The 71254-nt window shown below is 46.8% G+C and overlaps 1 protein-coding gene and 1 non-coding gene across 2 annotated transcripts; both read left to right on the forward strand.

Annotated features, from left to right (window-relative positions):
* Positions 1 to 4479: 4479 nt before the first annotated feature.
* Positions 4480 to 21558, forward strand: TOMM20 (translocase of outer mitochondrial membrane 20). Its single transcript, XM_021696078.2, has 5 exons — positions 4480 to 4783; positions 10727 to 10773; positions 12711 to 12792; positions 16795 to 16937; positions 20305 to 21558. Exons 1-5 carry the CDS (start codon positions 4663 to 4665, stop codon positions 20347 to 20349), a joined length of 438 nt encoding a protein of 145 aa, XP_021551753.1. The 5' UTR covers positions 4480 to 4662; the 3' UTR covers positions 20350 to 21558.
* LOC123325218 lies at positions 5202 to 5336 on the forward strand. The gene has a single exon (XR_006540317.1). It is a non-coding gene; the product is annotated as a small nucleolar RNA SNORA14 (small nucleolar RNA).
* Positions 21559 to 71254: the final 49696 nt, after the last annotated feature.

The following is a 71254-nucleotide window of genomic DNA, read 5'->3' on the forward strand; positions in this document are numbered from 1 at the left end:
GAAATGTTGCTTTGATTTCTTAACCAGTAATTAAACTTGTTACTGGAGTCCTTGGCAAACTGTGTCTCAAGCAAATTTCTACTTTTATTTCTGTTTTTTAATTTGAAAAAATATTCTCCCAGGAAAACTTGTGATTCTTAAATTAGTGTCATGCAGTAGAATGAAACAGTCCTTCAAAAAATCCCATTTAAAGGATATTTTCTGATAAAATATGGTAATTAAGTCACAAAGTATAAAGTTCAATAAGGGGAGAGAATATCATTGCATTCCCCTGGGGTTCAAGTTCATGCTATGGCTGTTGCCCATCTCACAAATCTTAACCAAGCTGCATCTGTGCCCAGGAGGAAGGGGGTGGGAGAAATCCAGGGGTGCTGATCTGAGGCAGGCAGAATCTATGATACCACGTGTATCAGGTGAATAAGGGGATTGAGTGAGTTATTACTGATATTTAAAAAAATCTTTCTTTTGGGCATAGCACCAGGAAAACCTAATGGTTCTTTAAAATGTTAATTGTAGAAATCAGAGCTCTATTCTCCTATATCCAGAGACTGGATATTTCATGTTTAGCATCTTCTATGGTGCTTAGAATCTAGTTTTTCGTAAGTACAGTTTAGTAAATACTTACTCCTTGATAATCTTGAGCATTTTTGCATATATTCCCAGTTAAACTTACATAAAGATGCTTTTGCCTGTATAGACTGTCACTGTAGATGGAGAGTATATATGGTATAGAATTTTCTTGTGGGTATCCTATAGTGTGTATATTAGTGTCCATTATACTGTGTATAATTTACAGTATATATATATATATAAATTTGTATAACTTTAGTCTTTAACATAGAGTGCTCCTTTTGGTCTCCAGGTTTTTGTGTAAAGAGCCCTGGACTGGAGTGTAGGGGCATCTTTTTTTTTTTTTAAAGATTTTATTTATTTATTTGCGAGAGAGAGAATGAGAGACAGAGAGCATGAGAGGGAGGAGGGTCAGAGGGAGAAGCAGACTCCCCGCCGAGCAGGGAGCCCGATGCGGGACTCGATCCCGGGACTCCAGGATCATGACCTGAGCCGAAGGCAGTCGCTTAACCAACTGAGCCACCTAGGCGCCCGTGTAGGGGCATCTTGTTCTTGACCCAGCTCTGGCTGTGTGTATGCATGATGTTGGACAAGCTTCTCAACCTCTTTATCTAAATATCTTGATTGGTGAAATAAGGGACATGGACTAGAGCAGTGTTCTCATACTTTTTTATTACGATCTGTTGTAGTAGCTTTAACTTTACTTTGCGACCAGTACAAACATGGATATGTTTAACTGACATGTATTGGTCCTTACTATACATGTTGCTTTCTGGTATATGTATATTTTTAAAGATTTATTTATTTGAGAGTACGTGTGAGTGTGTGAGCAGGGGGAGGGACAGAGGGAGAGGGAGAGAGAGAGAATCTTAAGCACTCTCCCTGTTGAGTGGGGAGCCTGATGCGGGGCTTGATCCCAGGACCCTGAGATTGTGACCTGAGCTGAAACCAAGAGCCAGATGCCCTGCTTTCTGATATTTTAAATTCTATATTATTAAAAACACTGGTTATGATCCACTAAGGGTATTCCACAACTCACTAATGATTTGACTCACAAACAAGTGTGGGGGTTCCAGGCTGTTCCTATTTAAGGATTCTATGCTTATGTTTTACAACAGGTGTTTTAAAATGTAGAGTGGTTAAGGGATAAAAAGGCGCAAATGTTGCTGTAACTGTGCTTTCTATAAACATGTTGCCTGGTATATCATAGGAGTGACCTGAACATTTACCTCATGTTTACTGTGCACAACGCAGGGATAGTTCTTTGTTCATTTAGGAGTCGAAATCTTTTTTTTTTTTCTTAAGATTTTATTTATTTGGGAGTGAGAGAGGGAGAGAAAGAATGAGCAGGGGGAGGCGCAGAGGGAGAAGCAGGCTCCTTGCTGAACAGGGAGCCTGATACGGGGCTTGATCCCAGGATCCCGAGATCATGACCCATGCCGAAGGCAGATGCTTAACCAACTGAGCCACCCAGGTGCCCCTAGGAGTCTTAATCTAATGGCCATGTAGTCTGTTCAAGTTTTCAAGAGAGTGGAGTGCTAGGCCTCATGTCATCTGTGTGGCCTTGGACAAGTCTCTTTTGTTCCAACACACCTGAGGCTCAGGATATACTTCTAACAGCTGAGGTTCACTGGCAACGTTTTGGAACTAGAAGAATGAGAATGTTTGCAGTGCATAAGGAGAAGCTTTCTGTGTTACTCTGTAAATCTCAATTATTTGCTTTGGTACATAATGCATCTCCACACTCCTCTCCCTCCTCCACCCCAGTCCAGGCAAAAGCATACATACCTTTGGTCCAATTCCCGTCTTCCAAAGGGTCTCAAGTTCATCATCACATAAGCAGAAGGGCTTTCCCGGACTCCTGGACTAGGTTAGAGCCTCCAGCTAAAGGTTTCCGCAAGTACCCTTATAATAACTTCTGACACCAGCTACCCAGAGTTAGGCCAGACTTCATAGGTTAAGAGCACAGAGAGCACAGCTTCCTACAAGACTGCCTTCAGACCCCAGATAAAAATTTGGGGGGGGGGCTCCAGGTCTCTCTCATAACCAGCTGGCTATTAGTTTGGGGGTTCCCACTACTCCTTCAGGTTCAATAATTTATAAAGACAATTCAGGAGCATGTTACAACTTTTTTTTTTTTTTTTAAAGATTTTATTTATTTGACAGACAAGGAGAGAGGGAACACAAGCAGGGGGAGCAGCAGAAGGAGAAGCAGGCCTCCGGCAGAGCGGGGAGCCCGATGCAGGGCTCGATCCCAGGACCCTGGGACCATGACCTGAGCCGAAGGCAGACGCTTAACGACTGAGCCACCCAGGCGCCACCATGTTACAACTTTTTTAAAAAGTGCTTTTATTTATTTGAGAGAGCACAAGCAGTGGTATGGGGGCGGGGCGGGAAGGGCAGAGGGAGAGGGAGAAGCAAACTCCCCCACTGAGCAGGGAGCCTGACACGGGGCTTGATCCCAGGACCTAGATGGTGACCTGAGCTGAAGGCAGACACTTAACTGACTGAGCCACATAGACGCCCCTACATTTATCTTTTTAAGTTTTATTTAAGTAATCTCTATACCCAACATGGGGTTGGAACTCACCACTGGGAGATCAAGTCGCATGTTCCTCTGACTGAGCCAGTCAGATGCCCCAGGAACATGTTACACTTAGGATTACAATTTTATTATAGCAAAAAATAAAAACCAAACCAGCCATAGGGAAAGACACATAGGGAGAGGTCTGGGAGAGTCCCACACTTGAAGCTTCTGTTGTCCCCTCCCAGTGGAGTCAGAACACCTCACCCTCCTAGCACATGGCACATTGGTGTAGACACTACACAGAGTATTGCCAACCTGGGAGGCTCACCCGCTTCTGCGTCCTGAGTTTTTATTTGGGTTTCATTATGTAGGCCGTGAATCTCCAGCTCTCCTCCCCTCTAATTCACTTCCTCCCCAGGGGTATCACCTAGATCAAAGTCCCAACCCTCTAACCACAATGTTGGTCTTTCTGGCCTGGCCAGCCCCCATCACCAGGGGACTGCTTAGCATAATCTGTCAGGACTCACCATGAGTAAGAGCCATGGCTGTCACGCCTATCCCTCCCTAAGACTGGGGACAGAGGCAGCCACTTTTATTACACATCCTTGTATGTGCCTTCTCTTACGCCTCTCAATTTGTAAAGTTATTTTATGTCTGCTTTCTGACCAAGGTTTTGTCTTTTTATTTTTTTAAAGATTTTATTTATTTCAGCGAGAGCGAGTGAGCGCAAGCATGAGCAGGGGGGAGAAGCAGCAGAGGGAGAAGCAGACTCCCCACTGAGCAGGGAGCCTCATGCTGGTCTCCATCCCAGGACTCTGGGATCATGACCCCAGTGGAAGGCCGACTTGCTTAACCGACTGAGCCACCCACGTGGCCCTGTCTTTTAAATTCAAACTACCATATATTTCCAGAGACTGTAAGACAACTCATGTTTTCAATTTTTTTCAATCTCTTTTATCCGTTTTTTTCCCAATATTCGCTCAGCTTAATTTTCTTCCACCCCTCATGAAACTATATTGTAATATTCTTTGACACTGAATCACTAGATTATGGTGCTTGCTGCACAGATTGTGAGCAATCTCAGTTCCATTCAAACGAGGCACAAGTTGCCTTTATTATACAAGAGTAGGAAGAAGCATTTGTCGTCAGCCCCTTCCATCTCTATTTGACACAGCAAGAATGTCAGCTACCAAGTCTTTAGAGTATGTACACGACAGCCACGCACCACCTTCGCTACGTCACGCTCAGCGGCTTCTGAGGAAGGGCGAGATCCCCCACAAATCCTGACACCAACGCACACCCCACCCCGAGGCGCCTGGGCGGCGGCGCCTAACCCCCTGCGCAGGCGCAGAAGCGGCGCGGGCTCCGCTGCTCAGGCACTGCCGCGGACGTGCCGGAGGACCTCGCGCTGCTGGGGCCGGAAGTGCGTGCGCTCGGCCTTTTCGCGTCCCTCGCGGCGAGCGTCAGGGCGCAGTGGCGTGGTCCGCGCTGAGGGTTCACGGCCAACTGCTTCTTCGCCGGCCCCGACGCCGCCGCGCTCGCTGCTGCTCCTCGATCGAGGGAAGATGGTGGGCCGGAACAGCGCCATCGCCGCCGGTGTCTGCGGGGCTCTTTTCATCGGGTACTGCATTTACTTCGACCGCAAGAGACGGAGTGACCCCAACTTCAAGAACAGGCTTCGAGAACGTGAGTGGGTCACCTCGGCCCCGGGCCCGCAGCGTCCGTCCGCCTGTCCTTCGCCGCCGCGGCCGCCTCCGCGTGCCTGCTCCCCGCTGCCCACTCGCGGGGCCGTGGGGGGAGTTGGGGGTGCCCGGCAGAAAAAGGCGGCGGCGCCGGCTGCGCGCTCCCGGTGTCGCTCCCGGCTCTGGTGCCCTGCAGGATTCCCTCCATTTTGGAGGGACGATTTTTCCCATTTTGTCTTCCCCAACCGCTTGTCGTCTGAACGCACTCCCGTTTGTATTGTAATTTCGGTGTGTGGGGGGTTGGGGGGGGGGCTCTTTTTGCCTTTCACCTTTTTAAACCTTTCTTCTTAACTCGAAGTCGTGTGTTTTGTCTTTTACGAATTTGTGCTTGAAACCAGATGCGTAAATCAACGGTATCGTTGCTGCATTCTTAAACCCTCTTGGTAGCTTCGCTGAAAATGCTTCCAAGATATGAGTGAATGCTATAGAAATTGCAGGGGAGTCCAAAGGGCTGCGCTTCTCCTGTGGCTCAGTCTTATTTCATACCTGCGACATCTTTTAAGAGAGGTTCACATGAGGGAAATCATGTCACCAAAACCATTGTGGTTTTTGAATTTCGGAGGCCTTATTCGCAGCAGTGGAAGAGTGAATTTGTTGAGATAAGTAATTTTGTACCTATCTAGGTTGCTCAGTCAAAATAATGTCTAAAATTAAAATTGAGGGGCACCTGGGTGGCTTGTTTGGTTGAGCATCCGACTTGGTTTCAGCTCAGGTCATGATGTCAGGGTCGTGAGTTTGAGCCCCGCATGGGGCTCCCTGCTCAGCGGGGAGTCTGCTTCCCCCCCCCCGTTTGCCCCTCTCCCCACTTGTGCAATTTCTTTAGAATAAAGAAATCTTTAAAAAATAGCGTTAAAATTGATACCTAAGTTATTAAAGCCGGGACGTTAGGAAGGCGTGATTATCTTAATGAATGCTTAGTATTTAATGAAGCAGTAGTAAATAATTTTAAGTGTTCAGGAGCCCCAGGTGGCTAGTGACCTAGCCTCTTGGGGGTATAGGTATAAGATGACCTTACACGATCTAGAATATCACATCTAATTCTAGTTATCTTATGTTTTAGGAAGGAAGGTATACAGAGAATTTATTTTATTTACAGTTAGATAGACTAATGGAAAGAATGCTATTTTGGATTCAGACACTCAGTTTTCCAGGCCCAGGTGAGTCACAGATTAGCTGCATAATTTTAGACTTCCTGAATCTTAATTTTCATAGCTCGTAAAATCAGGTATTGTCGCCTGCCTCTGGTTGTTTTTGTGAAGACTGAGCTGTTTGAAGTGCCCACCACCATTCCTGACAGAGAGCTAGCCCCTCCATAAATGCTGGCTGTAAGCATAGCTAGAAATTCAGATCATTTTTGGTAGTTTCAATAATAGCTGGAGGGGTGGTGGTGGTGGCATAGCTACAGAGCGCAGTAAAGAGTGGATTAATCCTTTCTTCCTTTGGAAACACTGCAGTCTATTAGAAATCTTGAGAAAACTCATTTTTGGTTGAAGAAATCATAGAAGCTGTCATTTTAAGCAAATTGAGAGATTATTTTCAAAATCCCTTTTCCGTCATCTTCAGTCCATGAATTTTTTTCTAACGTTTGCAGTGGCCTCATGATCTCAGTTGACAGGCTTGAATGATGAACTGAGTAACCCTGGATGAGCGACTTAAAGCTTTAGTTTTCCTCTTTTTTTTTTTTTAAAGATTTTATATATTTATTTTTGACAGAGAGACAGCGAGAGAGGAAGCACAAGCAGGGGGAGTGGGAGAGGGAGAAGCAGGCTTCCCGCGGAGCAGAGAGCCCGATGCGGGGCTCGATTCCAGGACTCTGGGATCATGACCTGAGCCAAAGGCAGACGCTTAACAATTGAGCCACCTAGGCACCCCTCGTTTCCCTCTTTTGTAAAATGTTGTAATACATAGGGAGTTTAGTATAAAGTCCCTGACACATGGTAATTGATGGCTGCTATAGATTATTTATGAATATAATTATTATTTGACCTTTTCTTTAGGAAGTAAAACTTGTATTCAGAGTAATTCTGCAATCTGTAAGTTCATGTTTTATGTGTATTTTTGAAAGTAGACAAAGTCTGTTTTAACTTGTTAGGTTTACACAGTAGCACTTGGGACTGATTTCTAGTAAATACTGATGAGTCAAGGTTTAATTTTGCTCACTGAATGTTTAACTCCATGATTTTTCAGTCTGTTACCATCTTTTATTTTATTACAGAGATAGTATAATAACTGATAAGGTAACAAGTAAATTGTCTTATGAAACTAAAGCTAGAATTTTTTTTTTTTAAGATTTTATTTATTTATTTGAGAGAGAGAGAATGAGAGAGAGAGAGAGCACATGAGAAGGGAGAGGGTCAGAGGGAGAAGCAGGCTCCCTGCCGAGCAGGGAGCCCGATGCGGGACTCCATCCAGGGACTCCAGGATCATGACCTGAGCCAAAGGCAGTCGCTCAACCAACTGAGCCACCCAGGCGCCCTAAAGCTAGAATTTTAATCTTATGCTAGAAATTTAAAGCAACTAATCTTAAAATTTGGTAATTGTATCAAACACTCAAAAACGATCACTCTCCACCCACCACATTAAAAAAAAAAACTCTAAGATTGGATAATGAAACTAAGTTTCTCTCTATTGGGTTTCATCATTATTGTCATTTTCCATAGATCTGGTTTAGCAAACTGTATTTCTCTGTTTATTCCACAAACTTGCCATGTTCATTTCTGAGGTGCCTTTTATTTTTATGGGAATGTCTTCACTTCTGTTAGAAGGTAGCAGAGGGATAGTGAAGTATTTCCCAAACTGAGAAGGCACTTTGAGACTGGAAAATGAAGCAGGTGACTCCATACAGTTTACAATTTTATATAGCGTAACTTACTGACGGGGGAGTGGGCAGATGACGATCCAGCTGCACAGTTACTCTCCACAAAGTCCAGACCTTGGTCCACATTTCTAGAGTGAGGGCACTAGCAGAAGAGCATTGTTGCAGGATCAAAGGATTTGCACGCAAGCACCTAAATGACAGCTAACCTTTTATTACCTATTGTGGCACTACCTGTGCATCAGGAAGGAGAGAGACTGTTATCTCTCACAGATTCATGGGAGGCCAAAGAAAGCCTCCCCCAGTCGTGGCCTTGGGCCTCTCTAAGATACGTACAGGAATCTCCAAGGGACCTGGAACATACAGCCCCAAGAGAGGTCATCCAGTGCGCAGGAACAAGATGGAAGGCCAAAGACAGAGTCAGTATTGTCCACATTCTTACAGCTTCTCTACAGAGTGCGGTGGCAATACAGAATTATGTTTGAGGGCACATGTTCTGAAACTCAGCTGCTTGGCTTTGAATTGCCCCTCTACCACTTATTAGTTGTGACCTTGGTAAATGTTCTCGTCTGTAAAATGGAGATCATGATAGTACTTGTTTTAGTGTTACTGTGATGATCAAGTAAGCAAATTAATAACCTTTAGAATAGTGTCTGACCCCGTAGCATCTAAAACTTACTGGGTGCTTAATCTTTTTTTTTTTTTTTAAGATTTTATTTATTTGTTTGACAGAGACAGCAAGAGAGGGAATACAAACAGAGGGGGAGTGGGAGGGAGAAGCAGGCTTCCCGCAAAGCAGGGAGCCCGATGCGGGGCTCGATCCCAGGACCCTGGGACCATGACCTGAGCCGAAGGCAGATGCTTAGCGACTGAGCCACCCAGGCGCCCCACTGGGTGCTTAATCTTAACATCTCAGTGTTCCTTTATCTTCATGTCTGCTGCTTCTGTGAAGTCGTCCATGTCCACAGTCTTAGTAGTCTTCTTCTGGCACTAGTGAAATTCAGTAATTAGTTAACCTAGTATGGTAGCATTCATTATTTTCTGCCTAAGAACGGCCAAATGAAAACCTTAAACAAATTGAGGGTAGAATGTTACGGTTCTGTTTCCCTACAGTTAGTTGCCCGAAGGTGAACACCTGAGGAAAGGTAGTTTGTTAGAAAAATAGGCAGTCTTCAAGTCTATGTATAAGATCAGCTTATTTAATGTACTTTTTGTGGTTGAAACTGCTAGAATTGTATTTAAGCCTTAGAGTTGTAGCACTTTAGGTGTTTTGGGGGTTGGAGTTGGCAAGAGGTATGGGTGTGGTTAAACCCAGTTTGTTAGGGTAGATAAGTTTCCTGGACCACAGTAAATTAACCCATCTCACTGCAGTTAGGCAAACAGGTCACTGTCTCTAGTCATGCATTGATTGAGACTTGAATTTGTAGAACACTTTAAGGTTTTCAGAGGACATTTGCTTGTTTTATGAAGCTTTTGTTTCTCACAGTGGTGGTTAAACGTGCCTTATCTTTAGAGAGCTTAAGAGATTTATTTGTCAGAGATCACCCAGGTAATAAGTATTAGAGCCTTAACGTTTTTAGCTATGCCACAGTCTCCGTGTTACTGGTACGTTTTAGTGACTTGGGAAACTTTAGATACTTAGCATAGCACAACTCCTTAGCCGAGTTGCTGGTAGTGAACTATCTTAATACCAGATACTTGCTGAAGTAGTTCATTACCAACTCCTCATACGGTACATTATAAATCAGACACTGTTAAAAAATACTTTACATGCATTAACTCATTTAATCTTCACAACAGCTCTGTGAAGCATGTATCATTCTTAGGCCAGTTTTACATAAGAGGAAAGTGAGGTACAGGTTACTCTAACTTGCCCAAGGTCCCACTGACACTAAGAAGAGCTGGGATATAAAACAAGCTTGAGCTTCCCCTGTGCTAACACCCTTTCAAATGGAGTATATCATTAAATAGCAATTTATTTTTTACTTTTTGAAAAGTTTTTAAAGATTTTATTTATTTGAGAAAGAGAACAGCTCAGCCTGTGGGAGGGGGGAGGAGCCAGAGGTGGAGGGAAAGGGACAAACAGACTGCACTGAGTGCAGAGCCCAACGCAGGCCATCCCATGACCCTGAGATTATGCCCTGAGCCAAAACCAAGAGTCAGAAGCTTAACTGAGCCACCCAGGAGCCCCTATAGCAATTTAAAATATTGTTAGTGTCCTTTATTGATTTGGCTTAAGGGTTTTAAGATTTTAAACGTCACTTACTTTTGAGATATGTAGTGTTGCTTTTTCGAATCAAAAACAAGACAAAAAACTAAACAGTTTACAGAGTGTAGGCAGAGGGTTTTTTTCTTAACCAGCCAGCAGTAGTTAAGAATTTTGCAGTGCATTTTTAAAAAAATTAAAAAAAAAAATTTTAAAGACTTTATTTATTTGACAGAGACACACAACACAGCGAGAGAGGGAACACAAGAAGGGGGGAGTGGGAGAGGGAGAAGCAGGCTTCCCATAGAGCAGGGAGCCGGACGCGGGGCTCTATCCCAGGACGCTGGGATCATGACCTGAGCGGAAGGCAGACACTTAACGACTGAGCCACCCAGGTGCCCCTGCGGTGCATTTCTGAATACTGTCTTCCTACCCTCTTTTTTCTCATTTAGGAATGTCAGATAGCTTTCAACTTTCAGTAAAGATTGAACCTGTTATATTTCAGTAATAAAACTTTCTAACAGCTGTGGTTTAATTCTTGCTTGTGTTTCATGTCCTGTGTAGCTGGGGGGGGGGGCGGGGCTTGCTGTGCTTATGGCAATTAATCACCTGTTAGAATTGTCTCCATCTTCAAAATTGCTGATCTTGGTGCTCCAGAGGGAAGGAAAAAGCTCTTGCCCAGAAATGTCATATTGTCCATGGCTCATTGACCGGAACTCAGACCCTGACAAATCACAAGGAGACGAGAATAGGAGAGCCCTACTCTGGGATGTTTTACAAATAGAATGAATGACTGCCACAGCAGTTTGACTTCTTTTGATGCCCATTTTAATAATGGTAAAATGAAAATACTCCATTTCTTGCAGGAAGAAAGAAACAAAAGCTTGCCAAGGAGAGAGCTGGACTTTGCAAGGTAATCTGTTTTTTTGTTTATATTGTATTTATATATGTTATAGAAATAACGATTTTAAAATCTACTTCAAGTGTGTTTTGAGAAAGCTAGTTGATACCAGGCATTGATTTTCTATTTTAAAATACAATTTTTTTTTTTTTTTTTGGAATAGTTAATTCAGTTCAACTGCAGATTGTCTGGTCCATCATTATTTCCCCCCTTCTTGGCCCAAATAGCAGACAACTTATTACATGAGCAATATTTAAGGGGAAATAAGCTGATAGTCTCCAGAAGACAATTCTACCAAACGGTTCAAGTTTTCTCACTCAGCTGCTTCAAAATAATACAATAAAACATTAATTTAATTTTCCTTCCTTCAGTTTCTTTTAAAAGAACCACATGCTATTTGTTTCAAAAGTTATATAGGATTATTCATACCACTGATCCAGAATCCTACCACATGGCAAATTTTTTACCTTGATGTTATATGTACATGTAGATAAAAATCTTTTTTCTTTTCATAGATCCTATGTTCATGATTATTTTTAATGACTACATAGGTTTTTCTGCTTGATAAAAAAAATGTTCTGTGACATGTGTAAGTAAAGTAAGTAAATGTTAATCATTGCACATATAGCTTTTCTTTTTTATTAAAATTAGTTCCACTGTCTGGATTCCCAGGACTTGGACTACAGGATCAGTCCTGGTTCTTTTTTTTTTTTTTATTCATTTGAGACAGAGATACAGAGAGAGAGAGCATGAGCAGGGAGAGAGGCAGAGGGAGAGGGAGAAGCAGGCTCCTCCCCGCTGAGCCAGGAGCCCGATGTGGGGCTCGATCCCAGGACCCTGGGATCATGACCCGAGCCGAAGGCGGACGCTTAACCATCTGAGCGACCCAGGTGACCCAGTATTGGTTCTTTTTAAAGTAAGTTGAGGCAAAGAAAAATTAAATCAGAAAATGTTACATTTTGTTATTTTGAAACAATCAGGTAATTAATTAACACAGCTAAGTGACTGGACACAGTAATAGTGAAACTAAGAGTCAACCACTTTGTTCTCTTATGTCTACAGTACCTTTCTGAAATACATGTTCGTAGTGTTTCAGTAGCCTTTTCTTTCTAAGGACCTGGGAAGGTAGATACAGACATGCATCAGTGTGTATTTTTAGATTCAAGAATAATCAAATTCTTGCCTGTGCTGGGATAGTTGATGACAGGTGCCTCTACTTTCAGAAATTTAAATTTTTGCATCTGTGTTGGTAATGAGAGTGTATATAATATTAATCAGGAACCAAAAACTTCCATTAATAGAAGTCTAGGTTTTTTAAAAGAATAGGATTTTTTAATAGTAGGTTTATGTTTTTTAATAAGTCATATAGCCGATGGCATTATATGTTACCATAATCTGGTAATATGTAACAAACTATGAAACAAAAACAAGAAATGCAAACCTACTTAAATAAAGCTGCTTTGTAATAGCAAAAAAATTTAGAAGTAGTTCATGTGCAACAAATAGATCATGATTAAGCAATCCTATTTCTCAATGGAATATTCTTTTACTTTTAGATGCAGTAAAATCTATACAAAATAATACTGGGTCAGAAGAAAGTTGATTACAGTTACATAAAAATATAAAAATGGTAATCAAAATAGTATAAATAGTAAAGTGCCTATTTTATGATAGAGAATTGTATTCATTTTTTACTTTAGGTTTGATGTACAGCCTTCTGAGAACTGTTCTAGTATCAGTTTGATCAATAAGTATTTTTTTCTTATATTCATTTAAATGTAGATACTAAACTAATGCTTGTAAGTATTGAAGAGTAGATTTCTTTTTATCATTTTTTATAATGAGTTAGTTTTTTGTTGTTTTGTTTTTAGTGGCATGATCTTCTGTGTATTGGTTATGTCCCCAGCATAATTTTGGTATCAGTTATTAACTACTGTGTTTCCAAACAGTTACCTGACCTTAAAGATGCTGAAGCTGTTCAGAAGTTCTTCCTTGAAGAAATACAGCTTGGTGAAGAGTTGCTAGCCCAAGGTAAGTCATTAAAAGATGAGGAAATTAGAATTCTTCACAGTAACTATAAATTTATGGTGATAAGGGGCTTTTTTTGGTGTAGTGTAGCAGCTTTTAAAAAAGTTACTCCAAATATTTCAAGACAAGTCATTTACTAATGAGAAAATTATTTCATTTAAGAGTGGCTCTAGGGGCACCTGGGTGGCTCAGTCGGTTAAGCGTCTGACTCTTGATTTTGGCTCACGTCATGACTTCGGGGTCCTGAGGTGGAGCCTTGCCTCGGTCTCTCTCTGCAATATGTAAATAGTAACTGAAGGAGTGTGATCTAGGCATATACTACTACTTCATCTAATCTTCAGGTCTTTTCTAATGTTTATAGGAAGGAATGGCTAATACAAGTCCCAGAGAAGGTTAATTTACGTGTCAGGGTCACACAGTGAGTTCATGGTGCTTGATTTCAGGACCAGCCAGTGATCTGAATCTGATCTAGAGCTTAGGCTTTGTGCTTTACATATTCAATTAAGGATTAAGGTTCTTTTTTTTAAAACATTACTATTAGTGAAGTTAAAATGATGAAACTGACATATTTGAGAACTATAATTCAGTAATTCAGTCTTAAATGTATTTATAAATTTTTAGTGACAAATGAGCTTTTATTTATTTTTAAAGATTTTTATTTATTTGACAGAGAGATAGAACACACAAGCAGGGGGAGCGATCAGGGCAGAGGGAGAGGGAGAAGCAGGCTCCCCGCTGAGCAAGGAGTCTGATGCGGGGCTTAATCCCAGGACCCTGGGATCATGACCTATGCCATAGGCAAACGTTCAGTGGACTGAACCACCCAGGCCGCCCCAGCTTTTACTTATTTTTAAAAGATTTATTTATTGAGACAGTGTGTGTGCGCAGGGGACTCTGGGGGTAGGAGAAGGGGCAGAAGGAGAGGGAGAGAAAAAGTCTTAAAGCAGTCTCCACGCCCCAGTGCAGAGCCGTCAGGCTCCATTCCAGGACCCTGAGACCATGACCAGAGCTGAAGTTGAGTCTGATGCTTAACTGACTGCACCACCCAAATTAGCTTTTATTTCAAAAGTAACTTTGAAGTATTTGCTATCATTAATAAAAACGATACTAGGTGTCAAATTTTCTTATGATCATTGCTTTATCATAGATTTAGATAGTATTGAAATACATGATGTAGGTCATTTGTGGTTTTTTATTTGTTTTTATGGAAAGGATTAAAGGTTTGAGGTGGTGGTGACATGTTACTTTTTGTCTTGTCTCCCCCTTCCCAGTAATTTCTTGCTTTGCTTTTTACTTTAGGAAACAGTTATCTTATTTGGATGGCATAGTAGGCTGATAATATTTATAAATAAAAATGGAAATGCCTTACTAGAAAACAATTTTGGCCTTTTTACCCCATAACAATAAGAAACCTGAGGTTTATAATGATTTTTTTTTTTAAGATTTTATTTGACAGAGAGAGACAGCGAGAGAGGGAACACAAGCAGGGGGAGTGGGAGAGGGAGAAGCAGGCTTCCAGCCACGCAGGGAGCCCGATGTGGGGCTCGATCCCAGGACTCTGGGATCATGACCTGAGCCGAAGGCAGACGCTTAACGACTGAGCCACCCAGGCGCCCCAGAAACCTGAGGTTTAATCATGGGGTAATAGTAAAGCACTTAAATCTTCATAGACCTCGTTTGAGGTTTGAGAGACTCTGTTACTTTAATATTTGAAAAGAAAGCTGCATATATAGGAATATGTGTCGAAGATATAGGTTGTAGTATTTCATTTCATGCAAACATTCTCAAAATATTTTGTTTATGCTCATAAATAAAGAGGTCTATTTGATACTATCAAAATATTCTTTCAAAATAGAAACACTTTTAATTAATTAATTTATTTTAAGATTTTACTTATTTGGGAGAGAGGGAGAGCGAGCAGGGCATAGGGAGAGGGAGAAGCAGACTTCTTGCTGAGCAGGGAGCCCGATGTGGGGCTTGATCCCAGGACCCCAGGATCGTGACCTGAGCCGAAGGCAGATGCCTAACTGACTGAGCCACCCAGGCACCCCAAGAATCACTATTTTAAATTATTTTACTCACAGTCGAACATATTAGAAAAAAGTACACTCATAATAACTTCTGTTTGGATTGTCTTGGAGATCTGTGCATTGTGGCCATCTGTTGACTTAGCTGTCAGCTCCAGATTGAGAAGGACAATAACTCATGGTGGCTGGGAGGAAGGCCAGGGAAGGATAGGCAAGAGTTACTCATTTTCCCAAGCTCACGTTCCACACTTTAGCTCAGCACTGTCCAGAGGGTTACTTAACTCTGTCAAGCTGCCTTTCTTGTGGAAACTACCAACCGAACCTGAGGTGGTTAGATTTAGGGAAAAAGTCAACATCAGAGTAAGTCATGTGAAAGCATGAGTGATGTAGGCAGTGAACTTCATTGGTTGGCGGTCTCCTCCATCTGGGGGTCTTCCATAAGCATAATTTTTTTTTTTTTTTTTTTTTTTAAGATTCTTTTATTTATTTATCTGACAGAGAGAGACACAGCGAGAGCAGGAACCACAAGCAGGGGGAGTGGGAGAAGGAGAAGCAGGCTTCCTGCTGAGCAGAAAGCCCGATGCAGGGCTCGATCCCAGGACTCTGATCGTGACCTGAGACGAAGGCAGATGCTTAACAACTGAGCCACCCAGGCGCCCCATAAGCATAATTCTTTTAACTGAGCCAGATCTCATCTCAGGATGATGTGAACGGGCCCAGGTCTGCAAGTGCAGAGAGGAAACTGCATTGAGTTGCTGTGGTGGTTCATTAACTGTTGCCAGTGTATTTAGAAATGTTAGGTGGTGTCTTGGGATCCTGTGTTCTACACATAACAATCCGGAAGCAGCTCTGTTTCCATTTAATTATCAGAATTAATATCCCCAGGCAACAGTGTTGTAATCCCTTATATTGCCTGTAAATTCAGTGGTATGAGGATTCAGTGGCCAAGTGGCATCTTAATTTCCAAGTCATTGGAGCCATCGTGTCCCCCCATTGGAGGTCTTTCATGCAGAAAGAACTAAGTCTTTTGTATATTCCATTTTTAATGCTTTGTAGAGTTCTGCTTTCTTCAGTTTGAATACCTCAGTCCTTAGATTTTCTCAAGTGAAATGTTACAGCAAGCAATGCCTCTTCTTCATATACCATTCTTCAGTCCCTTATATGGTCACGTTCTTATTCAGGGTTGGAAGACTTGGTGTCCATTGTAGGATAAATTAAAAGAAAATCCTACCACTCAGAGATAATTGCTATTTTGTTACCTGCTTCTTGCCACTTGTTAGTATGACTTTTTCCTACTAGCATCACTGTCTTAAAAAGATTTTTTTTTTTTCCTTTTTTGAATTTGCATGTGATAACATTCAAAATAGTATAAGGGATTAATCTAAAGTGAATTTGGGCCTCCTTTCCACCTCAGTCCCCAGTCTTCCAGTTCTTTTCAGAAAAGTAGTGTTCCATAGTTAGCAGTCTTTTTTTAAGATTTTATATATTTGACACAGAATGAGAGTGTACGCGAGCAGAAGCAGGGGGAGTGGCAGGCAGAGGGAGAAGCAGGCTCCCCGATGAGCAGAGAGCCCTATGTGAGACTTGATTTAGGACCGTGAGATCATGAGCCGAAGGCAGACACTTAATCGACTAAGCCACCCAAGCACCCCATAATTAGCAATTTCTTACATAATTTTTCAGAAATATTCTAAGTTTATAAATAGTAATATACTTGGACATTTCTGCACTTTAATTTCTCCCTTTTTGTATGTGTTTTGAAGACACTTTCATATCAGTACCTGTGATCTGATTCGTTTTTGTTAATGCTCTTAAAATATTCAGTTCTATGAATGTACTGTAGATTATTTCCAAGTTTTTACTTGTGTGATGTTTTTGGTCAGTATCGCTTGGAGATACAGTGAAGGCTTTAGAGTTGAATTTTTGACAAAGGCAAAGGCTTTTCAGGTCACATGTTATTTTTATGTAAATCTTTCAGGCGAATATGAGAAAGGTGTAGACCATCTGACAAATGCAATTGCTGTGTGTGGACAACCACAGCAGTTGCTCCAGGTGTTACAGCAAACTCTTCCACCACCCGTGTTCCAGATGCTTCTGACCAAGCTTCCAACAATTAGTCAGGTAAGGATTTGAAATGTTAAAAAAGTGAGTAGAATCTGAGAATTCAGTGTTTTAGGGACATTGACATTTAAAAATTAGTCTAGTGAACATGATGAAATTATGAAACCCATTCATTCCTTGGAATCAAAGTAGAATTGGAGATAGTGGTGCTTGAAATTTTTCTTTTCCTAAGAATATTGGAGTGAGTGAGCATAAGATCTAGTCATTGTGCCCTACGTGTGGATCAGGATACGTTCGTCTCATAGTATGAAATCTCAGGCCTTGGTATTCAAATACCAAAATTCAGGCCACTCTCAGCTACTTTCTGAAACTAGCTTTCTATCGACTCTTGTGAGCCCATGCATTCAGTTATGTGGCCTGGCATAGGGGGCTGAGATGTCATAGCCTGAAATTAGATCATAAAGGATTGTGGATACCCTCTGACCTCACTTGTCTAAAGGCCCCAGTGCTTCTGCTTCTGCCAAGGTGGGCTTTGAGCTTGGAGTTATTTGACTACATCTCCAATCTATATTGAACAGAACACCATTTGTATAAAAGAATATATATAACTTAATTCATTAAAGTGCATTTTGTTCATTTTTAATTTTTTCCAAGGAACCGAAATGAATCTATTTTTTGTAATAGTTTGTTTATTCATGTGTTAATTTCCACAGTTGGTGTGATTTAAAATTGGTTATTTCTTTTTTTTTTTTAAGGTTTTTAAAAATTTATTTATTTGAGAGACAGAGAGCATGAGAAGGGGGGAGGGTCAGGGAGAAGCAGACTACCCACCAAGTAGGGAGCCCGATGTGGGACTCGATCCCAGGACTCCAGGATCATGACCTGAGCTGAAGGCAGTAGCTTAACCGACTGAGCCACCCAGGCGCCCCTGTAATTGGTTAATTCTTGAAACTGATCTTTACTCAGATTGGAAAGGGACTGGAGAGAAAATAAAGGCCCCAAAGATTTAAGGGAAAGAGTTGATAAAACTAAAGATTTGGTCTTAATCCTTCTTACTTAGACTAATATGGTTCCTGGTCTATCTAAATCAGAATCTTCTGTTTAATATTATATGCTCTTGGAAAGGCAGCATAGCATAGTGCCTTTGGAAGATGGACCTGAGGGTGTGAGGTCTTCTGAAATGTGGATGAGTTCAGGATGAAACCTGAACTCCTCTTTATAAAAATGGCCTCCTTTACTCAGTTAACTCATGTTATCTGGAAATATTTTCAAATGCTAATTTTGGAATTACTGTATTCCTTCTTGTATGATGACTGAGCATTTTCAAACCAGAAAGGGAAATGTTAGGAGCATAGAATGACCAGTAAAGTGTTAATCAGTATTCTTAGTTTATATGGGAGTGAAAAGATATCTTGAATTTTTTTGGTTTTAGTTACATAATTGATTAACATGTAAAACAGTATAATGTATCTCTCCTTGGATTTTGAAATGCTACTAACAGTAGTGTGATCATTATTTTCTTTGATAACAGTGTTTAGAAGTGTTAAATATTGAAATCTCAGAATGGGTAAACTTTAGCAAGATCTGATTCTTTGTATACAAAGGACATTTTTTTTCCCTTAAAAAATTTTTTTAAATTGAAGTATGTTGACACACAATTTTATATTAGTTTCAAGTGTACAACTTACTGATTTGACAAGTCTGTACATTATGGTCTGCTCACCACAGGTGTTGATACTATCTGTCTGACCATACAGTGGTACTACATGATCATTGACTATATTCCTTATGCTGTACTTTTTATCCCCATAACTTTTTATCCTTGCATAACTGGAAGCCTGGACCTCTCACTCCCCTTGACTCATTTTGCCCCCACCCACTTCCTTCTGGCAACCACCAGTTTGGTGGTATGGGTCTCTCTCTCCTTTTTTTGTTTGTTCATTTGTTGGTTTTTAGATTGCACATATAAGTGAAATCAGATGGTGTTTATCTTAGTGAAATAACACTTATCATAATATCCTCTAGGTCCATCCATGTTGCAAATAGCAAGATCTCATTCTTTATGGCTGAATAATAGTCCGTTGTATATGTTTACCACTTCTTTATCCGTTCATCCATTGATGGACACTAATGTTGCTTCCATATCTTGGCTGCAGTAAACCTAGAGGTGCATACATCTTTCTGAATTACTGTTTTTATTTTTTTTCTTTTCTTTTTTTTTTAAGATTGTATTTATTGGAGAGAGAGGGAGAGCACTAGAGGGAGAGAGAGCGAGTGAGCAGGCATGACTGGGGGGCAAAGAGAGAGGGGAAAGCACGTGCAGGGAGTGATACAGACTGGGATCATGAGCTGAGCTGAAGGCAGACGTTTACCCGACTGAGCCACACAGGTGCCCTGTATTTTCAATTTTCTTTGGGTAAATAACCAGCAGTGGAATTACTGGATCATACGGTATTCCTATTTTTTAATTTTTTGAGAAACCTTCCTGCTGTTTTCCACAGTGGCTGCACCAGTTTGCATTCCCACCAACAGTGCATGAGTGTTCCTTTTTCGCCACATCCTCGCCAACACTTGTTATTTCTTGTCTTTATGATTCTGGGCATTCTGACATGTGTGAGGCAATATCTCATTGTGCTTTGATTTGCATTTCCTTGGTGATTAATGGTGTTGAGCATCTTCTCATGTGTCTGTTGGGAAAATGTCTATTTAGGTCCTTTGCCCATTTTTAGTTGGATTATTAGGTTTTTTTCCTCGTGTTGAGTTGTATGAGTTCTTTCTATATTTTGGATGTTAATCCCTTATTAGATATATCATTTACAGATGTCCTCCAATTCATTAGGTTGCTTTTTCATTTTGTTGGTTTGCTTTGCCATGTAAAAGCTTTCTATTTTGGTGTAGTCCCAATAGTTTATTTTTGCTTTTGTTTCCCTTGCCTGAGGAGACATACCTAGAAAAATGTTGTTAAGGCCAGTGTCCAAGAAGATTACTGCCTATGTCTTCTAGGAGTTTTATGGTGTCAGGTCTCACGTTTAGGTCTTTTTTTTTTTTTTTTTTTTTTAAATTTATTTGCGAGAGAGAGAATGGGAGACAGAGAGCATGAGAGGGAGGAGGGTCAGAGGGAGAAGCAGACTCCCTGCTGAGCAGGGAGCCCGATGCGGGACTCGATCCCGGGACTCCAGGATCATGACCCGAGCCGAAGGCAGTCGCTTAACCAACTGAGCCACCCAGGCGCCCTCACGTTTAGGTCTTTAATCCAGTTTGAGTTTATTTTTGTGCATGGTGTAAGGAAGTGGTCCTGTTTCATTCTTTTGCATGTAGCTGTACGGTTTTCCCAACACCATTTATTGAAGAGACTGTCTTTTTCCATTGGATATTCTTGCCTCCTACAAAGGACTTTTAAAAATTAAATTTTTTTTTTCTTTTTCAGAGAATTGTAAGTGCTCAGAGCTTGGCTGAAGATGATGTGGAATGAGAAAATGTCAACATAATCTCAATTAAAAATATTTTTAAAATCTTAAGTCGGAAGATGAGCAGCTCTGGGGGAAAAAGGGCAAATAGGCTTGTTATGGACTGTCCTACACTGAAATCTACCAGAGTTAATTTTTACTTTGTGTAGATCCATTCGTCTGTTTTATTTATTTTTCCCAGTGAAAAGTGTATTTTGATAGAAAGCTTTTCATTTTATAAATACACAATGAGTTACAAAATATGGATTTATTTTAGTCCTAAAACGTGCAATTAAAGTGTGTACATATAAAATCACATTACTTAAGTTGAAAATTACTCAGTGCTTAGTTTTGAAAGATAGGCAGAAAAAGTATAGGAGAAAGCTGAAGAATGCACGTTTTTTTAAGCTAGTACATTTGCTCTACATAAAAGAATTGGATGGAAACTATCAAAACTGAGCATTAAAATCTTTTGAGAGATTACTTTTTTCCATTTAATCTCTTAAATATGTGAGATGTGCTGCTGTGTTGTATTAATTCACCCCCTCCCTGTGTATTTGTCTTGAAATGTTTAGTTTTAAATCGGTGGGCTTAATGTGTTCTGGATATTTATCTCCTTGTATTTTAGATGTATGTAGTTGCAGATAGCACCAGGAATTAGATCTATGTACATCCTTAATCTAGCCATGTGAGCTTCACCAATTATTGTCTGCCCCCTTTTCTCACTTAAAAAATGAGGGAATTGGTCTGCTAATTCAGAGAAGTGGCCCTTTCAGCTTTTGGTTCTGTATAGCATCTTCAAATCCACCTTCTGAGGGATATGTTTGTTTGGACAACCAGGCCTTGCATTTTTTATACTCTGAAGTTTGCATGCTTGCCTGACTTAGTATTTCTGAATTGATCCCCTGCCCTCTTTTTTTTTTTTTAAAGATCTAACTTGTGTTGATTTTCACTGAAATCATATGGTTCTGTCATTACTCTTGTGAATCTGAAACTTAACCTTTGGGGTAACTGGGATGATAAGCTTGTAAAATGTTTGTTCCCTTTTGCTTTTATCTTCAGTGTATCTCCTTAATCCTCTTTCAGTCTGATTCATTTATCTTGTTATGGTGCGAATAAGGTGTAACCTTGTGGCTGAAGACTTGCAAAGAATGGAGATGTTCTCAAAATAGTGACATGTTATCTGCAGTCACAGATTGAACATTAGGTCTGAGAATAAAGATCCTTGATACTTACTTGTCATCTGTTGAACTGAGTAACAGTTTCTCCTTGTACACATTGCCTTTATTCTGTCTCAAAATCTAGAGCGATCCCGAAGACTTTTCCTGTCTGGTTACATATTTTACTTAATTTACTTATAAATTTCCTTAACCTTGATCTTGGGTTTTTGTTGTGGTTGGGATACAGAGGAAAGAGTTTGGAGTAAGATCTAAGTTTTTGCTTCTGGATAGCTGCATAGCCTTTGGCAGGTTATGTTACATCTCTGAACTTACCCCTAGTGTTCTCATCTATAAAATTAGAACATCAGACTACGTAACTCAGACATTTAAGGACTCTTCCTCGTGTACCTTCCAGGTTTGTGATCCTGCACTCTTAAACAGTATCTTTTTTTTTTTTTTGATGACACCCTGCCTACTCTTGTCTGGGGATAGGGAGGCAGCTAGTGCAAACATGCTGGTTAGTCATTTTTACTCATAGATCCCCAATCCAAAGCAGTGTAGTGGTCATTGGTCACACAGCTAGGAAACAGTCTTTTCGTCCTGTACTCTCCCTAGTCTGAGGGGAGTATTCAGACCAGGGGCATTCAGAATATAGAGAGGAAAGAGCAAGGGACAGACAGCTTGGCACGGAAGGAATGGACCCCCCAGAGAACCTAAGGACGAGCTGGAGGAGTGAGCAGTCAACTTAGTTTTGGGAGAGGGTATGAATGCTATAGGCCCTTGAGAATTGTAGTATAGTCCAAGCTTCGTATCACTGGGTTTTCTGAAAAGTAATCAGCTTTGATCTAATGCTTGTTGGAAAGGCTGTGCTATCTTCCCAGTGGAGCTGATAATGTGGTCATTTTCTTACTTAAATGACAGCTTTTGTGCTTTATTTTTTAATATTTTATTTATTTATTTGACAGAGAAACACAAGAGAGGGAACACAAGCAGGGGGAGAGGGAGAAGCAGGCTTCCCACCGAGCAGGGAGCCTGATGTGGGGCTCGATCCCGATCCCAGGACCCTGTGATCATGACCTGAGTCGAAGGCAGACGCTTAACGACTGAGCCACCCAGGCGCCCCAGCTTTTGTGCTTTAAAATTAGGTGCCACTTCTGAAAGGTGGTAGTTTGGTTTAAAAAAAAAAAAAAAAGCCCAAACAAGGTTTTCCTCCAGGCGCATAATTGCTCAACAGGGTTACCTATCTAAAAAGTTTTACATGGTGATCGAACCAGGAAGTAGGCATGATGTTGGCCAAATGGTGCTCAACCCAAGATTTAATTAAGAGTGATGACAGCCTGAATGTGCCCATGTGCTAATGTTGCATGCTTGTATAAAGTCTTTGGAGATGGAAACAGGTATTAGTGCACGTTGGTGTGCTTCCCTGGGAAGGAGCTGTTTGATTTCACAATTTGTACTTAAGGTGAAAGTGCACTTAAAACGGGCTTACCTGGCGCAGTGTCCGTGCTGTCTTGTTAATAACTAGAATTTACATTCACATTGAATTTATGTACATAAAATCTAGTACAGTGGGTATAGTATGCAGTTAGCAAATGTTTGAGTCCTCTTACCCCTCCATAAGGTGATTTTTTTTTTTTTACCATCTTTCTGCTTGCTTTTCTGACCTTGTCGAACCAACTTAATGGACCAGAGTATTAATGAAATATTACACAAAGTTTTGAGAAAATTAGTATACCACGCAGATGTTATACAAAATTTTCTTTCTTGTAACATAAAAAAAAAATGCTTGTGCCTCAGCTTGTTTAAGTAAATATTAAAGGGCTTGGAGAAAATTTTCGTTTGGCGTATATTTGCAGAAGTGAATTCTCAATTTGATTCACAGTGGTGGTACCTGTTTCTCGGTTAATATCCGTTGGAGAATGTTGACAGTTGTGCAGCTTCCCCAGGAGAAAGCACGTTTGCTTTTGACTCGAGAAGATTCACAGCTCCCAGGTGAAGAACCCGTGCTTTCCCGTCAGTAGGCGAGGATTCTGTGTAATAGTGGGTTCCCAACTGGAACAGGTGCCTGGAAGGAGTGTTAACACCGCTGGGCGGTAGACCTGAGCCAGGAGCATGTTATTAGTATTTTTTTAAATCAAAATATATTTATTTTAAAGATTTTATTTATTTATTTGACAGAGACACAGTGAGAGCAGGAACACAAGCAGGGGGGTAGTGGGAGAGGGAGAAGCAGGCTTCCTGCTGAGCGGGGACCCCGATGTGGGGCTTGATCCCAGGACCCTGGGATCATGACCTGAGCTGAAGGCAGATGCTTAACAACTGAGCCACCCAGGCGACCCTAATCAAAAAATATTTTTTTAAAGATTTATTTATTTTTGGAGAGAGAGTGTGAGCAGGGGAGGGGGCAGAGGCAGAGAATCTCAAGCTGACTCCATGCCCAACACGGGGCTCAATCTCACGACTCTGAGATCATGACCTGAGCCCAAATCAAGAGTCGGATGTTTAGCCAACTAAGCCACCCAGGACCCCCAAATTATTTTTACTTTCTTTTAAGTGAACCCTACCCCCCAGTGTGGGGCTCTACCTCAGGACCCCGAGATCAAGAGTCACATGCTCCACCAACTGAGCCAGCCAGGTGCCCCATGTTAGTGTTTCTAACAAGTCTCCAGGTTTTGGTGGTGCCACTGGTCTGGGGCCCTGCTGTGAATGTGGCACAGGAACACTCAGTGGTGGTATGGAAAACATAAACAGGAAGTGTTTTTTATAGCAGCCATGTTAATGTCACAGGTGATGTACTTTAGCACTCTGTAAAAATGAGATGTGTAGGGGCGCCTGGGTGGCTCAGATGGTTAAGCGTCTGCCTTCAGCTCAGGTCATGATCTCCAGGTCCTGGGATGGAGCCCTGTGGCGGGCTCCCAGGTCAGTGGGGAGCCTGCTTCTCCCTTTCCCTCTGTCCCTCCCTCTGCCTGTGCTCTCTGTCTCTGTCTATCTCAAATGAATACATCTTTAAAAAAAAAATTGAGATGTGTAATTTAAAAAGCCAGCTAACCGGTGGTAGAATGTGATTATTAAGAACACGTGGTACTCATTCTAATGCTCTGAAGCATAAAAACTATCAGTTATCAGACTTTATGTTCAAGATAGGCCAGTCTATTTAAATGTGTTTTAGGATTTTTTTCTGTAAACAGCCCATCAACTAGACACATCAGTTAAACAGAAAATACATTCCCTAAGCATTTTGGTTGCGTTTTAAAATTCTTATTTCATATTTGTGTCTTGGGGTGAATCAAATAGATTCAGGGTCTGTTTTAGATAGAGGGTCTCCAGGACATTTTATATATGTAATTTTTTTCCTTCACTTTTTTTTTTTTTTTAAAGATTTTATTTTTTTTTTTTTAGAGAGCGAGCGAGAGAGAGAGAAACAGCATGAGAGGGGAGAGGGTCAGAGGGAGAAGCAGGCTCCCCGCTCAGCGGGGAGCCCGATGTGGGACTCGATCCCAGGACCCTGGGATCATGACCCGAGCCGAAGGCAGACGCTTAACCATCTGAGCCACCCAGGCGCCCTTCACTTTTTTTTTTTAAGATTTTTTTAAATTTATTTGACAGACACAGTGAGAGAGGGAACACAAGCAGGGGGAGTGGGAGAGGGAGAAGTAGGCTTCCTGTGAGCAGGGAGCCCGATTCGGGGCTCGATCCCAGTACCCCAGGATCATGACCTGAGCCGAAGGCAGACGCTTAACGACTGAGCCACTCAGGCGCCCCTTTTTCCTTCACTTTTAACGGCTAAATACAACTGTGTTCTAGAAACAGTCCAGGAGGCATTGCAGAGGTGTTAAATCCTCTCTTAATTTCCACTGCTATTGATAGAGGAGTCAAATACTCTGTAGTCATAGGGGTATAGAAGTTATGGGTGGGGGAATGGTGGAAGAAGAAATGGTTTGAGAGAGGCTGTGGTTAAGCTGGAGCTTGATCTGAAAAAGATGGACCTGGTGTTGAGCAGGACCTCCATGTGGAACGTGCCCGCATGTGATCTGCTCTTTCAGGGAGAACAACCGGATCCCACTGGAACTTCACTGAGATCTTAAATCCATGTAGCCCTGCCTTTCCTTTGTTGCCTAAGGAAGTAGATGAGACTGAACCGAGCTGGCCTTTTTAGTTTGTACCTCGGTAGAGTGGGTAAGTTTGAAGTTCTAAAACCAGAACCTATCTCCGTTGACCCAGAGTAGCATGCAAGACGAGTCCCTGGACAGGTTAAACAGCTTCGTTCATGACCTCTGGACAGTGTTCACATTGTGCATATACTTGCTCACCCTACTCAGCACTTGAAGAGGACAACTTTGTGGTCTTAGAGACTGTTTCATAAACCAGTTACATCAATTACCATTTTTATAGAGCCCTATGCTAGTTTTCAAAAGCTTCCTCTGTAGTCAGGACTCCGGTAGCAAGTATAGAAACCCAACTTGGGTTAGCATTAGTGGCATTGTTAGCTCCTCAGGAAGGGTAGATCTAGCCTCTCAGGTTAGAACGAGCACCCCAAACCAGGATGGCTCCCTCTACCTCTGCACCTCATTGTGCTTTTTGATGTTCACTAACACACATAAAGGAGGACGGAAACACTTCTGGGCTCTAGAGTGGATTCAGTTCGCTCCTTACAGTCTACAGGAGTCGTTCCCCTTTCACAGCTTAAGAAACCTGCCTAGTGTTGCATGGGAAATGGAAGATTCAGGATTTCCCCCCCCCATCTTTATTGAAGTATGATTTATAAATTAAAATTCTGTGTATTTAAGATACCTCGGTGTATGTGGACGTGAAATGAGTGCCACCATCGGGCTAATTAACATCTATCACCTCACATAATTCTTCAGGCATGTGATGTAAGAATACTGAAGATCTACTCTGCAGATTTCAAGTATGCAAATCTGTGGTCCCCGTGCTATACATGAGATGTCCTGAACTCATAACTCAAAGTTTGTACCCTTAGTTCAACATCTCCCCAGTTCCCCTGCCCCCTCATCCCTGGCAACCACCATTCTGCTCTTTCCATGAGTGATTTGTTTAGATTCCACCTCTAAGCGAGATCATGCAGTATTTGTCTTTTCGTTTCTGGCTTATTTGACTTAGCATAATGATATCCTCCAGGTCGAACCATGGCCGAAATGGCAGAATTTCCTTTTTTAAGGCTGAATATCCTGTGTGTGTACACACACACACACACCCTGTTACATTTTATGTATCTATTTATGCACTGACAGACATTTAGGTTATTCTGTACACACACACACACACACACACACACCTGTTACATTTTATGTATCCGTTTATGCACTGACATTTAGCTTATTCTGTCTTGCCTCTTGTGAACTTGAGAATGCTCTTTGAGATCGTGATTTCATTCCTGTCTGATATATACCCAGAAGTGGGATTACTGGATCATCTGGTAGTTCTGTTTTTTTAAGTTTTTGAGACCTCTCCATATCGTTTTCCAGAGTGACTACACCACCTTACAGTGGGCTCCCTTTTCTCCACGTCCTTGCCAACACTTCCCTTTTGACTTTGGTACTAGCCGATCTGTCAGGTGTGAGGTGATACTGTGCTTTTGTGTTAAGTGCTGCCGAAGTGAGCAGGATTCCCATTTCCCAGATGGTTAGTGATGTTGAGCACTTACTGGCCATTTGTATGTCTTTGGAAGAAAATGTCTTTTAGGTCCTTTGCCCATTTTAAGGTTAGATTATTTTTTTTGCTGTTGAGTTGTAGGCGTTCCTCATATTTTTTGGATATTAACCCCTTATCAGATAGGTAGTTTGCAAGTATTTTCTTTCATTCCATTGGTTGTCTTTTCACTTTGTTGATGGTTTCTTTTGCTGTGCAGAAATTTTTTAGTTTGATGTGGTCCCATCTGTTTATATTTTCACTGTAAACATGAAAATATAACTTGGCTTCCAAAATTCTGAATTTCACCTTTTCAGTTTTTCTTACAACATTCTGATACCAGAATTCTTTTTCAAGTCTCAAATATTTTTGTAAATTTCTTTTTACTTTTTTTTATTGAAGCATAATTGACATACAAAGTAGTATTAGTTTCAGGTGTATAACATAGTGAATTCAACAATTCTACACATCGTGCAACAATTCTACACATCGTGCAATGCTCACCATGATAAGTGTAGTTACCATACATTATTACAGTATTGACCATGTTCCCTCTGCTATACTTTTTATCCCTGTGACTTATTTTATTTTATTTTATTAAAGATTTTATTTATTTATTTGCTAGAGAGAGAGAGCATAGGTGAGAGAGAGTGAGCGAGAGTACAAGCAGGGTGAGCTGCAGGCAGAGGGAGAAGCAGGCTCCCTGCTGAGCAAGGAGCCCCATGCGGGACTCGATCCCAGGACCCTGGGATCATGACCTGAGCTGAAAGCAGCTGCTTAACCAACTGAGCCACCCAGGCGTCCCCCCGTGACTTATTTTATAATTGGAAGTTTGTACCTCTTAATCCCCTTCACCAGTTTCACCCATCCCCCACCTGCCTCTCCTCTGGCCACCACCAGTTTGTTCTCTGTATTTGAGTCTGTTTCTGTTTTTCATTTGTTCATTTGGTTTTTTAGATTCCATATATAAGTGAAATCATGGTATTTGTCTTTCTCTGTCTCGACTTATTTCACTTAGTGTGATACCTTCTAGGTCCATCTTTGTTGTCACGAATGGCAAGATCTCATTCCTTTTTTTTTTTTTTAAATTTTATTTATTTATTTGACAGAGAGAGACACAGCGAGAGAGGGAACACAAGCAGGGGGAGTGGGAGAGGGAGAAGCAGGCTTCCCGCCGAGCAGAGAGCCCGACGCGGGGCTCGATCCCAGGACCCTGGGATCATGACCTGAGCCGAAGGCAGACGCTTAACGACTGAGCCACCCAGGCGCCCCAAGATCTCATTCTTTTTATGGCTAAGTAATATTCTGTTGTGTATATATACCACTTCTTTATTCATCTATCGATGTACACTTACTTTGCCTCTGTATCTTGGCAAATATCTTGGTAAATACTGCTGCAGTGAACCCAGAGAGATGCATACATCTTCCTCAATTTTTTTTTTTTTTTAAGGTTTTATTTATTTGACAGAGAGACAGTGAGAGAGGGAACACAAGCAGGGGGAGTGGGAGAGGGAGAAGCAGGCTTCCCGCGGAGCAGGGAGCCCGATGCGGGGCTCGATCCCAGGACTCTGGGATCATGACCTGAGCCGAAGGCAGACGCTTAACGACTGAGCCACCCAGGCGCCCACATCTTCCTGAATTAATAATTTCATTTTCTTTGGGTAAATACTCAACAGTGAAATTACTGGGTCTGATGGTAGTTCTATTTTTAAGTTTTTGAGGAGCCTCCCTACTGTCTCCCACAGCGGCTGCACCAATTTACATTCCTACTAACAGTGCGCAAGAGTTCCCTTTTCCCCACATCCTTGCCAACACTTGTTACTTCTTGTCTTAGTGATTCTAGACATTCTGACAGGTGTGAGGTGATCTCATTGTGGTTTTCATATCATTTCCCAGATGATGAATGATGTTGAGCATTTTTCCATGTGTCTGATGGGAAAATGTCTTATTTGAAAAAATTTCTTCTGTTTAGGTCCTCTGCCCATTTTTAATCAGATTATAAGTTTTGGAGGTATTGGGTTGTATAAGTCCTTTATATATTTTGGATATTAACCCCTTATCAGATATTTTATATGCACATATCTTCCACTGAATAGGTTGAAATTTTGTTGATGTTTCCTTCACATAAGCTTTTTAGTTTGATGTGGTCCCACTTGTTTGTTTTTCCTTTTTGTTACCTGCCTTTTGGTGTCAAATTCAAAAAATCGTCACTAAGACTAATGTCAAGGACCTTTTCCTCTATGTTTTCTTCTAGGAGTCTTACGGTTTCAGGTCTTATGTTTAAGTCTTTAATCCATTTTGAGTTGTGTTTTGTATAGTATATGAGTTCAATTTCATCCTTTTACATGCGGATATCCAGTTGACCCAACACATTTTTTGGAAGACTATCTTTCCTCATTGTGTGATCTTGGCACCTTTGTTGAAGATTAGTTGACTGTAGGATTTAGGGTTTGAATTAAGGGTAACTTCACTGTACTTGGTTATCTATTTGAGAGAGAGGGTAAAGGAGTTCGGGTGACTTTTTTTAAAGAATGTAGGTACTTTTTCACTAAACATGACAGACATAATGAGCAAACAAAACAAAATGGCCATTATATAATTCAAGTTGTACATAGAATGGATGCTTATTTCTTTTTTCTTTTTGTTTTAAAGATTTTATTTATTTGCTTAGAGAGAGCATAGGTGAGAGAGAATGAGCGAGAGTACAAGTGGGGAGCTGCAGGCAGAGGGAGAAACGGGCTCCCTGCTGAGCAAGGAGCCCGATGTGGGACTTGATCCCAGGACCCTGGGACCATGACCTGAGCTGAAGGCAGCTGCTTAACCGACAGCCATCCAGGCGTCCCTGGATGCTTATTTCTTGAGAGAATACAGAGCCTGAGGAGTTGAAAGCACAAAATATTACTGAAATGATGTCTTACCTCTTTTAAAAGTGAGAGTTTTTTTTTGTTTTCTGCTTTATAACTTTGCATTGTTTAACATCATAATCTCTTTGCCCCTCCCAAGTTACTCAAATATAGTTTATGCTTCAGGAGGGCATGCCATGACTTCCTAAGCTGCTGTCAAAGACTGGACCAGGTAACAGGGCCAGAGTATTGGAAGGGCTAGATTGGAGAGCACATTGACTTGGAGGAATGAACCTGGGCTAGAGTGGTCTAGCGGCTGGGAGCTGGGGCTCCGGGCAGGGAGTAGGACCTCTGCTAGAACTTGCTCCTCTCCTCAGTTCTGTTTCATATAGAATTGCTCCCTAATTTCTCCGTTCTTCCTGGGTGATTTCATGTTCTCTGGCTTTAATGGCACCTGTCCCTGATGTTGTCCCATCCCGTGTCTCCCCCCCGCTCCCTGCCCCCGCCAAGCCCAGGTAGATATGGGTTCCTGCTTGCTTAGTGTTACATGGATGTCTACAGGCACCCTAATAACGTGTACAGAATTAAATTTATTCCCTTAAACATGCTCCTTCTGAGCTGTCCTCCACTTGGCTGTTACCTACTCACCACATTCCATCAATGACCAAACCTTGCCCCTCCTATTCTTAGTAGGTATCTGATCCATTCCACTTCTCTCTGGCCTCACTGCCAGTCTCTTAGGATATTTGTCTCCAGTTATTGTGTAGCCTCATGTCCTCTGATCTGCTCTGCTGCCCGAGGAGTTGCTCTGAGACATGTCCCTCCCTTGTGTGGCATCCACGGCCCCTATAATCAGATTTGACTAATTCTCCACCTTCATTCCTCAGATGTTCTCCTCCCTCTTCAAACACACAGAAGCACACAGGCTTTGATCATATGGAACAAACTTTGGTATGAAAGGCGCTTTCCTCTCTAGCTGTCATTTTGTTATCTCACATCATGTGCCCTATGCTGTGGGCCAGGCACTATGCTTATTGCCGAAGATCTCTGGATAGACAAAATAGGCCATTTCCTGATTTTAACTTCAGGTTGAAAGATAATTAGTGAAGTCTTAGCAGTTGTAGCACTAGGTGCCCCCCTATTGGGAGATCCTGTAGAACCCTGGGATATTCTTACCAAGCTCTACTGTAATTTTTTTAGTAATGTATCCCTTTTTCCTACTAGACGACTCCCAAATACATATGTCTTATTGATGATTGGGTTTCCCAGGATAAAGCATAGTGAAATAAATACTTAATGAATGGAAATTCAGACGGGCAGAAGTTGGCCAGGAATCTTTAACAGTGAAATGAATATAAAAGATTTTGTGACATGACACATGAGGGATAAGTGGAAGGGAAAAAAGCATATTGTTGTGAGGTGTAATAACATCTCTTTTAAAAGCTACTGATTACTGATGTAGGAAAAGACATTAGGGTTTGAAGCTGATGGCTAAGAATTCTTGAGACGTTTTTGGTGCAAAAAGGTGGTTTTATTAAAGCATGGGGACAGGACCTGTGGTCAGAAGGAGCTGCACTGGGATCATGAGGAGTGGCCCATTATACTTTCAAGTTGGGAGGGGGTTAGGGTTAGTGTAAGTCTCCAAGGAATTTGGAAGCAAGGTTTCTAGGACCTTGAGTGGGGCTAGCTGTTGTTTGGGAAAAGGTCATTTAATACTGTCTAATAAAAACCTGAGTCATGAGACCCTTCAGATGTATATTGGAGGGTCATATACTTGGGGGATGATTGCCAACATGTATCTTGGGGGGTAGAGATAAAGGAAGTTTCCAAAAGAATTTTTGTATGTTAAAGTAGACTTACAGGATCCTGGGGGTCGGGGTAAGGTTGCCTTTTGCCCTTAGCCAAGTATGAACATGGAGGCAGTTGAGTCCCTAGAGGAATGTCACTTTGCCTGTTTCAAGGACTTATCAATGGGTTTAGATAGTAAGGAAATGTAATAATTTTTCTTCTTCCTTTGTTTCCCATATCAATTACATCACTTTATTATTAGAAATATATAGAGTTTGAAATTAGAAGGACACATATCTAGTCTTCCTCATAGATCTCGACAGACTTGTAGCTGAACAAAATGTCAAACATTTTTATTTTTATTTTATTTATTTTTTTAAAGATTTCATATATTTATTTGACAGAGAGAGACACAGCGAGGATGGGAACACAAGCAGGGGGAGTGGGAGAGGGAGAAGCAGGCTTCCTGCGGAGCAAGGAGCCCGATGCGGGGCTCAATCCCAGGACCCTAAGGCAGACGCTTAAGGACTGAGCCACCCAGGCGCCCCTGTCAAACATTTTTTAAAAAAGTGAACCTGCTAGCCCTTGAAGTTACATTTATGAGGATTCTAAACTGTTTATCCTTTTCTTGAAAGCTTGTGAAATACGGGGCTGAATCGTGTAGTCCTCATTCAAGGCTGTCCTGCGGATTAGTGTATATGGTCTTTCCCAGTCCCTTTGAAGGGACTGGCTTATTTTGTTTTGTTTTGTACTTTCCCCTTGGGCAAGGGGAACTTAAAACAGTAGTCCAGAGTCGCACCTCATCCAGGACTTGGAAGACTTGAAATTTAATCTGTTTTCACAGGGGACTCATTTTAGAATTCAACTTTATATTCAGAAAAAGATGGTAACTAAAATACTCATGCTCTCACTACGTGTCTGATGACAGAAGACAAGACTTTCCAAGTTTTCTTGTACTTCCCAGGTATTCAACATTGAGCAAGCTCAATATAAATAATATTACTAATTTTAATAATGTAAAGGTAAATATCTCAGTAATATTGTGGTTTGAATTCTGGCTCTGTCGCATATTGGCTCTCTGACTTTGGGTAATTAAATTACTTCCAAGACCTCATTACTTAGAAATACCTTGTGAGCTTTTTTTGGTCTTCATCAGTAAAACGGAGAAACAGTGAAATGGTGTATTGCAATCATTTGCTTATTTGTTTTCTTCCCTGCTAGACCTTGAGTTCCTTGACACAGGAGCTAGATCTTCCTTTTCTCTGGATCCTGAGTATCTACTTGGCATGTCAGTAGGCAGGTAGTAAATATTTATTGAGTTGAAATCAAGGAGGATGGACAGTCTTGTTAATTTGTTCTGAATTAAAATATTCTAGTACTTGACAAAAAAATTAGAAATGATTTTCCTTTCTAGGCTAGGCCTTAACAGATTCTTTTAATTAGAAAGGAACAGAACTTTCTGGAGGGTGAGAAGTCAGCCAAAAGGTTTTTACTTCTTTGATTTTTTTTTAAGATTTTATTTATTTTTGTGAGAGCGTGTGCACACACAAACAGGAGGAGGGGGGAGGCGGGGGAAGGGGCAGAGGGAGAAGCAGATTCCCCACTTTGATTTTTATGAAAGACAATACCATGCAGCATTCAGATACTTCTGTTAATGCTTTCAGTTGTCTGCTAAACTTGAGAGTTCTTCCTAGATGCTTCTGGATCCAGAGTCCTTGATTTTGAGAGGAGACACAGGCATGCCAGACTTCTGTGGAGTGGAGGAGGTGGAAAGGGAGAGGTCTTCTGACTCTTAATTTCCATGTGGAGAAATTGTCAGCCCACAGGCTTTTTATTTTATTTGGGTCTGTGAAGGGGGGTATATTTCTGTTGATTCTCTAATAGAAACAAAATGGTCAGTCAGCACTCTTTCTAAATAAGGAGGGAGCTTGCACAATTGAGATATTCTTCCTTTTGCCAGGTGTAACTACCCTTCTACAAAAGGGCATACAGATCTTGCTGTACTTGCTTAAGAAAAATAGTATTAATTCCACTTGTTTTTCTAAGAAAATCTTCCATTTTCCTTCCATGTGAAGCCTCTAGGTGATGGCATTGTCAGGATGCATGGGGAAGTGCCGGGAGCCAGTGGTCTAGAAAGAACTCTTGAGACATTTTTGGTGCAAAACGGTGTTTTTATTCAAGCGTGCGGGGACAGGACCTGTGGGCAGGAAGAGCTACAGCGGGGTCATGAGGAGTAACTGATTATATACTTTCAAGTTAGGGCGGGGGTGGGGGTGAGGGGGGTGGAGATAAAGGAAGTTTCCAAAAGGATTTTCCTGTGTTAATACTTACAGGATCCTGGGCGCCTGGGTGGCTCAGTCGTTAAGACTTACAGGATCCTGGAGGTCTGGCTATTCTCAAGCTAAGGTTGCTTTTTGCCTGTAGTAATGCATTAACATTAACTCCATTGTGAACTCCTCGAGGATTGTCCTACTCTGCCTCTCCCAAGTATTTGTCAATGGGCTGCAAGTTGTAAGGAAATTTAATTTTATCTACATTTCTTTTGCCTTTGTTCTCTTCATCAGGGGCAAGTGGGGAGGTTAGAAAACACAAACTCATCTCAACACCTGGGAAGGTCACTCAGCTCCAAAGACTCCTTATCTGGGAGGTACTTGTAGGCCTCCAGCCACCTAGATAGCACATCTTCCTTCAGGATATGTGGAGTGTCCTCTTATCTCTGCATCTCACATTCATCCTACCTCGTGAGAGAGGTTCTGGAAAGTCCCTGTATTGGGCAGAGTCACCTCAGAGGCCATTGACTTCTTGTGTCACCTTATCCCTGGTGACCTTGAGCTTGGTCAAGTCCGAGCTGCTTGGGTTTGCAGGGTTGGTTTTCAGTCAGCTTGTCTGGGCGAGCCAGTCCTTGATTACCGAAAGATGTGCCTAAAGCTATTCTTCAAGGGAGGCCGGCTCCTAAGGGGAAGCTTAAAACTCAGGGATTCCTTTTCAGGGCTGACCACATTCCTCAACCCTGATGCTTTAAGAGATATGTAGAATATTCTGGATTCCTAAGATTGTGCTTCAGAGAAATAAGAGCTGAAAGTTAATGATTAGAGTTCTAGCCTAATCTTACAGGTCCTCTGACCCTGTTTTAAGAGTCATTCGAATCATTCGTAATCGTGTTCCCTTATCTTATGCTCTCTTTAGTTACTAAGTGTTCTAACGTAAAAATATATAAACCTGCATTTGTGTAATGTTTTGACAGCTCTAGGTGTTTTATCATTGAATCTCTATGCTGTGAGGAAGGTAGTATATTAACAGAGGACACGGGGGGCCTGGAACTGTGAAGTGACTTGTTCAGTGTGGTGTCTCTCCTGATCGGATGGGGGCCCCCAAAATGTCGGGTGACCCAATGGGGTGGAAGTGGTGGTGAAAGAATTCACCTGAGGCAGAACAAAGGAGAAGTTTATTGACTACACCGCCAGGGAGCAGTGGGAAGGACAGCAGAGGAGAGACTTTATCTGCCTGGAGGCAATGGATGGGGTTTGAACTTAAAGGGGGTTAGGTATGGGAGCTTTTGGAATTTTCCTTTTTAGGTACCTGTGCCTCCTTGTGAGTAGCCCTTGGGTTAGTTAGGGCCTCTGGATATTTTGAGGCAGGTTGCCTGATGGGCTTCTCTGTATTCAGCCAGGGGATTATGGTGGGACCTTTGGCCTTAGATTCCATTGCTCAAGCCTGTTGCCTAAAAGCAGCCTCTACTTCAGAATCACAGTTAGTGATTAAAATGAGTTCAGGCTCATCTTCCTGCTTTGTACCTGAGTCATCTTATCATAGGTCACGCTACATCACAATGCTCTGAGGACAGCAAGTTTGATAAATGTCCTCCTCTTAACAGGATCCATGTTTAGAAATGTTTGGTTGTTTCCTCTGGAAGTAGGTAAGCTCTAGCACGGCCGTGCTTTTTGGCTATTTTTGTTCAATGCTGCATCCCCAGTGCCTAGCATGGGTTCTGGCACACACTGGGCACCTCAGTAAAAGCTAACTGAAATTAATTAAAAAGACGTCGATTCCACAAAAAAATTTTTGTGGAGTCTGACAGAAAAGGCTGTTAGTAAAACCTATCAGACTCTCCCTATCTCAAAAAAGGAAAGAAAGAAATAGGTCCCTCTGTTTACAAAGCGACACAAAATACTTCTCATAGTGAAGGTTATGTCTCCTCAGTTAACACTCTCCTTTAGCACAGCTATCTTCTTCCAAAGCAGAGATACACAAATTGAATTTTTCTTTCTCAGAGGGACTTAAGGTATGTGATAAAGATGGTTCCAGAAGCCTCTGAGCCAGCCTCCCAAACATCAGCCCTAGAGCAACAGTATGCCTGGAAGACACCCATCCTAAATAATACTTTGACCTGCTTAAAATAGTTAACGAGTTAGAAATTTTAGTTCATTCCATGCTGAAAAGCACTTGACAGATATCCTACAGTTAAAGGAATAGGCTCTCATTGGGTCAAGAAAAAACACCTCCCCTAACAAGTTTTCCAAGAGTTCTGGGTCGGGCTAATTATAGATGGTATTCTTCATTTGTGGGGCCACCGCACCTGACTTGCGGTCCTGGCCGCACACGCGAGTGTTTCAAGGATGAATTTGTTAGCCACAGACTTCTATTTCAAGCATCTGCAAGCCGTTGTGGTGTGTCACCAGGAAGCAAACGAAGTAACAGGTGAGCCGTGTGTGTGTGTGTGTGTGTGTGTGTGTGTGTATTCCGCATCCGAAAATGATTTAAAGCTACCAGCTGGGCCACGTGGAAATCCAGTCTCCGCTGCATAGGGCTTGGGGCAGCGAAGTTACTGGACACTGGGCCAGGCTTTTTGAGAGGCAAGTATCAGCAAAGTATGTGTCAGGTAATATTTTTTATGAAAACATATTCCTCCCTTCTCCCAGCATCCCATCAAGTTTTGCTCTGCCATTGGTTGCTGGCTGCGGTGTAGGTAGCCAGGTAGCCGAAGATGCGGGTGTGCGGAGAAGACAGCGGGCATCCGACTGTCCGCCTTCTCTGGGACCAATCTCGGGCGGGGCGGGGGGCGGGGAGCCGGGAGCCGGGAGCCGTGCCGGGCACGCGGGTGGTGAGTTGCCGCGGTCTGGGCGGGAGTCCTGGAGAGCATGCGCAGTAGGCCCGAAGCCGGATCCAAGGAGAGCTCTGGCGCCATCTAGTGACTGCGTCCCCGCCGGCGGCCGGGAAGGAACTGTCCCCCTACGCCCCGCTCCTGGGTGCGATTCGGAGGAACCGAGATTCTGTACAAAGCATGGAGAGGGCCAGTGGCAAAGTAAAAACGCTTGAACGTTTACATTTTTAGAGGGAAATAAAATTCAGTCTGGAAAATACACCAGGATAACATTTTGTCAAGTTTGGTCTCTGGGCCCCATAAATTGAAATTTTATATGGGAACATGCCACATGAGAGAATGTAATACAGAAAAAAAGTTGGAAGGACTGCTGACTTGTCAAAGAAGAGGCTTCATTCCAGTTTTATCTTCAGAGTGCTTCAGAGCAACCTATGATTTATGTAAAAGGGGAAGAATAAAATGTGGTGGAGGGTTTCTTTAACTCCTTAACTTCCAGTTCTGTGCAAAAATAGAGGGGCGCCTATGGTGGAACAGTTTTTGGAATCAGAAACTTGGAGCCTGGGTCCCAGATTTGCAACTTCCAAGGAACTTAACTTCTTTGAGATGCGGTTGATTCATTTCCAAAGAGGATGGTAGTATCTCCTCACAAGTATCTCCTCACAATTAATCTCCAACCACACCTAGTGTTACGTATCTGTGCCTAGCACCGTTGCTTGGTCCCCCACCAGTCCTGTGGGTGCTCCTCTCCGCCACAGGCTCCCCGGGCCCCATCTGCTTTGGACCACTCGTTGACCTTGCTCCAGCTGTTCTTCCTGTCTCCTGCATCATTTCCCCCTCTCTACTAGATATTTCCATTAGTACAGACATGATCTAATTTATCCCATTTTAACCAAACCTCTTGACCCTTTGTCCCCTGCAGCTAGCACCCCATTTCTCCTCACTTTTGTATTATAGCAAAATGTCTCCAAAGGGCTGTCCATACCTGCTGTCTCCACTTCTCCCATTTTCTCATGACCCACCCTATCAGACTTTTGTCCTGGCCCCTTCATACAGGCTACTTTTGCCAGGGAAACCAGTGACCACCTTGGTGCTAAATTGTGGGGTCAGTTCTCAGTTGTTGGTTTTTTTTTTTTTAGATTTTTATTTTATTTTAGAGTGAGTGTGCAAGCGGGGATGGGGAGAGGGACAAGCAGACCTCGTGCTGAGCATGGCGACCAATGGGGGGCTCAGTCCCAGGACCCGAAGATCATGACCTCAGCTGAAATCAAGAGTTGGACGCTTAACCAACTGAGCCACCCAGGCACCCCCAGTTCTCAGTCTTTATCTGCGATGGCCTATCAGCAGTATTGGACAGTCACTCCCTTCTGGGAACCTTTTGTGCTCTTGGCTTCAGGACACTACACTCGAGTCTTCTACCACACTGGCTGCCATTTCCCACTTTCCAGGGCTCAGTCCTTGGATGTCTTTGCCAGTTATGCTCACTCCTTAATAATATCCAGTCTCAGGGCTGAAGATAATCTGTATATGCTGGTGACTCCAGAGTAGCATCTCCAGCCTTGGCATCACCCCTGAACTCCAGACTCAGCTAGCTTCCTGTGTGACCATCTCAGACTTAGCGTGTCCAAATTGAACCTTTTTTTTTTTAAAGATTGTATTTATTTATTTGTCAGAGAGAGCGCACAAGCAGGGGGAGTGGCAGGCAGAGGGAGAAGCAGGCTTCCCGTTGAGGAGGGAGCCCAATGCGGGACTCCATCCCAGGACCCTGGGATCATGACCTGAGCCGAAGGCAAACATTTCACCGACTGAGCCACCCCGGCGCCCACCCCCCAATCGAACTTTTGATCTTCCCATCCAGATCTGCTGTCTCTGGAGTCATCTCCATCCTAGTTAATGAATGGTTCCTTCAGGCTTCAGAATGCTCGGGCTAAAAATGTCCCATCATCCTTGATCCCCCCCTTTTTTTTTCCTCTCACACCTCACATCCAGTCTGTCTGGAAACCCTGTTGGCTCTGCCTTCATGATATATTCAGAATCCAGTCATTTCTCACCACCTCCCCTCTCACTCTTGTCCTGCCCCCACTTTATCTATTTAATGCCCATCTCCTCCACAAAAATGTCAGCTCCAAGAGGGCTGGGTTCCTGCGCACCCCCAGTTTTGTGTGTTGCTATATCCGTGGGCTTCAAACCATGGCCTAGTTGGTGCTCAATAAATATTGGCCAGTGGATGAATGAATGAATGAATGAAGCAATTGGTGACTAGCAGGTATTTAATACATGGTAGCAATTGTTTTACATTGTCCTTCTTAGATACCTAATTTCAATAGGAAATTAAAAGAGAAAATGGCACCGTGAAGGAGCAATCAGATATATCCATTTATAGTACGTCTGTAGTTTGCTTTAAAACATTTCAGCAAGGGGCTCCTGGCCGGCTCAGTCTAGATCTCAGGGTCGTGAGTTCAAGCCCCACATTGGGTGTGGAGCCTGCTTAAAAATAAAATAAAAATAAAATAACACACTTAAGCAAGAAAAGAAATACATGAAGCCAAGCCGGCAAAAGGTAAACACGTGTGAAATCGAACCAGTGCGCGCGTTTGTTATACTGTACTCTTTCTACTCTTTCTGTATGTTTGAAAACTTTAATAACAGAAAAACAGAAAACATGCTATGCAGCTTTTGTGGGAAACTTGCAGCAGTAGCGTTTTTGCAGTGCGGTCGGTTCAAAGCGACCTGCCGGGCCAGGGCTGCCCGAGGAGCCGGAGGATCGGGTGTCTCGCCCCGCTCCCGGGCGCTCAGAGAACCGCCCAGATGCTGGGGGGGGGGGCGGGGGGGGGCGCGATGCTGCCTCCGAGTGGCTTCTGAAAGGGGACGAGTTGACCTGAATACCCGCCGCTCCTCTGAGACACGCAACTCTCAAGCAGCTCAGCTCTTGTAGCCGAAAGGCTTTCGGTGCTGGGCCACATTTACGGCTTTTGAACTTGGGGGGTGAAGAACGTGGTTAAATCTCAAAGGCCTGCTAGAACTATCCTCCGAAGCTAACCCAAAATGAAACGGTGACTCTCCCTCTGTGTGGCTGAAGCGGGGTAACTCGAGATGGAATCCGGTTTAGGGTGACTGCCCTTTGCGGGTGGTCACGAGTGGTGTTTTTTTTCCTGGCTTCAAAGTAAATTCTGGCAACAATCAGTCCATTTTGTTCATTTTATCATTCTCTCTAGGTTACGGGGTTCCGGGTGATATTTTTTCTCATAGTTGCCTGTATTTTTCAAAATTTCTTCCTTCGCCCCATATCATTCTCACGGTAAGAGAAAACAAAGTACGGTTTTTGGGCTCTACCTACTGTGTCAGGTGGGACGCTTTCTGCTGCGACAACAAATCCAGATCAGACGGAAGCAGACGGGGGATCTGCTGCTTCATAAACAGGGTGGGCGGGTGGGCTTCAGGCACAGCTGGGCTGGGGCTCCAGTAACGCCCCTGGACCTGCTTTCCTTGTCTCTCTTCATCCTGCAGGCCTTGCTCTAGATTTTGCTCTGGCAGATGCTTCCCTTGTGGTCCCATCACAGCCGTGAGGGCTTGAGACTTGTATCTTTCCAACTGCAAGTCCAGTGGGAAGAGTCGGTAGCCCCCCGATTCCTGGCAAAATGCTCTTAGTCTCTCCTTGGCTCCTCTGCCCACCTATAACCCAGGGCTGTGACAAGGGAGATAGAAAATCTGACTGGCTTGTGTCTGGGTTACATGCCTCTCCCCTGAGATGGAGGTGGGACCCCCCTTCCCAAAGTGCAGGGGCTAAGAGTAGGGAAGCCTAGTTTCCTAGAGGGAATTTGGTATCCAGTTAACAAGAGGCAGGGGTGTAGATGGCGCATAGCCAGAAAATCACAAAGGCTGTCTTCCTCCCTACTCCAGAAATGATTTGCAATAACCCCAGCACAGAAAACTTAAGCTAAGGGAAGCTACTGTAATTGAGCCCAGAATGGATCTCTGAGCTTCCTGGCAGCCAAGGCCAAAGGCAAAGTCTTGTTCACAGACTGCTAGCTCATCAGGATTAAGCAGTAAGGAAGGATCAACAACTGACAAAATGTTCTTAGGATTCCAAGGCTCATATTATCTATCTATTTATTTATTTTAAAGATTTTATTTATTTGAGAGAGAGGGAGAGGACGGGAGTGGTGAGAGGGGGAAGCCGACTCTCCGCTGAGGAGGGAGCCTGACTTGGGACTCGATCACAGGATCCTGGGATCGTGACCTGAACTGAAGGCAGACGCTTAACCTACTGAACCACCTGGGTGCCCCTCCAAGGCTTATTTTAAATTGGCCTCTCCCTCTGTTTTCTCTGTCCATCTCCAACATTTCTTACTGTTTTATTTTTTGTCTTGGGCAGTCTTCACCTTCTTCTCGTGCACTGAGTGGAGTCCTTGTCCCCTCTCTCTGCCTAGAGCCACCATATGGCCTGCTGCCCTTTCTTCACAGTTGAATAGGAAACTACCAGAACATCCGGGGGCTTGGATCAGCACAGCGATCCCATTTCACCCTGTACTCCTGGAAGGGAGGCAGTGAACCTGAACTTGAAAGGCTAAAACTCCACTGCCTTCAGATCAGCAGTCAGCCAGAAACAAAGGGTCGAGGGACTTGGAATTTAGTTCTGTTTCTTTTGGAGTCATCTACAACCCCTCCCCCCACCCCCTGACTCTCCCCTTTTGGAAAAGGAATGAGCTGGATCAGATGGTGACGCCAGCATTCCTGCCTGCCTGTAGAAAGTGCTTTGCGCAGTGGGAAAGCGGAATTCTCCTCCTCCCTGAAACCCATGTCACGGTGTCTTTTGCATCAAAAAGGTTTTCTGAGATTTTCCTCCCAGACCACATAGTTTCTCACAGATCCTGAGAGTTTCACACTCAGTTCTTTTTCCTGTGTTGACAAGCGGAGGAAGCACAGCTGCGGAGGCTGGGCGTGGCGCTGGCCCCTTCTCGGCCCTGCTACCCCCTTGCCTTGTCTGTTGATGAAGCAGGAGCTGAGCCAGAGCGGCCAGCAGCTGCAGATGTTGAGGGGAGGGCTGGCCAGAGGGCTGCTCATTGGGGCCCTGCAGGGAGCCTTCCTGACAAATGTCATGGTGGCTTTGGGAAAAGAAAATGTTGACCTGATGACTCCTTCTCCCCACTCCGAGGCTTCAAGTTTACAAAGTAGCTACAGGGAACTGTTGATCCCCCCAAAGTGAGGCAGAGAAGGGCACCTTTTGGCCTTACTACCACTTGGGATATTTTCTTCCTGAGATTGGCCCTATTTGTGCCTTTGTAATGGCCAACATTCCCCCCCCCACACACACACACACTCTGGAAAAGCCAGATAGGAGGCTAATTTGACTGTAGAAAGGAAGTGATTTGTAACCTTTCCTGTATGATCTGATCAGTCTATGTTATTCTTATGGTCTGGACTTTAGTATTATGACTTGCAGTGGCATGGTGGTCTATTCATGGGCTTTTTGACTCTGGTCCTTCTACTTCGCAGAACATTACGGGAGGGGGCAGCAGCTAGCTGCATCTCCAAGGTGAGGACCATTGCTCAGAATGGGCCTCAGGTATGGCAGCGCGCTGCTGGGGAATAGGATGTGACCTGGTAAGCATATGCCTTAGGTCGCCTGCCATGGCAGAGGGACATCCCCACCATAAAGAACATTTGTCGGCTGCTTTGTCCCTCCAGGACACAATGGCTTTCTTCCAACCCAGACACCCCACTAGGGCATGATTTATGTTATATACTTAGAAGCCTTATTTTAAAAATTGGATTGCAAAGTAGAGTGTATGTCATATGATTCAACATGGTTTTTCTTTTTTCCAATAGTTTGAGTGAGTCTATTACAAATGGGCTAATTCTGCTTTAAACAAAAGGTCTTTTATTATGCTAACCGATAGCGCATAAACACAGATGAAACGTTTTCTCCCTGAGAATAGTTGTCAGTTCTCAACGTGAAAGAGTAATGAACATTTTCACTGGTGGCAGTAACTTTGACTGTTGTCTGGTGAAAGAAAATAATTTGGCAGCATAGCAGGTTTGTGCCTTGCCTTAGCAAGCGGTCACTTATGCAATTGTCCGTTCTGGGTCTACACCCAGGACTCTCCCTCAGTAGAGAAGTTGTAACCATTACACTGAACTCAGGAGACTTCCTTTAAACAAGTAAATGTTTCCAGTTGACAAGGGCAATGTACACATGACTCCAATTAGTGAATATACTAAGAGCTCTTTCCTATCTGTGATTTTAGCTGTGTTAGCTAAGAGAGAAAAATTTCTCCCTTTGTCTTCCCAATTACTCATCTCCAATGAAATTCCTTACAGTCAATTCACAGGCCTTTAGGGATGATCAGCTCATTTTTAAACGTTGACTAAAAATCTGCAAACAGTGGATTTAAGCCCCGTGGGTTAGGATAATGCCCATAGAAGTTTAGCTTATAACCACTCTCATGGGTTGTGTTCCCTGCATTGTCTTCTGGGGGTGCACGTGGGAAGAACTCAGTGATCAATGTAACCTTTGGATTTCTTTGGGAGGAAACAGATCTTTGTTCTAGCACTTGACACTCATTACAGAACTATTAGGAGAAGATGAGAGAGAGAGAGAGAGGCAGAGAGACAGAGACACAGAAATGCCGGTGTCTGCACAAGATCATGGCTACTCTGGGCTAAAAGCTTCAAGTGTGTGTGTGGTGATTGAATTTATGTGTCAACCGGAGGGTGTTTTTGGATGAGATTAGCATTTAAATTGGTGAACTTTGAGTAACACAGATTACTCTCCATAACGTGGTGGGCCTCATCCAGTCAGTTGAAGGCCTGAAGAGAACAATTAAGACCTGCGTCTTTCAGTAAGAGGGATTTCCAGCAGATGGCCTTTGGACTTCATCTGCACCATCAGCTCTCCTGGATCTTGAGCCTGCCATCCCATGCTGCAGATTTTGGCCTTGCCAGCCTCCATCCATCTATGAACGAATTCCTTATAAGAAATCTCTTTGTATGCATATCCTATTGATTCTGTTTCTCTGGAGTACTCTGATTAGTATAGTGTCCTGCTGAGACTGGCTCATTTGTGCAAGACTGCAGACTTTCAGTCAAGGAGACCTTATAGATGAACATCTATGGTCTTCCTTGAAAACCCTCTACCAAAACCACCCCTCTGGTCTTTCCCAGAAGCACCATCTTGGTGTGTGTGGGTGCCATCTAGTGCCAGATGTAGGTACTGCAGAGTCCTAGCCTGGCTTCACTGTTAACCTCACCTGCAGGACCCGTTTCTTTTCCTAAGCACATATGAGAAGACATGCATATTTATGTGCATCATTCACTCTTTTACTCACTCAACAAACATTTAGTGAGGGCTTGCTTGTGCACAAGGAAGGCATTGCAGCAGATGCAAAGAAGCAAGTGGTCTCTCCCCCCTCACTGAGCTCATAGTCTTGCTGGAGACAAGGAACAAAAGTAGGTGATTATAGTCACGGGTGCTCAGGGCCAAGGGAGAAAGGGGAACAAGTAGCTGAGGCATGAGCGATGGGGATTTGAGGCTGGGCCACCATTTGATGGGGTGTTTACTCTGTTCCAGGCATGGTGTTGGCTCTGGACATAGAAGGGTCGTGGCCACGTCCCTCCAGCAGCTTTTGGGCGAGTGGGCCCATTCTCCCCTGCTTGCTCCCTTCACAGTGGGTGCATCCCGTAGTGAGCGTAGATGTGTTGGCCAATAGCAGAAACTTAGATTCGAATGACATTATCTCCTTCGATTTCCTGTCTTTATGCTTGAGGAGAGGTAGCCTCAGGGAGGTGTACAACACTATAGTGAAGACAATGGGTTTTGAAGGTTGACTGTCCAGGAGCAGATCCAAGCTCTGGAGATCTTCCCTTAATCTCCTTGTGTGTTCAAGACAAATAATAGTATTGCCCTTGTAGAGTTATGTTATGGGAATTCAATGGAATTCAATGTGATAACATGCATGGCCAGTCTGTGTTTTTTTATTGCAAGCACCAGAAATCAAACTTCATTAAGTAGAGAAAGGATTTCTTGGAAAAATATCAGATAGCTCACAGAATTGAGGGGGGAGGCTGGGAATGTTTCTGTTAGTTTCTATTCTCTCTCTCTCTTGCAAAGCTCTTACCTTTGTCCCCTCTCTGCAGAAAGACTTTGCTTCCCAGTCCTTATGGAGGAAGGCAGGACTGCGTCCAGCTCCCAAGCATACACTTGTCAGGTTGGTCCTCTAGGAAGAAACTGAATCTCTCAGCAAACCAGATTCCTGGGCAGGTATCCTGAGCAGCCTAGCTCAGGGCCGGTGAGAGGCAGGACATGTCCCTTGACCGCCCGAAGCTTCCCTGCTGGGGCCACAGAGGACAGCTCTGCATGGTGGGTTGTGCTGGTTCCAGTCAGGGTCCCATCAGGTCGGCTCTGCGACTCCCGTCCCAGGCAAGGGAGCCGAGTGTCATAGAGGCATCCAGTCTGCTTCCCAGGGGACACCTGAGTCTTCCTGAAAGCCCCTGTGGCTCTCAGCCTCTGCGTCCTCCATTTGCTCATCAGGACGTTTGGCCGGGCTGTGTAGCTCCACCCTTGTGTCTTCTTCCTCAGCCCCCGGCTTCCGAGTGCTCTGGTCGCACCGGGAGCCACTCCTAGCCCTCGGCCAGTGGGCTTCTTGCTGACGTGTGCCCAGGACTGGGTATGGGCAGGCCTGGCCTTGGCCCTGTTTGGATGTGACTACCCACAGACATAGCACAGTCACTGGCCGTCCTGCAGGCACAGAGCACCAGGGATGACTTCCTTGCATCTGCCGGAATGTGGCAGCAGTTCTTGAAAAGTTCTTGAAGGCCCTGCACTCCTAAGCTCCCAGCAGGACCTGTGGAGGCTGCTGCTGAGGGCTGCCTTGTAGGGATGGGGTGAGAGTGTCCCCGAAGAAATCAAGGGCTGAGGTCGGGAGAGGCTGGGCCTGGGGCAGGAGTGATCCCCTCATTCCTCTCAGCGTCTGCTCTGGGCAGGACTGACTAGAAGGAGAAAGAGGAAGCCGTTCCGGTCCCGTGCCTCCCTGCCCTCTACTCAGAACATCAGCATTTCAGCCTTTTTCCCTCACCACCCATCCCTCTGTCGTGGACTCAGATGTCCCTTGAGACTCGGGGGTGCTCCTTCAAGCCACAGATGTTGGCATTGCTGTGTTGGAGAAGCCACCTTAAGCTGATAATGGTTACCACTTACCAAGCGCCTGCTGCATGCTGGCTCAGAGGGTGGGGGTGTTAAGACCTGACAAGGGCGTGCAGCAGACAAGGTCCACCTGGCCTCCGGGCTCTCCCCGTTCTCTAGCCGCTGCTGGAAGAATCTCTGCCAAATTCAGGCCCATTGGACAGTCCCCCTAGCAGGAGTGGGTGGGGAGGGCCGGGGCTTCCGAGGCTGTGCTCCCCTCTTTTGAGGTCAGCTCCTCCACCCCAGAGGCAGGCTGGCTTGGCCCCGTCTCCTGCACTGTCTCAGGCCTAACGACGGGCCTTTGCCCGCCTCCCCTGCCCATTCCTTTCCGGTCTGGCCCCATGCTAGATGCTGAGGCTGCCTCCAGGAAGATACTGTTGCGTCCTGCCCTGTGGCCGGGGAAGGCCCACTTGGGGCCCTTTCACTCAGCCTTGTTGTGGGGACGGGTCCTCCTCTGGCAGGCAGCTCAGGCCTGGGGCCCATGACTGTTAGAAACAAAATGATTCTTTAGAGCAACGTTCGTCTTTGTTTCACTCATTTGATTGCACGGTATGATGACGTTTAGGTGAATGTGTTGGGAAGGCTGACTTAGGGTCAGTCGGAGGCCTGGAGACTCTGGGAGAGGCCAGCGCTCCGGGGCTCGCCCCAGGTGGCTCTGGGCCTTGGAGAGGCAGCCTCTGTCCTTTATCTGGGGCTGGCAGCAGAGCTGAGCTGTGTTGGCACTCAGCTGAGAGCGTTCAGCCTCCTTCCTCTACAGCCGATCTCCAGGCCGCAAGCACTGGAGTGATTCAGTTGCCGCAGTCCCTTCTCTGCGGGAGGTTCGGGGCTGTGGGCCCCCCAGGTGAACATCTCCCTTGGGAAGGTCGGGGTGCCTCAGGTGGCCCGTGCTGCTGGCTGCTGGTCAGCATGTGAGGGCCGCAGCTCCTCCCCTGCTCGGCGGGGCAGCCGTGGTCACTGACTGCCCGTGTTCCCGCCCATAGGGGTGCTTTCGGGGCTTGGAGAGGCCAGCTGCTACTGTGCGGGGGAGTTGGGTGCGGGTGACGCAGGCAAGTAATTGCACATTTGGGAGGCCGGGGATGAGGATCCCGGACACGATGCCCGGCGACGCGGAACCTGCACCGCTCTCCCTCCCCTTCCAGCCCACAGGCAGAGGTGCTAGGGCATGAGGACAGAGTGACACAGCCTGTCTTGCTTGGGGTGATTATGGTCCCAGTGTCCTAGCAGGGGGTGGCTATGGGGGAGATGAGGGGCTTCTTAAAGTCTGTTCATTTTTTTAATGGCAGATGACTGAGCTAAGATGCTCTCCCCCTGAGAGGCAGGGTGGCTGGGGGGTGCGGGGTGCCTTGGGGTGGAGGCCTTGGGGCAAGTTCTCAGGGCTCAGCCACTGTGCCTGTCTGAGTAGCGAGTGTGAGAGTGTGCATGTGAGAGACACACACACAGGCAGAGAGACAATACGGCTGCATCGGGGCCCTGGGCCCGGGTTCCGAGGCGGCTCCTTTCGAGGGGGTGAGGCTGCAGCACTGCAATTCCTCTTCTTGACCTGGGAGCTGGCTGTATTCCAGTGATGACAGAGGGGAAGGGGCCCCGAGGGTCTGTTCCCCGCCCTCCCTGCCGCAGTCATCGGCGTGGGCACCTGGGCTCTCTGGGCTGAGGAGGTGCTCAGTGGGGTGAAGTCCCAGTCCCAGCAGGGTTGAAGCTGGCCGCCAGCTCTGGGGCCAGGGTGGGGATGAACTGGGGCTGGGGCAGGGTCTGTGGGAACAGCGAGAATTAAGAAAGGGATCTGAAGGGCAGGGCCCGGCATGGAGCATCTGGATGAGGGGGTGGGGTCAGTTCCAGCTCTTTATTCGACACTTAAAGGTCAGGCACTGGGGAGACCTCACTGAGAAGAAACCAGTTCCTTTCCTGTTGGGGCTTAGAGGCTAATAAAGCTGGGGAGCATGCCCGGAGGGCATGGGGGAAGTGGGGCCTCTGTAAGCAGCGGAGGACAGCCGGACAGCCCTGGCTGAGAGTGCCCACGACCACCTTCCCAGAAGACATTTCCTGCCATCAGCTGAGGCTGTAGAGGGAGCCCCGACTGGCCCTGACGACCTTGGCTCTGTGTTCCTCTGGCTCTCTGGGCCTCAGTTTCTCCATCTGTAAAATGTCATTTGAGGGATTGTTATGAGGTTTAACAGAATATACGGAAGTACTGTAGTGGTCAGAGCACACTGTGGAATTATGAGTTCAGCAGGCTCAACTTCAGCATTCTTTTTTCTGAGACTTCTGGAGGCTCACCATCCAAGGAGGACGCTGCCGTTACGCAGCCCGGGCCTGGCATGCACAGACGGGAAGACTGAGGTCAGGGGGTGGCTGTCCTCTCTGAGCCCTGTCTTGTGGGGCACGATGCATCACCACCCAAGTGATAAAGGGTGTGGAGAGGTCAGAGTGTCCCTTCTCCTCTCGAGGGGCTGACATGGATGGTGGAAATTGAATGACAAATCTGGCCTCCAGGGTGGGAAAACTTCCCGGTCATGGGGCCTCCTGCTCTTCGCAAGACAGAGCTGCAAGTGTCTTCAGATCCCAGTCCGGGTCTGGGTCGGATGGGGTGACGGCGCTCCTTGCTCCGCGACATCCTTTTGCAAATCAGACGCTTCCCCGCTCAGACAGCAGATCCTCAATAAAATCAGTAACATGCGTCCTGGCTGTCCCTGCCGGGACCGCATTCATCTTTACATTTTTGCCACATCACTGGCTCTCGTGACAGCTCAAGATGGTTTTCTGCTTCTGAGTGTCCCTTTTATTAAAAGACTTCTGAGCCCCACAGCCGTGCTACCAGCGGCCCCTCTGCACCCCCAAGCCTTTCCATTCTCTCAGCTCAGCCTGTGCCTCCTCGCTTCTCCCACAAGTCTTTCCACATCATTCATTTTGACATTTAAAAGTTTCCAAGCTTGTTCTGAAATGCCACAAAACTGCCTTTGTTATTTGCGGGCTTCGGAATGCTGAGAACCCCAGGACACTGGGCAGGAGGGCCTGCCTGCCCCGGGCAGGGCAGGGCGGGCAGGACGGGCAGGACCAGAGGGCCTGAGGCTGCTGGTGCAGGGAGGTGGGCTTCCCAGGCGGAGAGCGGGGCTCCTCCTGGCCCTCCCTCTACAGGGCCACCCAGCCTCAGACGCCGCCTGTTTCCTGGCCTTCTCTCATGCCCATGACTCCAGGCCCTAGTTTTGCTGTTCCTGAGGATCACAGAGTTGCTCCAAGTATTCCGTCTACTCAGGAAGAACACTCTTACCCCATTGCGAGATTTCTTCACCTTCTGCTTGGTTCCCACTCATCACCGGTGCTCCAGTGTTCAGGAGAGAATGTTAGGGAAAGCAAACTTGGACATGTTTGGGTCTCCAGTGGTGGAGCCTGTCTTCTTATGCGGGCCTAAGTGCTGGGCCCATTTTTATAAGATTTCCCGTCCAATTGGCTTTGGCCAAAGGTGCCATTTTGCAAGCAATTACAACAATCTGCTGGTCTGTGGAAGTGCCAGGGGTACAGGTACAGAGGGGGTGGGCAAGCCCAGGCTGGAGCTGGCTCTGCAGGCAACTGGAATGCCATGTTCTATCCAGCCTGCTCCCTTCCTGGGTCTGTGCCTGAACAGCACACAGCATTCTTCACAGAGCGTGCACCTCTTAGAGTTTGCAAAACTGTGCACGATTACGCAGATGCTGCAACTACTTTTACTTTGCCTCCTGAACACAACTGCACTCACACTCACACTCACTCTTCCTAAAGCAAAGCATATTTTACTGCCAGAAGGAAGGGAACAAAACCAGAGTGAAAGACAGTGCCTACCAAGAAAGGACAAATCTCACACCAACATCTTCACTGCACACCGACGAGAAACTGGGGCGGCGGGTGTCACTTAGTTAGGGGACCAGCGCTTTTGAATCAGAGCCCCTCACACTTCTTCAAGTGCTGGCACGAATCTCTAGGGGTCTTGTTAAAATGCAGATTCTTATTCATCAGGTCTGGGGGGGGGCGGTTGCTGAGAGTCTCCCTTTAACAAGCTCCCAGGTGAGTCCAGCCCCTAGTTCCACCTTTGAGTGGCGAGAGTGTGCCCTGTACTGGGCCAGAAACAATCCTGTGGTTGATTCGTGCCCACGAAATACAAAATTAGGTAAAAGGGTTATTTTGTATCAATTTTCCAAGGAGATTCTCCATTATTGTGTGGACGGGGCCATAGCTGTCAGAGACCGCTGCTATCCTGCCAGGGGTTAAAGGCAACCAGGCGCCAGGCCCCTCTATAGCCCTGCCTACTTGTCAGACTAATGGCCCCGGGACAGTCCCCATCATCCAGGCCCAGCACCCACAAGACCAAGAGAGGCCGGGGGTTTCAAGCCCAGCTGCCTGGACTTTGCTGATCCCAACAGCCACCTGCCCCTAACCCCCCATTCCCTCCTTCCATCTCTGAGGCCAAAACCAAAAATGAAAGCCCAGCAGATGTGCGGTGGGAATCAGATGTGGCAGGCCTGGCCCGTCGAGGAGAGGAAGCCACGATCGGGTGGAAATTGCTGTGATCTTGCTGGTGTTGTGGGCAAGTGGGATGGTGAGGACAAGTCGTTGGGTGCAGGTGTAGCCATGCACGTGTGTGGGGTTGGGCTGAGGGCTGAGGAGTGAGGAAGAGGAGGGTGGCATGGCTGGGCTGGGACCCTGACACACCACTGTGAGGCCCACAGTGGGACGTGCATTTGACATCCTCACCCCGCATACACATACCTATGTATCTGAAATCAGGGTTTACATAAAAACACGCAGCCTTACTAAGCACGTGACACCCTTTCATTTTTTTTTAAAAATTCTAAAATTCTAAACTACCCCCCTGCCCCAGACCTGATCCTCTAAATTGATTTCAGGGCCCACTCTTGAGTCATGACCCAGATTTTGACAAATAGTCAAGTATCTTGCAAGCCTTTCCTTAAATGGAGACTATGTGATTCTTTAATCTATTGTGGAGTAAGGCACAAGTCTTCTTTAATGTGAGAAGATGTCATTTAAGAAATAAGTGCTTAAAATTGTGAGATCTTAGTGAGGAGATCTATTTCTTTGGTAAACTCGGAGCATCTAAGAAAATGGAAGAATGAATGAACTAGCATATTTACAGACACTTAAGTTCTTGGATGGAAGATTTCAGGACAAATAAATTTTAAAAAAGTATTATTGATAGGTGAGATCCAAGTAGATACAAATAACAAATGTTTTTGAAATTAAAATTTAGAGTAACAGGATAATATGATTGATTTATAAGTAAGTTTTGAATACAGAAATAATGGAAATGACAATAATGTCAATATTTACTGAGTCGTTACATGCCTACTCTATTAAACATTTAATTCATAAGATACTTCATAAGATAATTCATAAGGACTTGGTCTATTTAGGAACTTCCCTTTATTTTCCAAAACAGAATGTGGCTCTGGGGAGATGAGGTGTATTGCCCTGGTTGGTGATCTTGTTTCTTAGAGCTGGGAAGAAGTCTTTTTGGTTTTTTAAAAGATTATTTATTTGAGAGAGTGAGAGGGCAAGCACGGGGAAAGGGGCAGAGGGAGAGGGAGAGAGAACCTCAAGCGGACTCCCTGCTGAGTGTGGAGCCAGACTCAGGGCTCAATCTCATGACTCAGATCATGACCTGAGCTGAAACCAAGAATTGGATGGATGCTAAACCGACTGAGTCACCCAGGCCCCCCGCCCCCCCCCCCCCAGAAGCAGTTTTTAGATGGTCTTGTTCAGAGCTTTTAAAGTTTTTAACAGGCAATATATTGTAGGGGAACATGGTGAGGGTGCAGTAGGGAGCAGAAGGAGGGACTGGCGCTCTGAGCCGCTCTGTCCTGTGATCCAAGATGGCTGCCTCAGCTCCAGAGAGACCAACTTTGACCCAATCGGATCCAGTTTCAAATTCTGGGGAGGGGAATCAGATTGGTTCACCTCGTACAGTCCACTGTCGTCTGGGTCTGGGGTCATGAAGTATAAACACGGTGTTAGGGCCTCAATTCTGCCGGCGTGGCGGATAGTTCAGAGAGTCATGGTCTGGGCAGATGTTTCAAAAGCGGCTACGATACTGTGGAACCCTTTGTTAAAATAAGATATTACCTAAGAGCTACACATGTAGGATGGATAAAGACAGAGTTGTTCTGGTAAAGGGTACGGGGACCCAAGTCCTACCAAACTGGCACCCCTCCCGGGGGGGTCTGGGAGTGTAATTTTGAAAACTGTGGATCTATTTCTACCTCCCGTTTTTATAGAAAAATGAGGCTAGAGAGTGGTGTCGCCTCCTCAGAGGTGTCAAGGCCGGTCACTCAGAGGCGACCTCACTGCAACCGAGTGTCAGGGCTGGGATCGGCACCAGGGCCCCCGGCTCCTTGTGGAATGTCCGCTCTCCTTCTCGCTCAGTTTCCTCACTCCCAGTTACACAAACACACCACTGCTGGGAAAGCCTTTTGTTTCTTTTAAATTCCTCTTTTTAGAAAGGAAACCACTTTTGTCTTTCTAAGGTGAGTCGATTTTGACTTGCAGAGTTAAAAAACAAAAAACAAAAACCCCACACACAGTGAAGGTAAATGGGACGCCAGAGAACAACTTGTGTCCCTGGCCAGGAGTGTGGCTGGAGGGTGCTGACGGGCCTTCTCACCAGACCGAGTCCTGCCCAGCACCCTGCAATCCTCCTTTCTCCTTTGAACGGATTCAAGGGTGTGGTAGCACAGACGGGCTTGTTCTGGTCACTGACCATGTCTCAGGTTGAAAATGTGCTGTGGAGCCTCCCAAGGAATGGTGACTTTTGTCCTAGATGCCTCCGTGTTTGGGCAGAGAGGCTCAATGAAGCACCTTGCAGGAACATGCTAAACTTGATGGCCCGTTTCCATGAGAGTTATTACACATACACGGGGGAGATGGCCTCCTCGCCTCCTGGCATATTGTTCTAGGGAAGGGTACTTGGCTGGCTGCTGGTGGGTAGCAGGCAAAGTCCCACAGCTCCTCTCTCCACCGGGTCAGCTTGGGCTGTCTGGAGGCTCTGCCCTGCGTCTGCACGCAGAGCCACTTGATGGCACTGTTAGAACTGCAGAAAAGAGGCTGCCTCCCTTGAAACAGTCCCCCCCCCCCCCCCCCGCCACCAGTCTAATCCTCTCCAAACTGTCATTTCCACCCACCTCCTTCCAAACAGAGGCAGAATAAAATCATTTCCTAGCCTGTTCCTGCTGGCATGTCCCCCACCCCCTGCAATCCATTCCTGGCTGGGTGCGAAGATTTAGTAGCCCCTCTGCCCTCTTTCCCACCCCTGTGCTCCCATCCTTCCAGCCTACTTTCCAGATCTTTATCATTCTGTGTGTCTCGGGGGCCTCTGGGGTTCCAGGCAATCTACCAGAGGAGAAAGGGCCATGAAATGCTTCCAAGAACCTGGGGATCTAAAAGAGAAAGCAGAAGTGCGTGGAATCCTTCTGGCCACAGGACTTGTTTTCTAGAAGAAAGAAGCAGTTAGCCGTAGGGGGAGAGCAGAGGCTGCGTGGAGAGGGGTCACTGGGAGAAGGTGCTCCGGAGGAATGGGAGGAATGTGCAGACAGTGCAGGAAATGGGCTCTCTCGGGCGGAATCTTGGCATTAGGTTGCACAGATTAAAGGCTTTCTGTTCTTGGCTTCCCAGCTGCCACTGTGTCAAAATCCCCCTCGACCCACCAGGTCAAGGGTCAGGGGGGGCGTGGTCATAGGCGATCCTTGCCTTCATCCCTTGTTTTGGCCCCTGGTTCCCTGTTCTTGCGGCCACTTCCTCTTTCTCAGAGATGTGAGGTGGGGGGACCATGAGCTAGACGGGGAAAACACCGCTGCCCCACCTTGGCACCCCAGACCTCAGGTCCACCTGGCACAGGGTGACCCACCGCTTCCCCAGCCTGCCTTCCCCGGCCTCCCTTCCTCAAGAGGAAGGAGAAAATGCCATTGCTTGGGAGGAATTAGCTGTAAGGAAAGCATTTTCCCCAAACAATTACCAGGAAATACTGTCTTGACTGATATTCTCGGACGTGCGGACATGGGCTACCCTCCTGGCAGAGTTATTTGAAGGCTTGTTAAACCACGTAAATGCTGATGAGACGGTCCCCCACCTCAGAGCGGCCCACACAGCACAGGCCGCCGAAGCCTCCTGGCTTCCCCTTGGGGGTTGCTGGGTGTGCTTTCCATGTCCCTCCTGCCAGCCAGCGCCGACTTTGAGTGGGGACCCAGGCCCACTCGCCCGCCCAGCGGCAGGTGGGAGGTCATTCTCTGCTGACTCAGGCCCCGACTGGGGCAGGTGCATGCCTTCAGCCCCATGAGTAATACCCGGCTTTTCATCTTCAAAGGGCCTTCCCAAGATTAACCAATTAGTCACCCCCCAGGAAAGCTACAAAGCAGGCTATTAGTGTCTTCATTAAGCCCGTGGTGGGGGAGGGAGGTGAGTGGAGTCTCCAGCCCAGGCCAGTGAGAGTCTGGGTTTGGGCACAGGTGAGCAGTTGCTCGGGATGTCCCAGGGTGTCGGAGGATGTGTGGTGATGATGAATCAAGAACATGCTAAAGTGGAGGCTGGAGCTTCTTTCTGGGCAGAAGTCAGGGATGGCTGGGAGGCCATGGAGGGGGGGGGGATGGGAAGGATCAGAGGGTTTTGGGCTGAAGGAAGGGTGTCTTGCTGAACCCAGGGTGAGTAGATGCAAAGACAGGTTAACACAAGTGTACCTACGGAGGGCTCCACCGTATGTTCTAAACTTTCAGAAATTGGTGCTGATTCTGCCCCGCTGAGCCATCCAGGTATTTGTGAAATGAGTCTCGGAACACTTTCTTTTTGTATCTGTGTGAGGATTGTGAATGACTAAAAATGATCAAGCACATGTCACTAAAGCACCTGACAGACCAGAAGTGTGATGTGACAGCTTGGAAGGGCCAGAGGTGAGTGTTCGTCCAGGTCACTCCGAGCCATGGGTTTGCCCTCTTTCTGATGCACAAGGCAGGCTAGAGCGTCTCAGGAGATAGGGCTGTGTCCTGGTGACAGAGTGAGAACCGAAGCACCTTCTGGAAGCCAGACAGCAGAGCAATCCTTTCAGTCAACCCTGTCTGCAGCTGCTTTTTATAAACTTGGCATAAATATGTGCTTGGGAACGCCAGGACAGTGTATCTGGAAAATATTTGCTACCCTTCGAAAACACACACACACACACACACACACACATGCTTGGAAAGGAAAAAAAAAGAAGCACAACAGAAATTGTGCATAATACAGAGTGGCTTCACTTGTGGTTTTTTTCCATTACTTCCTCAGTTCATTTTTCTGCTGCCAATTTTAGAAGGCCATAAGTCATAGTTGTTGTTAAACTTTGTCAGTTAAAATGTAACTCTAAGAACAAGTCATATGATATGTTGTAGCCAAATAGCCTTTCGGAGGGAAGTTGTTGTGGAAGGCACAGCTCACAGTGAGTCCCCGTGTCCCCAGGTCTCCTCCAGCGGGTGTTACGCACTGTGCCCACCGGCGGTCCTGGCCCCCTTGGACCCAGAGCTTTCCTTGTGTCATTAACGCCATGCTCCAAAGGGCCACCTCTCAGAAGAAAGGTGACATGATGAGTCCAGTTTCCAACATTTACTCCGTGTGACCCAGGAGCAGAATGTGGTCTCATTAAGGGTGATTTGTTACAAACCCCCCACTTTGCTCTCCTAGAAATGATGGGATCCACTTTCTCATAAACCTTGACCCGGCGGAGTCTGAAATTAAGAGGCCAAAAGGGAGGAATTGGCTCTTGGAGGCTGGGAGCGCCCAGCTTCTTCACATCTGCCCAGAGGAGCAGCAGACCCAGGGTTGGCAGGCAGCCCGGCCTGTGCCTCTGGGCTTCGGGGCCTCACGCTGGATGGGCAGCCTTCTGAGGGCAGGGCCCTGGCTTTGCCCAGCAGTCCTGGTGTTGGAGGCAAGGCCAGGAGCGCAGTCTGCGCTTACACATGCTTGTGCTTAAAACCGAGCTCAAAGACAAACACCAGCAAGGCTGTCGGAGCAGAATCGGCCTGCTGTGTGGCAAGGCAGGTGTGTTTGTGTGGGGGCGCTACTCGTTCCAGTCCCGTCTTCTCCCTGTGCTTTCCTCAATCTGACTGTCCACGGAAGCCCCCTTGGGGTCTCAGAAGAGAGCAGGGGAACCCGGGATGGGGATTAGGGAGACTTTCTCAGTGGCCAGACTCCTAAACTGTGAGGCAGGGCGTCCTCCTTGTGAGGCCACACCAGAACCGGGACCGTTTTTCTGAAAAATAGATCATTGCTTTCATCCACGAGCCCATCAGGGAAGTTGAGGGAAGGACTGACAGGTCTGATTCCAAACTCTGCCCCTGACTTGCCACGTGACTTTTGGGGACGAGCAGGGCCCTCACAGTTGCTGAGTGCCCATCTGTCAAAAGGGTGCTCGGACCCCATCTGCAGCGTGGGGGGGACACACTCCCCGTACGTTCCACAAGGTACCTTGATAGGGAATGCAAAGGCCATTTCACTTCACTTCACTTCACTGAGACTGCCCCGCTTGTCTTCTGGACCCTCTCTCCTCCTTCAGCGCAGGAGCCTTTTGTTCATTTATTCATTCTTTCATTCATCCGACAAATACATACGACAAAGCTCCTGTGCTTGGGGCTCTGCACTGCCGCCGCATCCATCAGTGAGCAAGGAAAGTCCCTGTCTTCATGGTGTTTTCATCCTACTCGGGGAGACAGGCAGATGGATGTGGGCCAGCTCATCCCACAAAGGACTTTTGCATAAGATGCTGACTACAGCAATGAAGAGGAGGAACAGATTGCTAAGAGAGCACACAACAGGAAAGATGACTTGTCTGCAAGAGTAGCTGAGGTGCCCTTGGATTTGCTGCTTAACCTCCCAGAGCCTCACCTGTGGAATGGGCACACCGCCATTGGCTTCACGGGGCTGCTGTGAGAAGTGGGGAAACTAATGGACGTGGAAAAGCGCTTTGACAAGTGTTGGCGGCTCCCACAATTCTCCTGGGTCCCTAGTAATCCGGCACCAGCTCCATGTTCTGCCTTCTCTTCTGGATAAACCGATTTAACAGTCCAACCTTGCCTGGACAAACAGGGGAAAAACCCATTCCAAAAACAACTGGCCTGAAAACCATTGTCTTGGGAGGGAGGTGGAGAATTGACATGCATCCAGATCCTTCGGCGCGGTTTCGGCGCGGTCTCGTTGCTGAATACAGCATCCTTCTGCGGCCTGGAAAGAGCACACGTGGGGGACAGGTTCCGATCTCCCTTCCATGTGTGCTGCATACCAAACACCGCTCTGCCCTCTGGCCACAGCTTCTCAAATGCTCTGTCTGTGGAGACATATTTAAAAGACTCAGGAAGTGAACTCACTTTTTTTTTCCCTCCCCCCTCCTTTTCCAGAACAGTGCAGCCTTCCTGGAAGAAAGCAAACAAAACAAGTGTGACTGTTTAAAAAATGATTGGAAAACCCGTTCTGAACAGTCCGGCTTTGAGTGGCTCTCCTGGGCAGAGGACACGTCACCTGCGGCTTCCTTCTCCCCTCAGCCTGAGGGTGTATCTGTGGGGAGGGGGCGGGGCAGCCGGGTGGCCTTGAAGGAGGAGGGCTCTGACGGGCGAGCAGGCCCCATGATCGGGCCCCCTCACACACACGTGTGCACCTGACACGCACAGACGCGGATGGGAGCCCACGTGTGTGCCCCTGAAATCAGAGCATTCTCTGCCTCCAAAGCGCAGCCAACGTCTGTCCTGCGTGCGGGTGCCTATTTTGGGTTTCTAGGTGTTCTCGTTTGATTTGTGGCATTCTTGGTGCTGTTATTAATAACACCATTGGCTGCACGGAGGCTGAGGATGAAGCCTTTTCATTGCAGCCATCTGGTCAGACTGCTTTTCCTTTGATGAGGGAAAAACCTTTGCCGTGTTTCAACTGGAACGCTGCCTCCCAATTAAGGTGACAGCAGATGCCGAATGGCCCGGTCTTTGCAGGAAGAGGATGCTCAGCCAGGCTCTAAAGCGCTGGCTCTGTCTGGGAGGGAGCCGGCCTCTCGCATCGATTGTGCTTTGGCGTGCCGAGCAGGCTTCTACTCGAAGGGACTCGGCCAGGAAAGCTACCGTCAGGTGTTTACCAGCGGGGCTGGCTCTGCACTCAGGTTTTCCATTGTCAGGCGGTGACAGCGATGCGTTACAGACACCCTCAGGAGACGTTCCTCTGCTTTCATAACAATGAAGGTTGTTTTTTTTTTTTTTTCTGACTCATCTTCAGAAGATTCCCCCCCTTTCTCCATTTGAAAATAAATATAATTAGTAACAGGCAGACGTACTGTATATAGCCAGCCCTTCCGATCCGGGAGAGTTATAATTAAATGTACATGCTCTTTGTTGTTCACTGTCTGCTAAATGCCTCGCCACCCGCTCTGGGGAAGCGGCAGCCCTTGGGTGGGTGCTGCAGGGAGAGAGGCCTATTGGGGCTCCGAGCCCAGCGCCTGGTTAGAAGCGGAGACGCGTCATGGGCTGAGTGGCCGTTGTCCCCTTGCGCTGCCCCAGCCTGGGCTTGTCTCCATTCTCCCCCTCAAGCTGCTCTGGGTGGCGCCGGGATATGCCTGGTCGGTGCTGGGGCGGTCGGCACCCCCCTGCTTCCCCCTCCCCCCAACCAGAGCAGAGGGAGAGTTGCCAGGTATGGTTGTCATGGTAACGTGGTGGCCGCTGCCGGCTGGCGAGGGGCACCTGAGCCCCTGCAGGTTAAGATCTGAGAGCTCTCTCCAGGCTAGGAGCCAAGACAGCGTTCCTTTGTTCCCAGCTCCCTGCCTGTGAGGCTGGCACCGGAGCTGCGGCCCCGCCCCCCGGGGCAGGAGCTCAGACAGGTTATCCCCAGGTAACTCTCGGCTCTCCTTCCGGACAAAAGGGCAGGCTGGGCGTTTGGTGGCCTCCGTCCAGGCCCACGGAGAGCTCATATTCTGCTGAAATCAGTGGGTCAGGCAGGCCCAGGAATGCACACACACACCCCTCATGGGCATATTCTGGGCCCGTGGCATGGCTAACAGGCTTGATGAGACAGGCTTGGTGACACGGGGAGGCTGCGCACCTCCTGCCCCCTGTCCCTCGGGCGGGCAAGGCGGTGACCGGATGACTAGTTGGCCTGGATCGATCACAGCGGGCGTCATCTGAGCCACAGGCACCTTCATCCAAGTTGCTCAAAGTGTTTTCCGAGCAAACAGTTGTTTCATAACACCCGTGAGAAGTAGGTGGGGTGACAAAGCATTCTTTGTCCCTGTCTTACGGATGGGGAAATTGAAAAGCTTGCCCAGCCAGGTGGCGAGGCCAAGAAGGGAAAGAGGGAGCTCTCCTGCCCAGGGCTCTGGGGTGCAGAGGGCCGGGATCTCAGCCTGGCTCTCGAGCCAGGACGTGTCCTGTCACTAACTCCTGGGGGCTTCTGGGGTGGGTGGGGGGAGGCCCATCGGAGAAGGCCAGAGGTGGAGGAGGCTCTGGCTTCTCCCTCAGCACCGAGGGGCCTCCGGGAACTCACTGCCTGCCCTGTGGTCTGAGGCGTTGACACTGGCCATTGGTGACCCGGGAGGTGTCAGTTGTCTGGAAGTCACTGGAATCTCAGAGGTGGTCAGCAGATACCTTTTGAGCATCCTGTGCTGGCCCAGGGATTGTTCCGGGCACCGGGGGTACAGCAGTGAGCAAAGCACCCAGGGCCCCTGGTCTGTGGATCTTGCAGGAGACAGATAATCAACACAGAACATTAAGAAGAAGTCATTTTGGAGAGTGCCATGTGCCACGAGGAAAGCACAGATAGACATGTGCTAGAGACTGGCTGGAGGGGAGGCTGGGGAAGAGGGGCAACCTTAGGAGGAATCAGAGGAGGAGTCTACAGGGGCTAATCCCACAGGAGGAGGGGAGCCAGCCCTGGACAGCATTCCAGAGGGAGGGGAGAGCTGTGCAGCGACCCCGAGAGGGTAGTGAGGGCGGCTTGTCCCAAAGTTAAGGAGAAGGACGCAGCTCCTGGATGGTGGCCGGGGGGGGACGCGGGGACCTGGTCATGGGCCACGGGGCCAGGTGTGATTCTGGATGCAAGGGGAGGTGGTGGATGAGTTAGGACCTCTTGGAGAGGTAGCACCTGACACCTTCTTCTGGATGTGTGGCGCAAAGGAGAGGGTAACGGAGAATGACTTCTAGGCGTTTGCTTGAGCTGGAGCACAGGACTGTGCATTAAGGTGGGAGACTGAGGAAGAGCGTGTGGAGGGGAGACACAAAGAGGCTGGTCTTGGGCGTGGGGAGTTTGAGATGCCTGCTTCCAGGTGCCTACACATGGGGTGTGGGCGCCAGGGTTTCTGAAGCTCTCCCTCTCAGACCTCAGAGAAGGATGGTGGGCTCCATCGAAGGATGGTGGGTTCTGTCGAGGTGTGTCCTGAATTCACCTGAGCCTCCCAGTGCTCAAACCTAATCCTTATCAAGGAGGATCAGACTCCTGCTCTTTGAGCTGGAGCAGGTCTCTGTCACTGTTGCTTTATGACATGGGGAAGAACAAGCCAGGTGTATAGTCGTCCCCCTTATTCATGAGGGATACGTTCCAAGACCCCCAGTGGGTGCCTGAAACTGCAGACAGTACTCAACCCTATATATACACCATTTTCCCCCTACACATATGTACGATACAGTTTAATTTATAAGTTAGGCACAGTAAGAGATGAATGACAATAACTAATAATAAGATAGAGCAACTCTAGCAATATACTCTAATAAAAGTTAAGCAAATGTGGTCCCTCTCTCAAGATACCTTATTGTACTGCACTCACCCTTCTTCTTACGATGACGTGAGATGGTAAAATGCCTGCACGGTGAGATGGAGTGAGGGGAATGACCTCGGTGTTGTGACCTGGCATTAGGCTACTCTTGACCCTCTGGCTTATACGTATCAGAAGGATCATCTGCTTCCCGACTGTGGTTGACCAAAGGTAACTGGAACCAGCAGAGAGCAAAAGCACCGATAAGGGGGGGACTTCTGTCTGTGAGGTGGTGAACAGCCTTCAGTGGACCCAACTTGCTTGTCCCTTCCCTTCCACAGCCAAATCCTTGGTCATTTATCCTTGGGTGCCATAATTAGAGTGATCTTAATAGCTGTGGGTGAGGAAGGACCTAAGCCTTGCCTGTCTTTTGGTTGATAAAATGGAATGGTGGGAGTTAGCAGTTTCTTCTAAGAAGGGGCATTTGAAGAGCTTGGGCCCATGTGGTCACTGACCAGAGAGGGGTCCCCTAAGCAGGAGGGCCAGGATTCTTTGTGGCCCCTGACTTGGCATGAAGCTTTGAAGAACATGTTAATGTGTACTCCATAGTATAAATTGAAAGCTACAAAAAGGATTGCATCAGAGAAAACAGCCTAAGCCCCCTGTTGGGCACACCTACTATCTCTCACTGCAGGGTCAACTCAGAGCCATTAGTGCAATGGAAATTCCAATTCTGGGTCTCCAAGGAGTTATTATTATTATTTTCATTAATTTTTTAAAAAGTAGCCTCCATGCCCAGTGTGGAGCCCTATGCAGGGGCTTGAACTCATGACCCTGAGATCAAGACCTGAGCTGAGATCAAGAGTCCTATGCTTAACTCACTGAGCCACCCAGGCGTGCCCCTATTTTTATTTTTTTAAGTAAGATCTATGCCCAACGTGGGGCCTGAACTCACGACCTGAGAGCAAGAGTCGCACAGTCCACCGACTGAACCAGCTGGGCACCCCTCCAAGGAATTATTTTGGAGCTATGCATGTATTAGGATATTTACATCTATGGGAATTTGCCAGTATCTTATTGTAAAACGGTGGCTGGTTTACATCTTGGATTTTACAAGGAAGTTTCGGATATACTGAGAACAGTATCTTGTGAGGTTGTCTTTCCATGTCCCAGAAATAGATTCAGGGATATCAGTTCTCATACCCCAAGAACTCCTTGGGTGAAGACTCAGAAGCTCCACTCATTCGGATCCACTTTTCAGGGGACAGAACCACTGTCGCTTGTGTGGGGCTTTCAAGCTCACCAAGTGCTTTCATGGCCCTTTGCTCATTCGATTCTTTCCATGACTCACAGCATTCTTGGCAGTCAGTGCAGATGCAGCAACTAAGAGAGGTTAAGTCCTTTGTCCAAAGTCGCACAGCAAAGGGAGATCTGAGAATTAGTCCCAGTTCTGCAGCCTCTCTCACTTTCCCAAGTCCCCGTCATTGCACCTTTGGTGGCGGGGGCCAGGGTGGCTCTGGGCACCTGGACTGATGTGACTGAGAGTTTGGTAAGCCTAGTCTGGACGGTGCTTAAAATTCCCTGAGCTGGCTCTTAGGAACTAGTTCTGCTCCCAGAGGGCTGTGTTGCAACCAGACCAATGGATGAGAGGGTTGACACAGACAGCCATTACTTCACCAATGTGAGTCAAGATCATTTGTCACCTCAGGAAGCACGCGGAGCTGCGACCTTCAGCAGGGAGGCGCGCTGCTCCAGAGCCAAGCCCATGGTGTAGCCTGGCACCTTTCCCGTGTGGCAGGGAGAAGGGGAGCTTCTGCAAGTGAGGATGTACCAGCAGCCAGGCCCAGGAGCCCAGAGCACTGGGGAACTTGGTCATACCTGACTCAGCCCCTCTTTGGAGAAAGGAACCAAATACCATGTGGGGGTTGCGCCCACAAGCTGGGGGAAGGGTGCCAGTACACAGGAGCCGTTGACAGTCGCTGGCTGACTGCCATCCCTGGCTGAGGCCTTTTAGATACTGTGACAGTGGGACTGGAGGGCCAGAAGCTCCTGACCCTCTCTTGTCACCTGAGGAAATCAGGCCAACTGTGAGCTAGCAGAATGTCCTCCCAGAGACAATCTCTCTTCCTAGTTTAGCAGGTGGCACTTGCTTTTGTTTTTTAATGAGGGAGTCCAGAACTTGTCCATTTACACTGCTGTCCATCAGAGTGCTGTGCCTCAGAGGAAGACGCTCTCAGGGGTGGGGGACCAGGCCCGGGGGTTGAAGCCTGGACATTGTTGCCTGTGCTCTGGGCAGTCCATGCCCGTGTTTGATGAGCGAGGACAGTGCCTTGTCTCACCGGGCCTTCCATCTTACATTGGTAACATTTGGCCTCCATCATGCCTTCCTTTGGGGCTTTCTTCCTCAGGGCAGCAGCACTGAAATGTGCTTTGTAGTTCATTACTCAGGTCTCAGCTCAGGTGTCCCTCCCTGAGAGAGGCCGATCTTGATGTTCCCCTGGGCACTGATCACGACCAGAAACTACGTGTTTGTTTGCTTGCTTGCTTGCTTCTGATGCCCCCTCTCACTCAAATGTAAGCTCCATGACGGACGGGACCATGCCTGGTTCAGCTCGCCATCACATCCTCAGCACCTGGCAGAGAGCCTGATGCTAGGGACACGCAATGTCTATCTTTTGAATGAATGAATGAAGGAAGGAAGGAAGGAAGGAATGCAATCAAGTTGGTGACACGGAGGAGAGCACCAGGAGGGGCAGGTCCATACAAGCAGATGCTCCCAGGCGCCATCGCCAGCCTGGGGCAGCCTGTGAGCTGCTGGGCCCCTGCGGGCTCCTCCTGGGCTACACGGTCACTATCTGATGGATGAGTGGATCGTGCAGATGAGTCAACAGCGGCGGACCGGGAGGTCAGGCGTACTTCAGCCTCAGAAACTGCACGTGTCCAGAGGATGGAGGAGCCCAGGAATGTGTTTTTCGTTGATGTCAACCCTGCTGCAATAGACCACACCTGCTTCTTGACCCAGGAACGTGGGAAAGAGAAAGGCACGGCTTGTTTTGGAGCGGCTGTAGAGCTGGTAATAGAAGAATGCCCTCCTTCTGATTCAGAGCGGGGAGGTCCTCTGGTACCCTGCCACCGCCTGAGGACCGCAGGGTAAGTCACTCCATGGCTCCTTGCCCTTCCCCATCAACGTCCTGGCAAGTGGCTTGTTCCGACAAGTACTCGCTTTTGGGATGGAACTCTCTTTTGTCCAAAACCTTCCTTTGAATTAAAGCTGTACAAAGAACCTTGCGAAGAGGAAAATAATTGGGTTGGGAAGAGGTGACTGTGTCACATTTGGACACTCGAGTCCTTAGCTCCTGCCCCAACACTTTCTGTCCTTTGCTTCTCTGGTGCCCACAGCACTGCATGCCTTTTGGCTCCCAGCCCGGGGTGGCATCCGTGGCTTCCTCCTCCTCGGGAGTCAGTCACATTCCCTGGAATCTTCTTCCTTTCCTCTCCCCTGCTCCCGGTTATCGGGCTAAGAGGACGGGGCAATTGAAACAGCAGGCTTCCAGAGCCCAGAGTCAAACCCTGCCCAGAGACCCTGACTTCACTGCCAAAACTCTTCAGGCACAGAAAGCAAGACTCCGGAGAAGCACAGCCTCCGGGGCAACAATGGCGGGACTTCCTGAAGGGCTAGGCTTAGCTCTGGGGCATTCGAGTGGGACCAGGTGACACACTTCCCCTCCGCCCCCCGCCCCAGTCTTCTCCTTTGCCCCAGCACTGCTGGTGGGGAGGTGTGACCTACCCTTCTCAGGAGTGGGAGGGGCTGTCTTGCTAACACAGGACCAAGCACTGGTATTACATGGGCCATGTCATTCATCCCTCACAGCGCTCCTGTGCGGTTGGTGCTGTCATTAACTTGTAATTTGTCCTGGAATGTGAGCCCGGGGTGGTGGGACCCATGTCTGTACAGCGCCTGCACCATGCTATACAGAGAGGGGCATTTCATGGATGGGGCCCACAGTGTGGACCCAACACCCACTCACACACCCTCCACCTTTTGTAGGAATCCTGTTCCCAGCTAGTGCTGGTTTAAAAGCCCGTGGCTGTGGGCTATCCACTTTGGATTCAACCTACATACCAAACCTTTTGTAAATCCCCACTTGGTCAAATGAGCAGTGGTATTTATGCCTTGATTCTTTAAAATACTGGATATGTTTATTTCTTCTTGCCTCTTGTTCTTTCAAGCTTGAAATTTCTCAGCACATCAAAGTCTTCAGAATGCCCTCAAACTTCTGTCTCCACAGGCATTTTTACTTGGCTCTGCATGGTGGGAGACGCTTCTCCTTTAGGAGGTTGAAGTTTGGTTTTGGCTCTTGAGTTGGGTGGTGTTTGTAAGAACAGATACCAAGACAGCAGACTTTTTCTCAGGTGAGCAGCAATTTATGTTACGTTTTCGTGGATTTCAATTATTCCAAGGAGGGGTGGCCAACGTTACACGGTGTTTGATGCTCAGTGGTTTTATCTGCGGAAACCTGCAGTTTTATGGCTGTGAAACATCTTAGTAAAATAATTCAGTGTTGCCAGACCCAAGAGGACTGTTTTCCCCATGGCAGTTGGTGTACAATCAGTGTATGTACATACCACATGGGGAGAGATGACCGTATCACACTCAGAATTAGTTTGACTTTTTTTTAAAGATTTTATTTATTTATTTATTTAGAGCATGTGCAAAGGGGGGGAGGGGCAGAGGCAGAGGGAGAGAGAGAATCTCCAGCAGAGTCCCCGTTGAGCACAGAGCCTGACTCGGGGCTCGATCTCATGACCCCTGAGACCCTGACCTGAGCCAAAACTAAGAGTCGGAGGCTTACCTGACTGAACCACCCAGGCGCCCCTAGTTAGTCTTTCTAAAGATTCTCTTCCCTGGTCATTTAAAAAATATCACCTAATTACCTAGATAACCATTTTTCATACCAGAGAACAAAACCTAGTTCTTAACTTCTTGCCCCCCTTTGTCCCATCTTACGGCATTGCCTCTGCCCGCATGCGCCTGTGTCACCTTCTGCAGGGCCAGCCCGTTTGCAGGCACCCTGGCCACCCCGCGCTGGAGGGGCGCCTACCCCTCACCCCCCTGAAGCGCTCTCACGTCCTGAGGAAATGTACCGTGTGACCCTGCGGGACCCTTGCTCTTTCTTCTCTGCATAGTTAACTGTGCTAACCCGGGAGTCGTCTGCACTCCCTTACTGGCCTCTCCTCCCCAGCGCCACTGACTACACTCCTGCTCACATTACGTCTGGCACGCTTCACACTTGACACTTGTCTCCACACTCGCGTTTCCAGGTGCATGATGGACGCCTCCCCAGGACTGTCCCCCAAATACCTCAGTTTGAAGAGGGTAGGAATGATCTCACCATCTTCCTCTGTAAGTGTGCTCATCTTGCAGGATTGCCGATGTCAGGTGGGGGCCCTCCAGTCCATCCAGAGGCCTGCGACAGGAAACCTGGTCTCATCTGGGACTCTGCCTAACCTCCAAGTTCTATGGCCCACTAGGCCAAGCTTACCAGTCTCCCGAGTCAGCGCCCCTTACCAGCTCAACGCCCCAGTCTGGGCCCACCTCTCTCCCATCTGGACGATGCAATGGCTGATCTGTTAGTCTCCTTGCTCACATCTCTTCTCCCTTGAAACTCCAGTCCAGATCAACGAGAGTTGAATCTGACGATGTGCCCCCTGACTCCTGATTAGTTGGGAGTTACGCCTGAGCTTTCAGCAGGGCATGCAAAGCTGGCCCCATTGCTTGGGCCCCATTTCTTGCCACTCTGGGATCTAGAAGTACTGAGCAACTTCTGTCCCTGGCATTGGCATGCTGGTCATGTGTGCTGCCTTGATAGGTATGGGTCCCTTTGCCAGGGACACCTCCTGACTTCTCATCTACCTGACAAACTCCTATTCGTCCTGCAAAATCCTCACCCAGTGTCACCACAGCTTCCTCCTGAGACAGAGTCTTCCATGAGACAGACTCGGTGGCGTGCAGACCTCTCTCGTTTTCCCCATTACTCTGTGGTCATGACTGTTTTTCCATGGCTCTCCTCTTCCTCAGGCAGGAACTGCCTCTGTACAACCCACTTTCCACTCTCGATATACGTGCTGAGCTGAGACCTCAAATGTTCTAGGCAAGTACCAAGAAGCCAAAGTCTTTGGTTGTGGTCCTTAGGCCTCATCGCAGCTAATGATGCTGTCAAAGAGAAAAATCTGACAGAGACCCAAGAGACATACAGAGCTCTCCTCCCCTTTCCTGGGTGGCTGACCGCTCTCACATTTCCTTTTCTGGGCAGAAGAGCTGAGCTTGATTTGGCTCTGTCATTTACTGACCCTGAACCCCCCGGAGCTTCAGTTTGCTGAAGGAAAGGAGGTTCCGATAGGATAATGCAGCTGAGAGCGTTAAGTGAACGGTGGGGGCCTTGGGGTTCTCTTCATGCCTGTCAGCACCTGTCCTCTCTCTGGGCGACTCTTGCGAGTGTGACGTGGGCCCCCTGTGTAGTGCTCAGAGCTGTTGAGACAGGCCCACACGCGGTCCAGGAGTCGGGATGTGGTCTGAGTCTGCAATGGGTAAGGGCCGCAGCAGCTGTGTTTGTTTATTGGGGTGATGGCTGAGCAAGATAATAGCACTCTTTGGAGATGTGTCTATGGGAGGATATGTGATGGAACCACAAAGTTGAGCCCACAAAGGGGGCTTCATTTTGGCTCCGTACGTTTGTCAGCGACTGCTGGGAGGGAGTGGGTGGTAATGGGAGTTGGGGGTTGGGGGTTGGGGTGGGGTGGCAGGTGGGGGTTGGGTGGGGCCACTGTAGAGCAGGCAGGCCGCCCTCCTGTGCTGCTTCAGGTGCAGGCAGCCATCACACACCCTGGGAAGCCTGGGCGCCGGTCATGCTGTTAGAACCAGCCAGCAGATGAGAAGGCATGGCACCTGGGTGTGCAGCCCCAAGCTGAGCAGCATCTGCCAGAAGTGCACATCAGCGGGCTTGGGCCGGGCCCTGCGGCTGGCCTCCGCGGTGTCTGTCGGCGTGCTGAATAACACCTGAATGGACTTTATCCCGAAGCCAGTGTGTGTGACTCCTGTGATGAGCTAACCAGGTGACTCATTGCTTACACTTCCTGAGTCCTCAACTTTCTTGTTTTTTTTTTTTTTTTCCAGGAAGATCCCTATAAACAGGTCATAAAATATGCCACATGTGGTGTGCCAAATGCCTCTGCAGGTACTTGACTCCATTCTGCACATTCAGGTAGCTCCCAGGTGGCAGTCACCTCCCGCTGACTCCTCATTTAGTGGGGCTCCCTGGTGGCTGTGGCCTCTCTCCCTGACTCAGCTCTGGCCACAGGACAGACTTTGTTCTTTTGTTCATCCGTATACACCTTTACTCGCTCACTCCTGCCCTGGATGTTACTGAGCACCTACTAAGCCAGACGCTCTGCTCAGCCCAGGTGTGGAAACCTAACTGAGGCGCAGTCCCCACCTTCCAGAGCTTGGGAGAAACCAACCACAGGGAGTGAGCTAAAGGCGGTGAAAGAACAGATCCTGGGTGGTCAGTACAGAGTTGCTCAGCCCCTTTCACCGAGAAAACGCTGTGGCATCTGGTCTGTCATCAATAAGTAATAAGATACTTATTATACTTATACTCAGCACCATTGAGCATCTTCCAGGACAGGTACTCTCTAGATGTGAAACTCTGGGTGCCATTATTATAATCAAAAGCGCCTAATGACCACACATACTAATGCAAACATAATAATTCTAGTTTTTTTGTTACACCGTGGTTCAGTGAGAGATTTTTGTAGACTGGCCGTGGTGTGCCAAAATACCTTTCTTTTTAAAATACCTTTTGGGTAGCCCAGTGAAATAGGAACAAAGGTGAGGTACAGGAATAAAGGTGACGTGCAGGATGGGAACCTCTCCCAGGTGCACCTCACAATGCGCCTCACCTGGGTAAACACACATTTACATATCAATGTATGGATTACAGACTTCCTTTTCTCAGGCCTAGGAGGTGCCCTGTTACACACTGCAGGGGGACCCACAGCCAGGAGTTCTCAAATCCCGTGCAACAGGAGAACCCAGGACTTGGTCTTCAGAGCCCCAGGGGCCAGTCCTACGTAGTGATTTCTATCTGCTTCCCCTTAAAGGAAGGGATTCTGCTTTGTAACTCACCCTACCTTCAAATGTAGGCCTGGCCTCCAGTCTCAGAAGCTTCGCTGGCTTCTGCATGAGCCGGTCAGATTTTGAAATTACCTCTGGAGCCAGTCATTATAAAAAGCCTGGTACTCAGAGGGGAAGAAAGGTAGCTTTCATAGTCACTGATGAGCTCACCAGGTATGGATGGAACTTTTCAAACAGGCCAAATTAAACAGCAGGCCTTGAACTCGGGGCCTCACGGTGCTGCTGTGAGAAGCAGGGGGGAAGAGTATCAGATGTGTGAAGTCCAGGTGACAGGTAACCGGCTCCCTGCCGCTGAGTCACTGTGTGTGATGCGCTGTGGGAAGCGGTGTTGGCGGGGGAGGGGGCAAAGCCACGCCCCTCTCACCTGCCCACAGCGGGGCCAGCAGCTTAACCCCAGCCTGTTCCCGCAGGACAGCCGTTGGCTGCTTCGAGTCTGTGGAAGTTGATATAAATCAGTGCAATTTCCGCCGCAGCAGTAATTAGCCCGCGGGAAGCTCGCTGGAACAGGTAGTTTGGGGAGAAATGGCGCTGGAGAGGCTTGAGGGAGATGAGCATTTTTCCGCTCTCGCGGTGATTTGCGTGCATTTCAGTGTACGTTCAGTTCCAACTCACGACCATAAAAAAAACCAAATGACCTTATTAATTAAATCACTAGGCAGAGGAAACCGACTTTGTTTCGCTGGAGGGCGTGGGATGCTGGTCTCCCTGCTTCGAGGGAGAGCTGGGAGGCCTGGCTCCCAGCTGGTGTCCTCAGTTTTCTGGCCTGTCTGGGGGAGACCTTTGGCCTCACTGACTTGTAGAACACTTCCCCTCAAGGGCCTTATGGTTCTGTTCACTGTAATGAATCAGAGGCCTGCCCGAGTTCTGGGGAAGCATCTAATCCATGTACCCGAGAGGCAGCTGACAGATGACATGTGATCCTTAGTTCCAGTTGCTTGGGACAGGATTGGCTCCTGAGAGGCCTTTGCACGTGGGCAACTGGCCCAGGATTACAGGAAGCAGGATGATTTGGGGGGCACTCTGTAGCCCAGTGAACTGGGCCCTCTGTTTTGATCATTTTGGTCTAGCATCTAGCACATGGTGTTCAAGACCCAAAAACAATTTGTGGAAAGAGGGAGGACATAACAGGAGGAAATGCCTTCTTGGAATTCCTTCCTTGGGACAGAATCCTACCTGCCCTCAGCTCAAGTCCTCTTCTCTGTAGCTCACTCGTACTTCCATCAAGTACTTGGACGTGTCTTTAATGGGTTTCGAGCACAGAACAGGGCTGGCTCTTCTCCCGTGGCGGTGGTGTTCCCCGCTGAGAGGGCTCAGTTCCCACATGCCCCTTGAGCACCCGTGCCCTTCCCCTTCCTGGGGGGTATGCTTGGCAGGGGTCAGAGAGGTGATCCTGAGGCTTAGAGACACCCCCCTCCCCCAATCAGGCTTCTAGAAATCTAGACCTGACCCTGGTTTTCAGAATGCTGAGTTAGCATTTCCTTTACCTGTACAAGGAGGCTGATGGGTGGGTAGGTTGGTGGGGGGGGTTCCTCCTGGTAGGGGTGTGGTGAGCATGACTACATCAAGGTGCCCCCAAAACACAGAGACAGATGCCAAGGATAACTATTCTTACCTCATAGCTACCTTGAAGTTGAGTTTCACAGGAAAAGAGTATTGAAGTATTTAACCTTTATATTTAAGTGTGGAATGAAAAAGGTGGCTTCCCTTTATAGGAATTTGAAGTCTTAGAGGTCAGCTGGTGTTGTGGACTGCATGCAGGTTCGTGTCCCCAGCCCCTCACCCCCAAAATTCATATGTTAAAAACCTAATCCTCAATGGGATGGTGATAGGAGATGGAGCTTTTGGGGGGTGATTAGGTTAAGAAAGTGGAGCCCTCCTGAATAGGTTTAGTGCCCTTAGAGAAGAGACCCCACAGATCTCCCTCACTCCTTCCACCATGTGAGGAGGACATAGCAAGAAGGCACCATCTTTGAACCAGGAAGCAGGTTCTCACCAGGCAGCGAATCTCCTGGTGCCTGGATCTTGGATTTCCCAGCTTCCAGAACTGTGAGCAATAAGTGTTTGTTATTAAGAATCTTCCTAGTCTATGGTATTTTGTTATAACAGCCCAAATGGCCTAAGCCACAGCCCTACCAAACTAATACAATAACTTTATTTCCAAGGGAAGCAGATTACAATGAAATCCCTCAGAGACTATTAAGTGTGTGTGTGTGTGTGTGATATGAGCATGTGGCAGCAGCATTTCAGCGTCGTATGCACAGACATCCTTTGTCATCCTCTAAGTCATCTGGGGAAGGAATCA

This window comes from Neomonachus schauinslandi, chromosome 6, assembly GCF_002201575.2.
Source record: "Neomonachus schauinslandi chromosome 6, ASM220157v2, whole genome shotgun sequence".
Taxonomy (NCBI): Eukaryota; Metazoa; Chordata; class Mammalia; order Carnivora; family Phocidae; genus Neomonachus; species Neomonachus schauinslandi.

What these genes read in the sequence shown, in the direction of transcription:
- TOMM20 (XM_021696078.2), top strand. Translation starts at nt 4,663, where the DNA reads ATGGTGGGCCGGAACAGCGCCATCGCCGCCGGTGTCTGCGGGGCTCTT. An exon ending in CAAGAACAGGCTTCGAGAAC is followed by an intron (nt 4,784 to 10,726) that starts GTGAGTGGGTCA and finishes CATTTCTTGCAG; the next exon opens with GAAGAAAGAAACAAAAGCTT. An exon ending in AGCTTCCAACAATTAGTCAG is followed by an intron (nt 16,938 to 20,304) that starts GTAAGGATTTGA and finishes TTTCTTTTTCAG; the next exon opens with AGAATTGTAAGTGCTCAGAG.